Source organism: Accipiter gentilis, chromosome 14 (assembly GCF_929443795.1).
Source record: "Accipiter gentilis chromosome 14, bAccGen1.1, whole genome shotgun sequence".
In the NCBI taxonomy this organism is placed as follows: Eukaryota; Metazoa; Chordata; class Aves; order Accipitriformes; family Accipitridae; genus Astur; species Astur gentilis.
The window spans coordinates 5,191,441-5,262,656 of NC_064893.1; the positions used below are offsets into that span (position 1 = coordinate 5,191,441).

The window sequence follows — 71,216 nt, forward strand, 5'->3', positions numbered from 1 at the left end:
CTAACTAAAGGGGCAGAAGGCATATGAAACTCATACCCAAAATCTGAGAATCCTGTCAAGTGAACAAGCAACTATAAGGCAGATTATCCTTGATATTTCGGGGGGGGGGGGGGGGGGGGGGTGTAAAAATATAAGTGACAGAGGACTCTTAGTTGTTTACCAGAGGGATGGACCCAAAACCTATTCTAACTTGTCCAGTACACACAGGGTGATAGGACAAGCAGTAAACTCTAGAGATCTGCGAATTAATAACAGCCAAGCGCCAAAGTCTCAGCAGCTGGAAATTGATGCAACTAGGGCAATCAGCAGTTGTGGACATTTGGGGCTGTTACGGATAGGTTAAAAAGTGAGCACAGCAGACATTACGAATAGCACTCACAGTACCCGAAAAGATCATTTAGCTTCAATATACTGCAGGTTGGTCTTGCTCAGAGCTAATTACTCATCGTGTGGGTCTGAGGCAGATTCCTGTATAAACATAGTCTGTTACACTAAAGGGCCTGCTCCTTGTCCCATCAAAGACAACAGCAAACTTCACTGACTTCAGCCAAGCAAGAACAAGGCTGATAGCAACAGGCTTCCTTAAAGCATAGGAAGGTTTTGCTGTGAGTGAAAATCAGGACTTGCTGCATGATATACTGAACATGGGACAAAAAGATGTTTTGCTTTGCAGGATAATGGAAGCCCTTCTTTTACAGGGACTGAGTTCCATACCTGATATGTCCAGCCAGAGTTTTAAAAAAATCTCACACATGCATGTCAGCTATTGAATGATATTGTTTAAAGCTAGAAACTGTGAGCTGTTAGTCTTTAAAGAATAGGCAGACAGGCAAGAAATTCCACTGAGTGATTTATAAGCAGGTGGAAGAGAAAGTGGAAACTTCTGTGAATCTTGGTCACGATCCAGTTGAGAGTCTTATTTTGATGGAGGGCTCCCTCTTCTGGATTTTGATTGAAGCATATTTCCCAAAGTCCAAACCAGTTTATTTTTTTCCAATGCAATTGAAAGGTGTTTTCAAATAGAAAACCGATCAGGGAGTGAGCTTCTGTGTGCTCTCATAATCCAACAGTCCCTCTGCTGCATGCACTGCAGGCATCTGGGCTTTAGGCAGCACCTCTGACTGCACCTGCCCCACAGACCTGCTAGAGATAATGGGAGCTGCCACTGAGGTTTTAGGTTTTAATTTGCATATTTAAGTTAACAGATGTCCCAGGCACAAGGGTGAGGGTTTACTCTATCTTATGATCATTTTTCTTGCTTTCTAAATGCAAATTTTGGAGAATTACATCATTAAGAAATAGCCTTAGTTGTGACAATTCCTGGGAACTCTAGTTCTGGACAAGAATGCCTTCCAGTTAAGCAGCTCAAAAAGCAAAATACCTATTTGGCTGGAAGCTCTCCAGTGACATGAAAAATAGTCTTTTAGACCCTTATACAAATCAAAATAGTCTTACATGAAAAATCCTCCCTAATCTGTGGGGAATTTCCTCCCCCACAGGAATTCCTTCTGCAAACAGACACTTCCTGAATGGCAGGTGGGACTGCTAGAAACTGAAACTGCAGCTTTGGGTAATTTACATTTCTTAAAGAGAACAACCTTTTCAGGCAAAAAACCTGCTTCAGTGAAGGTTTTCCTTTAATACAGCCAGAGTTTAATACCCCAGTGCAAATACATCTATAAGACTATGCTACAGACTGTTACCGTGGCCAGAGGGGAACTCATTATTTCAGAATAGGACAGGAATGCAAGCAAAACTTTAAGTTTTGCTGAAAATGGAATAATACTAATAACAATGCATAGTGCTTTGTGGCCTCAAAGAGTCACATCTCTCTGATTTTAGAGAATGAATGCAACTGTGCATTTTGTTTAAATCAAATAATAATCCAATTTGAAGTAAAGAGTTTAAATTTAGCAATGAGGATGTGACAAAAGCTATACATCCCTTTATCAGAGAATCATACGCTGTTCTTCCAGATATAGCATGGGCCTTTGCCTTCTAATGTTGCTACTGCCCACAAGACAGCATTCACCTAGACCAACTGTTTGCTGGCTTTTTTTCCCTGCAGATTAGCAAATAGCAATCAGCCATGTCAACATTTGGAGCCTACGAGATCCACAGGCCTTTTACAGTGAGCTCCCAGACCCACCTGCAGGCCCTCAGACCTTAGTCTGGGAACCACCAACTCAAAAAGCCCCAGCTGATGCTAGATGCCTCCCTGTCCTAGGTGCTCTGCAGCCACGTCAAAAGAAGGAGTGCTAGCTTTATCATTCAAAGAGGTGAGATGTGTAAAGAGTATGAGGAAAAACAGAAGGAAAGTGATCTGCTTAATACCAAGCAGCGGACAGAATGGAAAGCCAGGAACAGAGCACAGGCTTCTTGGGAACAAGCTCAATGCTCTCCACAGAGCCACAGCCCTTACATTGAGGCTACAGTCACAGAAGGGGTCATAAAAAGGCATTCACTGGAACGCAGCTACTTCAAGCTTCCACAGAAATTGATGTTTGGGGTAAGAGGTCCCCACAATTTCCAGCACTACAAAAAAATACACCCAAGAACTATAAGCCAAGTTCCTAACTTCTAACTAATGTCATCACTATTAATAAAAATGTTGTTGGCTCATTTTTTCCCCCTTCTGCTGAACTGGACACCTATAAGTCTGTAAGGATTTGCCCTGTAGGTTTGGGAGGGGTAGGGAGGGAGGTATTTTATGTTTTTTTATTGCTATTGTCATAATGATGTGGAAGGAGAAAAATTGAGCTGTGTACTAAATTCCTATTACTTAGCTTTGCTAGGACAAAGATCACAGCAAATTTGGCCAGTGTTGTAAGAACATGGCTCTTGATTCTGAGAGAATAATTAAACAATGAAGTAAAAAGCCCTACTGTTTTCTTACTACAATGCTGCAAATAAACAAGTTAATTTTCAGACTCATATAACTTGGTGGTGTTACAACTGACCATTTTTGAGAAACCAGACAAAAGTTTTTAGTCTCTTCTCATGCACCCTAATTTATCTTCAGTAAGGCTTTGTGTTCATCTTTGCTTGGAGCAGAGTTGCACAATGCTACCAACCTTCACTAGGGCTTTGGGCTGCAGTCCTCCTGTGTTTAAGAGTATCTGCCTGGGATATGCAGACCCTGCAGTTGGCTCCCTCCAGAGCAATGACAGCTTTAACCACTTCACAAGCTCTCTGACACACAGTGTTTAAAAAAAAATCCTATTAAAAACAATAGAACAAACTAAACGGGCATCAGTCCCGTGCTTAACTCTCCCACAGAGACAATCTGAGAAGACAATCTGCATTCTCTTTCTCTCAGGACATCTGCCTCTATCTGCATCTCAGGTCAGCCTGTTCGCAGGCAATGCCTGGTAATACACACCCTGCAATAGGAATCAAGGCAATTCTTAATATTGAGTAGTCCTCTCTGCTGGTAACTTGGGCTTCTGACCAAACTGAGTTTGTAACAAGAAATAAGGTTTTCAAAAATAATACCCATCCCACAGCACCTCTCTGGGAAGCTATTGTGCTGCTTTCCTCCTGCCCTTCCCCACAAATGGCCCAAGGCACTGACATGGGAAAATCACATACCATATTCATTAGACTGTTATCACTCGGGGTTTTTATCTTCGTTATTCCTGAGAGAAACACAGGAGCTCCATTCTGTCTTATCCATAAAAACCTCATTCAAGAAGACAGTACGGAGGTTTTGCTGGCAAAAATCTTCAGGCTGGCAAAAAGGCCCTGTTAGCTGCAAGAAGAGTTGCTGAGCTGCCCCTTATTCCTTGCAAGGTTCCCATTAGCTGTGAAAACATGTGCCAGGGATTGGTTCTTATTCCTTCCTAACCTCTTCAGATATCCTCCTACCTCCCTGTGGCTATTAGTAGTGATGTCCATTCCCATACCTGCCCCTGGGTGGGCTTTCATTTATTCCTATACTGTCCTTGTAACACTTACTTTCTTAATTTCTTCTGTTGTACCCTCCTACAACAACACTTACCAATAGTTCCTAATTTCCATGCTTCTCACCTCCATTCCTACCATTATCACCACCACCACTTCCTAGCCCCCACTGGTCTGTGGCATTGTCATCTCTGTTGCTTACAGATCCCTTTCTGCTCTTTCCTCATTTATTTCAGCAGGGTAGAGCAGGGCACTGGGACAACAGAACGCCAGAGATCTGGGAAGACTTTGCCATCTTTTATGCCCTATATACTCAGCATCATCAGAAGACACAGGCCAAGCCATCAAGTAGCATCTACCACCATCTGCATCCACAGCACAAGGGCTGCCATGGTCCCAGAGCATCATAGCAATGTCATTTCTTCAACTTTGTAACAAAGGTAGTGACTTGGAATTTTTTTCTAATATATTTTATAAAATATGACAAATAATAGCTAATTTGTAGCTTTTTTTCCTTATTCAAAATGGTTGTCAATATGTCAATACCACAAGAGCTGAAGAGTTGCTTCAAATTATTCACAAGAGGAAATAAAATTGGCTCTCACTCTACTGCAATCCTATGGCCAGCAACATGGCTGCTATTTTAGAGTCCAGGAGCAAACGTAGGATATAGGTGGGACACAGAAATTGATGGGAACAACCCTGACCCTGCAAAATCGTAGAGTGCAGGGATATCAGGACACTGGGGAACAGGAGGACTATTTAATGGGGATGTGGGAATCAAATGGGGTGGGAGGTGGAAACAATAAGCAGCCAGCACAACAGCTGCAAGTTAGAAAGTGTATGAGGCTTGAGTGTATCCTGAGAGCGTCCACCCCTAAAAAAAAACCAACCCAAATTAAAAAACAAGGCAAAACATGCATTTTACTACATCTTGGGATTTTTGAAGGTCTGAGTTACAATCTCTGGGCACAGAAAATTAGTAGTCCTACAGTCATGTACTATGCATACCATCCTCACTAGGTCAGGTATCCACATGTTAAAAGGTATCATGAAAATAGGATTGGTTTTAGTTAACAGATTCCTTTGTGATCAAGGGAGTAGTAGGTCAGCATCAACCTGACTTTCCCCACTGTCGTTTGTTGGACCTCAGCCAACACAGAACTCCCTTAGCAATTCACCTCGAACACAGCAAAGAAAACTGAAAGACAAAAAGCCATAGACTATTGTATGATCTCGGGGTGGGGAGGGGAATAAAGGCACACAAACTGCAATGAAATTTGTTAAGATTCCCAAGAGAGATTCTTCAGCTCATGGTTTTAGAAAATTGAAACAGAGAATGCACATTCAGTCCATGGACAAAACCCAGGCACAAGAGAAATATCCAGAGTCACAAAACATACCATTTTGGAGACACGTGCATTTTCCATTTCAGACATCAGCATTAGAAAGTACTGAGCAGAAACCTCAACAGCAGGGTAGAACATGGAAATGTGCTTTCATTTCCCCTGGAAACGTACCTCTAATTCTGGAGATAAGGACTAGCTCTTTCATCCCTGCTGTGATCTTGGCTTTGCAAAACTCTTCTGCTGCTTGCAGTAATTGAACTATTTTCCAAAAAAAATGCATGGTCTCTCTCTTTCTTACAGTTGATGTATTGGTATGGTTGACTAATTGATGAATCCAGCATTCAACACCAGACCTGGTCCCAGAAGAGGTGCCTAGCCTCGCTCATGGGGCATGAGAAGTTTCCCTTACTGAACTGCCCTTTGCTCATATTTGTGTACGTTAAGAACAAGTCCAGCTGGGGACCTCAGCATGCTTATTAGTAGCCAATAAGATTGGATTTACTATTTTCAACCCTTGCATGGTGGCAAGGCTGGTGGTGCTACACTTTAATTCCCATTATAATGGAGAGAAAGCAAAATTTCCTAGGCAGGGTATGAAATGGAGGAGGTTCACCAGAACATTAATCATCTGTAGTCACCCTTAATTCCCTTAAGGTAGCCTGCATCAATTCTACTAACCATGCAAGACCTTGAGACTCGGTCCCTGAAACTGTTCTTAGCCACTTTGCTGCTTTCTGTCACTCTGCTGAAAGCCCTTTGGGACACCCAGGCCTGGCCATCTCCTCTGAGCCATGTTTCAATATCCCTGGTCACCTCACAGACTCAGGCTTTGAGGTGGGAGTATGACTTAGGATTTAGAACAGAGATATTCACTCTTTACCATCTCTTTTATTTCCCCTGTAGGCAGTTACCTATTCATTTCAATGAAAAACTTTTTTCCTAATGAGTGAAATGAGGAAGTCACTTCAACAGTATACCTGGTATAGTAAATAATGAAGCAGAAAACCTCTCCAACTTCCATTTTTCTTCATCATGTCTGTGTTTTGTGCCTTTCATCTTTAAAACCAGCTTGTGGGAATGCTTCTGGACATCTGTCATACAACTGGACATCTATCATTATGTGTATCATACACATAAAATGACATTCCAATATTACGGTGGACATTGCATAGTCAACTACTCCATCTTTAGGAAGTGGCAGATCACAGACTTTCCTGTGTAATATTTATACAGGTCCTCTGAGCCATACGGCTATATAAGATAAGTCTGCTTCATCCAGAGCCCGTGATGGATTGCTGAACTAGAGAATGGCTATTTGGTTTTACCATTATTATTCAGTTTGTGGTATTAAAAGCACACCTTTGCCCCTGCTGATCTAAGCACAGAATTATGAATCCTAACAGGCTTTTCTACAGTACTCATCACTCCTTTGTGGGAGTCCTCCAGCACATCATGAACTTACTTACCTAAAATACTTGCAACGTGCATGTTCATCTCTCAGTTCCACAGCTGAGAAATAGGGAGGTGTTGAAATTCTATAAGTTATCACAGAGATCTTATAGATTTGTGAGTACTGGATACAAAGCACAAACCCCTTTCAATTCAATTGCTTCTTTAAGTGTGCTTTCTGTGCATTTGAGGGCTTTCTGCAGATCAGCCCTCAAAGGTACCTTTGTCAGAGGCAAGGACAGAATCTTAGTTTTTGAGGCAGATTCAGCTGTGTAATCATGACACCAAATCTTTTTCTTCCTCATGTTCCTGTCAGTTGCTGCAACAAACCCTTTCCCATCATGTAATAAATGAGTTTGATAGCCCACAGTAAAATAATTTGTATCATGTATTTAAATGATAGCATTACAATCAGGAGTCAAAGTTGCACAAATAAATTCTGACATCTCATAACTTTTGACTTTGCAAACATATTAATGTTTTATGAGCACAGTTTTTGGTTTATAAGTTTCCTAGAAAAAGAGCAAACCAAAAATGCCAAAGCTTCCTTATGTAGCATCATACCAGCACTTATAAGAGCACTTAATTCAGATGCCCCACAAGTTACTCTCATTTGAGCTACCCAAGAGAGAGAGCAGCAGTAAGGAATCACCTCCTGCTAGTGCTACAGGAGGGTGAGAATGTGAATTTCTCAGCCATTTCCAAAAGTCAAAGGTAGGAGTTCTGGGTTCTGCCCTGGGTGCTAATCCAACAGTTCACAGACCTCCTACCTGGGGTCTCTGACCATCCAGTTCAGCTGTTCCACTGGGTTACCTCCAACCTGTCCCTGTCTCAGTCCTTTCTGAGATGGGGACACAGATTATTTTTCTGGGGGTAGAGGTCTTTTCTTTGCTAATCCATACCCTTTTCTTTGACATTTTTCCCAGTTCTGATTCAAACTTCTCCTCCAAACCCTCAGCCTATTGCTCTCAGTTCACTTCCCTGGACCTTCAGCAGGTGAAATAAAAAAAGAGATGGATACAAAGGACATATCAGTGACCTCTCCAACTTGAGAAAAGAGTAAAGTTGCTTAGTTCTGCCCACATAACCATGAGATAGTCTTTCAAAAGGAGAGTGACAGCAAAGGTAAAGGCTGGGATTTGGGCACCTTCTGGAGAACCAAACAGGGAATGAACTGGAGACCAAAAAAACTACAGTAAAACCAGTTTCTAATAAACCCGAAAGGGGAAGGACAGAAAGTCTCCACTGCTTTGGATAAATCAGATGCTTAAAAATCAGATAGAAACCACAAGCGCTCCAGGATATCACCGGAACATTTATCTTTTTTTTAGATACCAGTGGCAGAATTTGTCTCCAGAAAGCCCCTAAAACTGTGTTTGCTAGCTATAAGGCCTCTGATCCACATGGGTCTAGAGCAGCAGTTTGTAAAGGGCAACTCTATACAAGCAGCACATGTACGGTGTTGAATGCAAATCAACAAGAGCAAGAAAACAGTCTTATCCTGAAACCTACCCCTCGCTCATATTCACTTGGTAGAGCGTACAATTTGACAGTGCAGCTACAGCAACTTCATGGCCGGTTGCTGCCCCTTTTGGCAGATACAGTCTCTGTCCTACCTGTGCGTTCCCACCATCTCATTGGCGCTGGCAGTCTTCTGTCCGTTTAGTCCCCTGAACAGTTTCAATAGAGGATCAGACAGCCTTGCACTAAGGCAAGAGTAGAAACATGCCTGTGATGACAGGAAACGGGGGAAGCAGGATTCCCCTCTTGGGAATCGCCTTCTTGTTGCATCTGCTTACAAATATGCTATCAAGACCAAACCCTGAGTTCCATTACAGTGCCTGAGTGCTTGGGATACATTTTGTGAAACCAATAATATAGGACTATTTCAAACTATATTTTATAGACACTTAAAATGGGGCTTTTAGAACTCTACTACAATGCAAAATGTTTAACTGATTAAACTCCCCCCAATAAGTCCTATGTCCAAACCTTCAGTTCCACTTCCTAAATGGTTACCAAGGTTAGCCTCTCTAGAGGTCAGCACAGTATCAGAAATATTTAAAAAAAAAAAAAAAAAAATAAAAATCTTTGACTGTTCTGGGTATACAGTGGACTTCACTGAGAAATGCTGGAACAACCTTATTGTTGATAAATTTTCACAGGAAGAAAAAAAGCTTTTTTTAATGTAATGTGAAAAAGATTGAAGGGATGGTGTCATCATTCTCACTATTTGATATTGTAGAGGAAATGACATTTGTAAAGCATTTGTTTGTAGACACAAACTAATAGTGCTTATACTGTCCTGTCTGCCCAACTTAAGTGTCCTTTTCTGTTAAAATACTGGTGCCATTAACACAGGACCTTAAATAAAGCAGAAGGACCTCTCAAGGAGTCAGGTCCTGAAGCCCTTATTCCCCTTTGTTTTGTTCACATTCAGGGATATTTCCCAATGAATTTTTCAAGTTCCAAGCATTTTGTTTGAGCATAATTGCAGTAAATTATGTAACAAATTCCCCTCTAGCCATGTTAGGAAAAGATTCAGTAAAACTAGAATAGTATCAATGTTTTGGCCCAAAAAGAACAGGTCCGAGTATAGACAAGAAGTCTTCCTGTAGAGCTACAAGGAAAAAAATAATAATAATAAATTTTTTAAAAATTAAGAGTTTAGCTGATTAAACATTTGCATGACAAACCTGACTTCATGGGGGACTCCAGATCTCCCACCAATGTCAGTGAATTCAGCAGGCAGAGCTGCTAGGCTGGGACCCTCCACAAGCCAACGCTGTGCCCAATTTTTGCTTCAGTATTCATTTGTTCTACAAATGTGATGAAAATGTCTGGAGTTTTACATTTCCCCTGGTACTTCTGAGGAAGATAAAAGGGATTCATAATTTTCTAGCACAGACAGGATTCACAGGATTTTAAGGATGTAAGGCAATTGATGCTGTCCAAAAAATGTTAGAAGTCAGGCAAACACACAAACTACACTCCACCTCTGAGTGCAAGCCACAGGTAGCTACAGTACTTAGTACCTAATCAAGAAGTTGCTAACAAATCATAGCAGAGGTAGCCAGGACTGCCAAGTTTGAACCTAAATGTCAGGGCTGAGACATGACACATTGACTCATCGTGTTACCTAAAGTATCATCCTTACAAACAGCTCTAGACTGTCTTTTATGTACGCGTGGCCAAGTATAACGGAGCATCAGTAGAGCAAATGCAAACAGCACAGTCTTCCATTAAAGCAATCACATACCCAGACGCAAAATCCAGGACTCTGAGACATCATGCGAATCTGAGAGTCCCTGGGGAATTTGGGTTTGATGAGAAATACATATAAGTATTATAATCTGTGACAGATATAATCTAGCTCCAATATTTTCCACTTTATTTAAAAGGAAAGCTACCTACTTTGTTCAGCCCCACAGTCTGGAAGTTACAAAGATAAAAGGACCTCTCAGCATGAGCAAACTGCAAAACATATTTGAAAATAAATTCGTAACGACAATTGGCATTAAAGAATTTATTTTCAAATACATTTTGCAGCCTGTTCATGCTGAGGGGTGCTTTTATCTTTTGAACTGGATGCTGCTAGGCTAAGCAGAGATGAAGAGTTTCCTCTTAACTCTTTCAGTACCACACAAACAGCACCATCCATCAGGATTTTCTTATAAAGTACTTGTACCTGCAAGAGACAAACACTGCATTACAGGGACTCAGTTTCCAGTCCCAAGAAAAGCAGATTACCACAGTTCTCCTAGCCAGTCATCTGACACCTACTTTCAAGTCAAAGAATTATTTCTTCTTTAATATAGTCCCTTAATGCTTTTTCTCAACAGAAATCCCAACTGCTGTACTAACAGTGCCTTTCTGGTTAGCCACAAATCACAACAGCTTTACCTACTAAGTAGCAGGCACACTGCACAGGACCAGAATTTCCTGTCTCCCTGGTGGGAGTCAGCACCTTGTGTTTGTTACAAATAGCTCCTTTGTTGACAAGGGAAGGGCAAGCCCTGCCTCCATTTCTGGCATCCATTCTGCTTTGTGTGCCTCGATTTTCATTGCAACTCAGTTGCTTTTAAGGTCACAGATAAACCCAGGTCGCTGCTGAATGGTGTAGTCCATCCTCCACATCTCTGCCTTCTTACGGTCATTACTACCCTTTCCCTTTGGGCATTCACACAGCTGCACAATGAGCCAGGATGGGAAACAAATCCAGCAGAAATCAACTTTTTTGTTTTGAGACCTTTTTCAGCAAAATAGTCCCCCTGTCTAGCCAGACAAATGTCACAGAGGCAAAAGTTAGAAGGTAGGAACAAATCGTCAGGCATACTGATGTGCTGGAGAGCTATTCGCAGCATTATGTTGGATTTAAAAAGTAATTGCATAACCACAGACTAAAATACAGGTATAATAGAAGCTTTGATATAAAATTCTAAGAACCTAAAGAAAGTTGGGGTGTGGAGGACTATACATTACCTAGGAGTATAAACGACCTAGAGGCTGCACCGCAGTGCAAATGTGCCCAGTATTTCCATTCCTGGCTTCACGCTGTTAAGTAGGGAAACTGGATGTAACCAAACAGTGGAGAACAAGAAGGGCCTAGAGAGAGACAGACCCTTCTCAATATCACTGGAGCTTAGATCAGGCTATAAAATGTAATCCTGCCTCTGTGAAAACTCCATTTCTCTTCCTCTGTGGGCAGAACGAGGAGAAAGGGAAATCATCGGAAGACAGGATGTATGTAGTAAAAATTACAAGAGGAAGAAAGTCTGAAATATTAATTTTTGCCCAGCTTGCTCTGTCTTGGGGGGGTGGGGATTGGAAGAGGTATTTTGGGTCACTGCACCCAGCCCCCAGTTATCCCCATCAGATCACATAATCCCTTTCACACACCTATCATGTCTCACCTTAAAAACATTTGTTCTTTTGGTTCACTATTCGCCTCCGAATGCTCTTGCAAAATTGTCCTCCTTTTCCCTTTTCCGGTCTAAATGTACATAAAGCTTTTTGTCCCTGTGCCAACATCTAAAACAGCTCTTCAACTGCAGCACTTACCCTCCTGACTTTTTTGAGAGTGGCAAAACAGGTCAGCTCCTGCCTTGCATTTGTTAGGCTGAACAAGCCAAACTCTTCTAGTCCCTTCTCACAAGACGGACTCTTCAGCCCCATGCTTACTAGGACAATCAGGAACTGAGGGAGCTGGTCAAGGGAGGCTGTACGTCAGCAGCGGGTTATCCAAGTGCTTAGGGAGAAAGGCTCTTCCAGGGAGCCAACGGGATGCAGGCTGGCAGGAAACCATGCAGGCTGCCCAGCCTCTCTTCCCGTTTTCCATCAAACATTTTGACACAGTAACACAGACACACTGAATGTTTCAGTGCTGGCAAATTAGTATTTTCCAGTAGGAAAGTATTCTACCCAAAAAACTCAGCTGGCTCCACAAAAAATTTTAAAATTTCTTAATTCCAAAGGGAAGTCAGATAAGGGGGAGTGAAATTTCTGAGTTCTACAACCCACCTCTCTACTGATGGTAGGCAAATAGTAATAGAAGCACTTAAAGAATCAAGACTGACAGAACCCATACCTACACTTAAGGCAGGAACAAGCAACAGCAATCCCATTGAAAACCTTATGACTATCCAGACCAAAGCCAGAGTGAAAGAGATAGATCTCAACACTCTACAGGATCTATTATTGCCTTAGCATGTCCTTTTTGGTAAATATCCCAAAAGAGATGATCATTGACTTCTTTACTGAAACATCCCTCCTCTCCCCAAATTAAAAATAAAAATAAAAATCTTTCTTGAACTATAGTACAGACCAGGGCACTGATTTGAAGATGGATGACCTGCATGTTACAAGAACACCCTGATGAGAAGGTCTCTCACTCATGTGCTGATATTGGCAAAGGTTTAAAGTATCCCTATTCTTCCAATGGGCCCAATATAGATCAATAAGCTTTCACAAAACACGTTGAATATGTGCAAGCTATCCCTTTGGCTGGTTAATCATCCTTCATACCCATCCAGTCCTGCATTCAAAAAGATAAAGAGTGCTTACCATAACTGCAAGCTGAGCAGGATCCATGGATATCCAAGCCCACATCTAAGAGACTAATCAAGATGCTAAAAGCAAACTCTTGCTTGATCCAACAGCTGCTGTGCTCAGGGGCTGTTGATATGGAAAATTTGTCAAGAGTGATACCAACAATGAAGTTATGAAGTTGGAGCAAAGGCACATACCAAGAAGGTATTAATGGAGAACCAAAATGCTGGATGAACCCAAATCACCGGTGTGATATTTACCTCAAGAGGAACATTCTAGAAGGGGGGCAAGATGACTTCTTTGCTCACATAAGATTAGAAAAGGCAGAAAATAGGAGCTCTGGCACTCCTCACAGCTTCCACTAGCTTTAGTAATACCGATTCCTAAAAAAGGGAAAACAATTCATAATAGAGCATGCTTCCCTGGTACAAGAAACATCCTCTTGTACATGAAATCTATGACTTTATTATGCTACTCACAAATCATTTTTAAAGCATACAGTGTATTTGTGATCAACGTTTCTGTTTGTTCCTCTCATGAGCAGAAGTGATATTCTTGCAGGCAACGTTGTGGTGTTGTATTAATATTGCCAGCACTTGGTGTGTCATACAAAACTTTAAAAATTAAGAGAGCTACAGAACTTGAAACATTTTGAAAAAGTGACAGAAGAAAATAAAATAATTTTGCATTGCATCTTCCACATTTGACTGAGATGTGTTCTCCATGGCTCCTGCAGAAGAGCTGAGGTGCCTTTGCTAAGCACTCTCCCATTTTCTCAGAACCTGCTGGAATTAGGATACTACAGTGAACACCCTTTACAGAGTAGGCAAGCTCTGGCATCTCTGCCACTATGGCACTTGGTTTTCCATAGATCCTTCCCTACACAAAGCACTCAATTTCAGAAAAGCTCCCAAAGGCAGCGGGAAGCCGTGACATTACGGGGTCAAATATGCTGCTTGCTAAGCCAAAGATCTCAACGGTTGAGTAGGGTCACATTATATCTGAGCAAGCATTTTTGCAGGGTCACACTATATCCGAGCAACCATTTTTGCCCTCTGGCAGAAAGCTGAGAGCCTGAAGTTCTACAGATAAGAAAATACTTCTTGTCCACTCCATCCTGGCAAAGTTCAGGTGAGCTTCTTCCCTCCTGACCTCTTTCAGATGTCTCTTTGTGGAAGGGAGACTAAAGCTGTCTTATGAAACAGTGATAAATATGCATTTAGAAAACAGTGACAAGAGAAACGGACACAGAAAGGAAAGGCCAAAAGGACACGATGCTGTTGGGACATGAAAGGATGTGGAACAAGAATATAAAGTAGAGCATGGAAATTATCGTGTTGATAAAAGCAGGAAGAATACCGAAGCCTGCATCTCCTACTAAACACACTACCAAATCAATGCATCAGCTAATCCCATTTGTCTGTCTTTCCCCAGCAGAATACCACTGCAAACTGCACATCTGCTTTGCTGGCTCATACTTTCCTGACTGCTATCAAATGCCAGTCCCTGGCACTGTCAGTAACTATGGACAAGGCTGGGGTGGCATGAGAGTTTCCACTACAACAATGAGGCTTAGGGGGAAGCCCCAACTGTGCTTTTGAACTGTAACCCTGCAATCCACAGCTCTGTCTGGTGCTGCCAAGACCACTAGTGCCACAACGTGCATGGGGGCTCTTCTGAGACAGCATTATTGTGTCTGGCTGAAAACTGCCATCATCAGCTCCATTTGGACTAATTAGTGCCAATTTGTCCTTATACAGACAGGGAAAAGAGTAACTACAACCCACCACTTCAACTTATGTCTTTCCAGTGAGTTATGAAGCAACCAGGTGAGATCAACTAAGGTGACCAAGCAGCTCACTGCCAGTGACACGACTCTGTTCTCAGCCATGTGCTCCCACTGTTTTCCTACATTAGTTCCAGTGCTCATCTGACCTCTGCTGAGGTGTTCTAACTATTCAGTCTAGCAGGAAAAGAAAGTTTTCTGCCATATCAGCAAGTTGAATCTGCTCCCCAGGAGGCAGTTAAGCATCACTGGTAACAGAAAAGAAAGCACAGGGGCACAGAGTAGAAGGGGAGAGGGAATCAAGACTGTCTTTTTGGGCAGCATCTCCGTTTTGTTAGTTAAGCTGGTTGAATGATCTCTTATTATTTTACCCAGGTTAAATCCATGGAAGTCGCAACCCAATCCGATTTAAATTGTATCAAATTATACCTCTCAAAATTAAATAGGAGCTTCTGTAAAGGCTTTTATATCAGTTCAGATGTAAGCATTCAAATTTACATCCAAATTTACACAGCCAAAATTAGAGTACCCCTCAATAAAGGGCAGAAAAAGTAAAGAATCACATGCTCAGTCTTTTACTTTTCTTCTCTCCTTCAGTTTGTAAAATTAACAGGAAGTCAAGGTGAAGTGCTTAATCAACGTGGAAGCTTTCTACAGAAGAATCAAGGGCTACACAGCTTCATACTGCTCCCAGCTCTCCATGTTCTTATAATCTGAAAGACTGAACAGAAAAAAACAAAGTATAAACCATCTTCTCTGTCCTTAGAGCATTAGAGGAGCTGCCTCTTATCTACAGTATTTTCATTACATTCATCTATCTAATAACATTACAGGTTACATTACCTAATGACGAAAGGTTACAGTACCTGGTTGTTAAATGGCACACAATTCTCTCTGGATGTTGCATGAACCACTGCTAGGAGATGACCATTTAAGTAAAACAGAACCAGATCATTCTCTTCTACACACTGAAGTGGCTTAAAGGTGCCTTACTTGAGCAGTTGGATATTCTTACACAGTGGACCTCTGGGTTGATTTAGTGAGCCAAACATCAAAGCCAGCTCTGAAATGTCTTTAGAAATTAAGACACATAAAACAGGTGATTTCTGACAGCTTTTCTGCAAAGATCAACTCTCCACCTTGCTACTGACCATGCATCATGGGTTAATTTCTCAAACTTTTCCTTCATTTTTCCATCATTAGCTCATGGAAATCACTGTCATCAGATTTTAATAAGGCCAAGGATGTAACAGGATTCCAAAAGCACTTAATGCTATTGGAGAGAATGAGACAACCCAAATAACGCCTACAACGATCAGAAAGAAAGGTCTTCCCAAACACCTCATTAATAACAGCTAGAAAGAAGAGCCCTCTGTAGGCAAATTGTCCAATAGCAGCTTACTACATGGCTTCTTTACCCTCCCTGTGATAAAAGTAGACCTCAACTTTGCACAGGACTCAAGTGAGGACAGCAGGACCTGTTTCAACTTTACCATTCCTGAGTTATTCTACACTGAACTGTAGACATGGGCTACAAAGAGCACACTCTCAAAACACCAATTCCTTCTGACCTACCCCAGGTATCTTAACTTTCCATAACATCTTTCTCTCATGACCTCCTTCACCTCCTGTTCATGGCTTCCCCCCCCATCTCTGGAAAAACTTGAGATAAATACTGTATTTTGAGACATCCCTAAGAGGCAGCAGGTTATCATTCATTCAGTCTTGTAGTCTTGTCTGTGCCTCAGTATCCCCAGCTGTGAAGTGATAAAAACTTACTCACCTTTATAAATTACATTGGATTTCTGGGAAAAAAGTGGCTGAGTCCCAAGTAGTGCTGAAAGTGTGGCCTGAATCACAAAACATTATTTCAAACATTTATATTTAGAGCTTCTGATATGTAACTCAGCCTATCCTTATCCATACACAAAAGATCCTGACTTCAATTTTTTTCCCAGATTCTCCAGAAAAGGCCAAGATTTGCCTTATTGACAAACCAAAACAAAAAATTAGCTCCATGAAGCTTGCTGGAACGTTAAGCACTAAGTACAGTCCACAAAACTCTTCTTCTTCTTGTGGAATTTGAGTCTGAAGAAACAGAATCTTTGACTTTCCTTTTCTCCCAAGCTAATCTCCATGAAAAAGATGACAACTCTTTGCAAAATACAAATAAAGTACCTGAAGAGACACTACCACAGACCCTTTTCCCAAAACATAAATAGTTATATCTGACACAAGATGCCCTAGAGCACTTACAACCCTCAGCTCACAAGAAAAGAATGAAATAGTCTTAGCATCCTTCATCTTTGCAGAAAATCTGGTCCTTGCTGCTAACAAAAAAACAGCTGGTTTTTAAAACAGTAGTTTCTGTCTCATGTTGTGCAATCTAAACTCACGAGTCTTTAGCACTGAGTCTACTTCTGTAAATTAAACAATTTCCCAAATTACCTCCTTTGGTAAGATGGCAAAACTAAAAACTATTCTGCCACACCTTAAAGAAAAAAATCACAACAAAACACAACAGTATAAAAATTTGCTTATTGTTCAAACAGCAATGAAAATAACCAGCTACATTTTGTTTTAAGCATTCTGAAGCTGTTTCAGATACCCAGATTAGGATCAACATCTTTCCCTCCTACAGTGGTCCAACAAAGGATGCTAGTCAATAAGTTTAACATAACCCAGTCCAAGGATCCACCCAGCCTAGTGCCCTGTTTGCAAGGGTGGCCATAAGCTGATGCTGAGAGAAAAGTAAGAATCTCGAAGTCGTCTTTATATTATATACACATAAGCACATGTAACATCAGCCTCCAACTAATACTCTCTCACTTTCCAGCTATTTATGAATGTCACCAAAAGCCAGGCTTGACAGTGATACCCAATGGGAGGACGAGAGACAACACGCATAACTTGAAACAAGGGAAGTTCAGACTGAATATAAGGAAACACTTTTTCACCATGAGGACTGTCAAGCATTGGAGCAGGTTGCCCAGAGAGGTTGTGCAGGCTCTGTCCCTGGAAACTTTCAAAACCAGACTGACTAAAGCTCTGAGTAAACTGGTATGAGCTACATGTCCCTGCTTTCAGCAGGATATTGGACTAGAGACCTCCCGAGATTCCTTCCAAGCTGAATTATCCTATGATCCTATTTTTCATCTGAGGACCTCCTGGGCTGGATGTTTCTTCCATGTATTTAGGTACCCTCAGTTTTACTTTTATATGCAGTCTTCTCTTCAGCCTGTGTAAACTTCTGACTAGTTCCTCCACCATATGACAAACAATGTCCCTTGCTTTGATCCTAGCTCCACTGAGCTTCATTTCATGACCCTGGCTTGCTTTTAGGTAAAAGAAATATAAAAAACATCAGCTGGGGAAGAAAAGAAATACATATTAAAAAATTATTTTTAATTTATTAAGTTAAATAGTATCATTTATTCACAATATTCTCAGGACATGAAAAGCCTTTTAATAAATACCATGCACTACATTTCCCAATTTGGAGGTGAGGGGGAAGGGAGGGTACATATCACAACCTGCTTCAGTTACCATTACTTGCTGTCAAAATCTCTTAGCACTGTGCTTGCCTGCACAGCACATCTTTGGAATACTTGCACTGGATTGATAAAATGCAAAATAAGTTTTCACCTCCAGCCACTGCACAGGCACAGAAGTGTAAGAAAGAAGAATTGCTTGTCTCACACCTACTGGGGTTCCAGGTGCCAGTCTCAGCCTCAGTCAAGGCACCCCGACTGAATGGGTGCAGAGAACGTGCGAAGTTGTCCCTCCACAGAGATGGTGTAACACAGTATCATCACATCCTATCCTAGTACAGGGATTAGCAAACAGTTTCGGTCACTATCAGGTTTCTATCAGATATGCTTCAAAACTCTAATTCAGCTAAGGCAGAGTTCACTTTTGTTCTCCTGACTACAGATGCTCTGTGGATACTTGCACAGCTTTCCATCTTCTGCACGTGAGTGAGCCGAACATAGTTGTATGAGTTGTACAACTGTGCCTGGTATTCTGTAACCTTCTGCATTTTAACAGTGAGACCAAACATTTTCCACCGCCCCACAGAGGAAGGTGGTGACCCATCTCCATAGTATTAAAGTCATATTTGCTTCTCCCTAGGAGTCCAATATCAATACGTAATCTGGACAATGGAGACTCAAGAGATCACAAGGCTAAGAGGAACCACTGGATAATCATACCTAGGGTGGGTTTTTTTAATCCGTCAGGTTTTTATATACCACTCGGTCTCCTCATAGTAAGTCCAGTGATAAGTTCCTAAACTGTTAATTTTTTTTTGACATCAAGCCACAGTCTCTGGTTAAGCCTCTGTTCATGCCATTAATGACTGCTTTAGGAGCTAGCATTACACACACACACACCCCTCCCCCCAAACTACAAACCGTAAGTCACTCCTGTATCCTTCTTTTTCATAAAATTAACAGATTGAGCACCTGAAAGGATTCCTCCCTTCATAGGGAGGGATTTTTTCCAGCAACAAACATTTATGGTTTATTTCTTCACCCTCTCTAACTTGGTTATGTTCTATAATGGATGTTAATATTTGGACTGAGGGCCACGTTCAGGAATTTGGGGAAAGAAACAGTTGGAGAAAGACCGTTTTCCAGGATACAGCCTCCATTGCTTAAGTATGGCTTTTATTCCTTTATCCTGTACACATAAATTGCCTTGTTGTCCATGGCCTATTGAAAAAAGTGTAGCTAAGTGCAGTAAACCTGTAACACACCTCTGTCCTCACCATTATTTATTTTTCAGGAATCTCATCTCATTTGTTGATTCTTTCAGCAATGTTAACTGTATTTACTTTCAGGTCACTGAAGATGTTGAATAGTGACAGGCTCTGTACCAATTAAAAACAAAACAAAACAAAACCCAAACAAAACCCCAAACAGCAAGAACTCCTACTCAAAGTTTATCCCTTGCTTACTACTTTTTGAGATTTCTCCTTAACAACTCCTAAGAGTATGACTGGCAGCAGTAAAATACCAGTGAATCTAACACTGTCTCCAGACAAACAACTAACCTGCAATCTTGCCTTAAAATGCTTAAATTCACTGCTTCCAATTTGTTAGAAACAGTAACAATGAAACATGCAGAAGAGATCTGGGAAAAGCAAGATGGGCAACTCTGCTCAATGAGCCTCATGAAGAAGGAAGATAAATACTTTTGAAACAAATTTGAGATCCACTGGGAGAGTAACATGAAAATTCCTCTTTCCTTGCACAGTAGTAACTCAGTAGGAGTAACAGAATCTGCAGCATGTTTGTTTGCTCTTCCTTCACAAACAGCAGGTTCACCACCTCATGAAAACAACTGTGTGTTAGAAAAACATTTTCAAGAATGAAAAACAAGAGTTCTTAGTCTATACTGAGGAATCTTGCTCATTGCAGATAGTTATCTGCAGATTTCTGACCTGTGCATCATGTTGTTACCTCTTATAGGTGAGTCAGCGAGAAATTCTTTCATTCACATTTAAAAAAAGATGTTACACATCAAACTTCAGTTGAAACTAGTAACACGGGAGAAATCTGCTGCAGTAGCCATGTATCTGTAGGTGTTCATGGGCATCAGCTTTTCTTTTTCACTTCAAGAAAAAAATTTAAATCCTTCTGTTGCACCATAAAAAGCTTGATTAGAAGAATAATGCCTCAGGCAAACCCTAGAGGTAGAAGCAACTTGAAAGAAACACTGTGCTGAAAAACTAAGTTGATGCAATATTAAACAAGTGAAATCAGGGAAACGGGAGGGGGGAGAGGGGGGGAACTTTAGAGACCCAGGTTCTGAATTCCTTTACATTGATTTGACATTAACCTAATTCTGCTAATTATTGCAGATTTGCTAGTTATAGCAATTACACCACTTGCTCATATGAATGGATTATACAGCACCAGGCCCACAGCTCTCTATCTGCATCACAGAGAGTTGGACACACAGACCTGAGGTCCGCTGCTCCCCCCGCAGACCCCAAAACATAACTAACCTAGTTACATTTGCCACAACTTCCACATGTCTTGCCATGACCCACTTCCCTGGTTACTGGTGAGTGGTGATGGGAAAGGTTATGGGGAACTACATCCACACAAACAGAGCATCTTTTCTGCACCTGAAATGGCCCTTGGAACAACAACTGATGATTGTTGCTGATTAAACCACACAAAGGAGCTTGCCCCTCTCTGGAGATTTGTCCATTTCTATCCAAACCTTTCAAATGCATCACTTCGGGGCTGAGATGCTGCCTGAGATACCACAGGCTAGGTATACGCATGCACAAACACACAAGTTTTCAACAATGAAAAAGGAAGGCTTCCCAAGGAAATGCTCATCCAGCCTTGACCAAAACAGTTCTTTCAGATTGTTGTTATTTCCTTACAACACAGAAGCCAGCTGCATATTTTTTAGTCACACCTCACCTTTCACCTGTTACTGTGAGGCACATTCAATTTGTCAAGTGTCATATCAAAGGATTTTTGAAGATCCTTATTCAAAATCAGCAGGATCAATTGCCTTGAGAAACCAGCATTGCCAGAGGCATGCAATGACACCACTTTCGATGCTACTGCAGGCTGGGGGTCACCGCTGCCCCACCTCTCTGCCCCCAATGTCCTTTACTGCTTGCAGCAAAGGCTATCTCACCCTGTAGCAAGGGGCAGGAACTGACTGATTACAGTCCCTGACAGGTCCTAAATTCACTTTGAGAATGTAATTTGGATATTGTTTTTGCAACCTGTTATTTTCAGGCAGATGCCAAAGCACCCAGAGGTATGAGCTTGCCTTTAAATACCCAGGGCTTTCTGTCTGCTACGTACTTCAAGTTTCAGTCCAAACACTCATGCTTAACGTGGTATTTGGGTCACCATGCTGAAAAAGATGACAATTCTTTCAGCACTGCTGGCTCTGATTCTGGTCAATCTGCTAAAGGCACAAGGTAAGTCAAAAACATTGACATATCAATCTTTGTCAATTTGAAGTAAGATTCATGTTCCCAAGTGTATTTATTCCTACATTTTTTCCCCTCCTCAAACTCCTACTTGAGCTCTCTGACCCATATAAAGCAACTATGTACATGTTTAGATACCTCTAGAAGTAACTTGGCTTTTCAAACCATCCTCCTCATCCATGTAAAATCCTTTCATTCTGTTCGTAGGTACCCCTGTGCTTGAGGCAATGAGTGTTGAGCAAAGCAAAGATCCCAGCATGCAGCCAAGCACAGAGCTCCACCTGGACTACAGCAGAGACCCATACAGGGAGGAAGGCACAGAGCAAGTTGGGAACACTGGAGTGCAAGTAGGCGAACAGGCCACTTGGGAGCTGAGCGGAGAGTCAAGTGCTGAATCCACCCCTAAGCCGAGTGTGGAGCCAAGCAAAGAAACAACGCAGGAGTCAACCACTGAAATATCTGGTAAGACCCATTTTGTCTTTGATTGTCCATGTTACTGTTATCTCAGTTTTGTTACTCCAGTGGTCCTACCTTTCCTGCACTAATGGGGCAAGACATAAAAAATACGGCTCTTCCTCGTAGTCTATTTCTGGCAGGGTATCTGGCATGCCAGAGATCTAGCCACCTTCTGCTCCTCTCGTCCTTCCAAAAACATAAATAACAAATAAATATACTCCTTAAGATGAATTGTGTTATTATGGATGAGTGCATTTTACAGATGTATGTGAAGTAAGGAGGTTGCAACTCCCCTCTCCTTCAAAGAGGTTTCTCTCGTGGATTTAGTTAATGCTGGCTTATAATGTGCATTCTTAACGTGGAAAAAAACCACAAAAACCCAAACCAGATTTATATGGTGGAGTTTCATTGTTGGTCTGCCTGAGTGATATTTCACTCTGGTGAACCTCATCTCTGTAAAGATAGGCCAAATTATCCCCTACAGAAGAAAAACCTGAAGAGGAGTCAGAAATTCAGGGCCTGCAAACCAGCATAGAGTCTGTTGTATCATGCATTCATATGGAGCTCTCACCTGCAAGGTTGCGATGCACCACCCAGAGATCTCATCTTAAACAGTATTACACTTGAAGACTTTGTCCCTTAGAGCTATCAGCAGCTTCTCCAGAGCTCACAGCAGGGCCCAGTGCATGGAAAGAGATACACCAAAGAACTACTTTTCCCCCATCCTCACCGATTCCTGCCATGCTTCTAGTCTGGCTAGCAAGACAATCTGACACTGACTTAACCTTCCATATTCCTTTACACTTGTTCACATCAGCTGCCTCATTTTCTGAGAGTGTTTTCCCTTGAAAACATTTCCTTTGAAACATTTGTGCTTTGTTTCTCCCACTTATTTCAATAACATGTAGGACTATGTCTGTGCTAGGAAAACTGGAAATTATACTATCATGTCCAGTGTGGTTTCAGAAAATAGAGCAACCCCTGATATTAGTCAGCACTATCACCACCAACGTAACTAGGAAGTGCTACGGTAGAATTGCCTGAGCTTGCTGTAAACTATCAACTTCACTACTGTTACCACCAGGGCAGTGTTGAGACCTCAAATGCTTCAGTAAATGGATGTGATGAACCTCAGCAAAAAAATACTATCAAGCACTCATGCTACTCACTCCTCTAGCCCTTGGATTTTGGTACCTACACTGCAGTGTAAACTTCTGCACTCTGTATCTCCATGTTTCTCATTACCACAGCGAGCTGCCCTATCATGCACTCAGCCCCATTAACGAATAAAGGGACACAATATCATTATAAGATGTTGTTAATTCTTCTAGTTTTCTTTTGTTTGGGTTTTTTTTGTTGGTTTTGTTGTTTTGGTTGAGGAGGTGGTTTTGGTGTGGGGGTTTTTTGTGGGTTGGTTTTTGTTTGTTTTGTTTGTTTTTTGGTTGTGGTTTTTTTCGTTTGGGTTGTTTTTTTCTGTTTGTGTGGGGTTTTTTGGGTTGGTTTTTTTGTTTGTTTGTTGTTTTTTTTAAGAGAGCAATGTCTTACATAAGACATTATAAGCGAGGATCTTTTCAATGGCCAGAAGGATCTTCTGAACAATGAAGGCTTGGGGAGGGTTCTCTTTTTGGTTTGCTTGTTCTTTACAATAGTTTATGTAGGAACAACCTTAATCTCCATAGTGTTCACAGGAAAAGATTTGCAAAGCCCCAAAGTTGCAATTACAAGCAGTTCTGTCACTCAGTGTAGTAGTTCTATACTCATCTCTTTGTTTTTACTCTAGAATAAACTGCAACATTAAATCTTGATGAAAAAGCAACAGCCACACATACCTACAGAATTGATTTCACCACAGAAGAACACACACACAATGCCTGCAGCAAGCTGGATGGCGGAGCAGTTCCTAAAGCTACAGCTTGCAGGAAAACTGTAACCATAGCCTTCAGTTCAAGAGTCCCATCTAATTCTCTCTTGCTTTACCAGGTTAATTAGATAATAGGTGACGTCTGCTGTTTTGCTTGCCTAATAACCTGAATAAAGAATGTCATTGCAACTACATGCTTTGTCATTACCGTAAATACTTCCCTTGCTCCACTTTAACAAAAAAGATTTTAGGGTATTTTTTTCTAGGTCTCTTCGCAAACTTACTTCAAACAACTGATGCTTGTGTTCTCTTGTTTTATTACTGTTGCAACCAAGCCTATGTTCAGTTTTCAGAAACTAGGAACAGGGTTGTGAATCTATTTTCAGACAGGCTCCAGAAGACTTCAGCAGACTGCTTTAAGTCTGCTGAAGGCATTATCAGAGGAGTGGGGACAGTTTGAAACACAAACTACTATTTAGCCCATTTAACCTACCAAAGAATAACACTTTTACACAGCTGTGGCTGTAACATGCAAAACTACCTGAGTGTTTTCATGGCTTGCAGGTACAATGACAAACAAGTCATTCACCTGAAAATTTTTGCCAGCCAGAACAACTGCAAGTAAAGAACATACACAGCTGTGTCCAAAAATAAGTTTGCTTTTGACAAAACTGTAGAAGACAAATCAGAAACATGAATGTATTAACAATATAACTTACCTACTTATTTCTCATATAATATCCAAGTGCTTTGTACTGCCTAGCATCAATCACAGCATTCCTTGTTTGGTATTCGTTTGTGCCCTGTTGGAGCACAGAGAACAGACTGATTGCTTCACAGAACAGAGATGCTGGCTCTCCTCAGAGACTATGGAGCCATACAGAAATAACATAAAATAAATTAAAAGTGCCAGAAGAACAAGGTTCTCCAAAACAGTTTAGGAATCCATCTTTGCCAAGGAACTTAATGCTGAAACACTTAGTGAAAAAAACAAGCAAACACAATCCATTGCAGCAAGTGAGATCTCTCCATATCCTCAAGTGCCTGGTGCAGTGTAGACAAAGCAGTGTGATATTGGAAGAAAGGATAAGAAGTCTTGGATTTCCATTTTTTTCAACTTAATTTCAAACATAATTTGGTATCTTCTAACTACTCATTTGTAAAGTCATAAATAAGGGAAGTCCAACATCTAATCCCCCATTTGTAAAATTAAGTAGAAGCTATCTAAACACACTAAACCAGAACACTGCTTTATATATGTAGATCACCAATATCTTGGAAGGCAATACAAAAGCCACAAAATATTACAATCAAAACACATTTTGGTTCCAAGCCAGCATTCAGTTTCAGGTTTCATCTTATAAAGCAATTCTTACAGTCTGCCAGCATTGCACTTCTGTTTGACCAATAAGCCAAAAAAAACCACTGAAGGCAAGAATAGCTTTAAAAACCTTCAAAACACCAAAAAAAACCCCAGAACACCCACATTCTGAGCTTTTTACTGCACCATGCAACAAGGAGACACAAAAAAACCAATAAACCCACCTCAAGTCACACTGTGGCATGCAGACAATTTCTGGAGTTTTGTATTCCTAAAATATTGCTCATATGTTTGTTAAAAATTGGTAAGAGAAAGAAAATGGATTCAATAACTACTGTGTTGGGCAAATATGACTGGTAATGAAGAATATCACCACACGATGGCTCCAGATACAGAGGCTTTTAAACGGAGTTGCATTTAGTGTTCTGTAGTGAGAGTTTTCTATGAACAAGTCACCTAGCGCTGCGGCAGCAGGAGTGAAGAAATACAGCAAACAGAGCTCATCCACTTCTAATCTAGGCAATACAGAGGTTACTTGCTTTTCACTACCTTCTCTGAGTCACCTACCGTGTAAGAATGCAGGTCACTGCCATCCCTACTGTGGTTTGGAAAAACCTCTTTAGAGGATATTTAGAGGATATTCAAGAGTACTAAATGGGATAGAGCAAGGAAAATGATGGAAACCCACTTCTTAGACTCACAACAAGTGGAATGAAGCAGGTCTCCCATTTACTCATTCAAAACCTTCATCAGGGTAGAAAGGCTGCAAGCAAATTAAAAGTAACTTAAATACAAAGGATTAGTTCTCAAAAGGCCCTAAAAATTACCATGCGTAAGTGCAGTTACCATGCACTTAGTTTTAAATAAATCCTGTAACTTTGTAAAACAGATTAATCAGTAATAAATAGTAAGCTGTCTGTTGGAATCTCAGCTTTTAAAGCTGAGTTGCAAACAAAAAGAACGCCTCTCTCCCAGGTTATTTGTTCGTAAATTATTCACTAGGAGTTTTCTTGTACCTTCTTTCAGGACTTCTGATACCAAACAGAAATAGAGTTTTGAGACACACAGTTCATTCTTATTCTCCACAGATGGCCTCTCTCACCTCTGCTCCCACGCCTACGGCAGAGGAAAGACATCACACAGGTGTCCAGAGTAAGAGCTCTTGGGGCAGAAATGAAAGGCATGTTTCCTCCCAGCTGTTTATAGCACTGTAACATTTCACAAACACCCATGATTGTGCTCTGGTCAATCCACCATACCACAATAAACCACTATCTCCCTAAGCTCCTGTATGGTGAAGCTGGGACTGTTAACTACTAAGGCAGACTGGCATTTCTGCAGCACAGCCAACATATTATTTATACAATTTCATTGCATTGGTCCTCCTTTCCCTTCAGAAGAACTTTCAGGGAAAATAATGGCTACAGTGGGGGATGTATCCTGCCACGAGGTTTCCTTACACCTTGTTAGGCTGTAGGAACAAGCTAGATGTTTTGTTAGAACAACTCACAAAGGGAGACCTGTGAAACTGGCAGGTAGAAGACTGGATGCTGAAGCAGCGAAACCCAAAATCCAGTTCCACCTATCTTAACTAAACCCCATGAACTACCTCAGTGACCAGCAGAAACGAGGGGCAGGTGGAGAGTAGACTGCCCTCTGCATTCTTAAAAGTTACAGGTAAAGATACACAACTCCTAAAAGGTTACTCTACAGGCATACCAAGAACAGAGCAGAGCAAGAGTCATACTGACAATAAGTACACTTTTGCTCCTCAGAGTTAAGCTTACTCAGCTGGAGGAGACATGCAGAGTAGTTTTGCTGGCATGCCAGTATCTTTACACCAGCGCTGGAGTATACCAGAGTACCACAGACAGAAAGAAACAGGTAGAGACTATGGCTAAGGGCAGCATTGCAGCTGCTTTGTACCGTAGGAAGAAATTTAGAGTGGAGTAGGCAAGAAGCAAGGGAATGTTCTTTGTCTGAACTACATATAAACTGCATAATAATGCTATCTTGTTGAACAACAACTGATAAAATACTCTGTGGGTATCTCTTTCACCGACTTGATAAAATGTATAGCTCAGGGCCAAGAGGTTCACTCTGACATCTCAAAATTTTCCACTGGGAACCTGGTGCAAATTAATACCAAACAGCAAGCGCTGTCATTACAGCATACAGAAAAACATTAGAAAAACTTCTAAACCAGCAACTCTCTCCTGGGGGAAAAAAGAAAAATTTTAAAAAAAATTGTTTTTTATTCTACCCTTTGAGTAAGACCAGCAATTACAACACCAGTGAAAAAGCTTCTCTCTACTATAGGGCAAAATAGCATTTAACAACAAACCCCACAAACCTACTTCTCCACCACACCAACACTAAAGGAACTCGGTGAGGCTTTGTTTCAGGTAATGCACAAGAAACAGAGCCAAATTCAAGTTCACCACAAGTACTCAGCAGACAGCTTGCTAGTATCAAAACCTACCTGGGTGCAGGTTCAGTTTAGGATTCTGTAATCTGAAGCCTCAAGCTGGGTTTTGCACACAGCAAGACTTTGCACTTGGGCAAAGGCTGAGAGAAAAGGGAAGCAGATTTGCCTCCTTGGTCTGCTACCACTGGCTGTTCAGTTTGGCCCAAGAGTCACAACATACTAGTTCCAATAAACTCCAATTTCAACTGATTTTTTTTTTCTGGGAATTTTAAAGCTGTTGCCCAATTCAGTCTAACATGGTATACATAGAGGGGTTCCTTCCAGTAAAAGGAGGAAGGCTTAAGTTAGGAGGAAGGCTTAAGTTGGTTTCTATTCATGGCTACTAGTCACATCTGCAGGAAACAGCATTCACACAAAAAGGCATAGGTCTCTACACAAGGTACCACTGAATCCACAAAGAATTCAGTTGAACAGGATAGGTGAAAGAAAGATTTAAGTTCCCCAGAAGTCAAGCCTGAAGTCCATCTAACATGCTGAATTTAATCTCTCTGAAAAGGACAAAAATGACATGGGCACAAAGGTAACTGTGCTTTAACTGAACTTTTTAATAGGGATGGATACAATTAATATACTGTACACCAGTTAACAATTATTACTGAAATCTTATTACCTTAGTGAATAAATTAATGGTCAGCTGACCAAAGAAAGCAAGAACTGAGTAAAGATATTGCAAATGCCTTAAGGAACCCTTCCGCTGCTACAGTTACTGTTTTCACTGATACACATCCAAAAATGTATTATGACACCTCTTATTTCTCCAAACGCCTCCACTGCAGCACCTGCAATATTTCAAAGACTAACTCATTTAATGACTTACAGTCCATTACCAGTTGGGCAGCTCTTTGGTAAAGGTGTGGCAACAGATTCTTTGCTTTCTGTCAATGCTCGCGGCTGATGGACAAAAACACTGAACTTGACACCTTGGTTAGCCGCTGCCCTCACAAAACCACTATTTGCGGTCATGGTAATGGCTTTTAAAGTGTCTCCTGTCCCAAAAATGGTTAGAGAACGGCTGTTGATTTTTGAACTAGCCACTAGTCCTAAGGCACGGTCAGACGGCTGATCTGGCACCACACTAATTCTTTTAACAAGCAACGCAGCTCGCTCTTTCTCCCCAGGTCCTCCCAGCGTTTCCAAGATGGACTGAAAATCTCTGATAGCAGATTCACAGGCAAAGAGCTCTTTCCCCTCCATGAACTTCTCCAGCTGAGGCAAGACTCTCTCCCTCCTTTCTTGAGCTGCTTGCTCCGTTAGCACTTTTTCTTTGAAGATGAAGTAGCAGCCACCATAGCTCAGAGCAGAGACATAGGTTATTAAGGTAGTGATGTCCAAGTTAACCCTATTGCACACATTTACTTTGATCTGGGTAGGAAAAGCAATCCTTGCCACTAAATTCTCCCGGTCTACTCTGGTCACCTGCAGGAGTTCAGGGCCTTCGTCATCTGATTCACTGGCACTAAGGTGCTGGTTTTCTGTAGATGGCTCCACTAGCGAGTTCACAGCCACAATGTCTCCTCGCACGGATATTCCCATCTCCTTGAGTCTCTCTGCCATAGGACTGGACACGCTGTTGTAGAATGCAAAAATTATGTGGGGATTGCTGTATTCCACTGGCTGCTGACGGCTTGCTTGCAGGAAGTCCTCTGCCTGCTCAATGATGCTTTTGTCACCATACTGGCCTCTCCCCAGCCAGATGTTATGCAGGGCCTCAGCCTTCCGACCGATGGCCTTCACCCACGTGTGACCTCCGTTTGCAACTACATCTACCACCAGCGTCTGTTTGTCTCCAAACCTGTCCTCATAAGCAAAGACTCGGAGGACACTGACAACATCCTCCAGGTTCTCTGCTGACTGAATAATGGCTTGGAGATGGGTAAGGTTTGTACTCTGCAGATGGGATTCTTTTATGGCCACCTTCCCTGCCTCCACCTTGTGTAAGAAGTTCAGCTCAGCCTTCAGTTTGCCACATAGTTTTGCCCCACCTTCTATTCTCCTTTTCTGGGACTTGGAAAGGGCTTCTGCTCTCTTGATCAATTCTTTGGCAACAGCAATTCTTTCACAAAGCAGTGACTGCACAGACATGTTGGAAACATTATTCCTACCAAGTGAAAGCAAAAGAGAATATTGTTATTGCATGGTCAAGAATAAAGACAGTCAAAAGAGGTCTTTGCCGCAGTATACACTGGAGCTTTCCAATAGACTTAGTGCAACAGCAACTGGAATTGTAAAGCGCAAGCATCAAGAACCTCAGCGCAAGTCCCACCAAATTGTTCAATCCCTTTCCTTCATTTCTGGCGATCCAACCTACAGCCTCAGAAGATCTCTGTTCTCAGCAAGGGAGAACGGCAGCATTCAAGTCTCCACACATACCTTGCAAGTTTGTGGTTCCCCCCCCCCCAATATGTGAGCCCTTCACTGAACTAGCCACTTAGAGAGATGTCAGCTCTCACAGCTCATTTGCAAAAGTTGCCATCCAGAGCAAAATTAAAGATCTTTTTAATGCCATAACCAGATCTTGCCTCTCTCTCTCACCACAGTTACCATTAAAATATAAAAGCTACCCACCACAGACATACATAAAAACTACAAAATCTGGCTCCCAGCAAGTATTTTAACACAGCATAGAGAAAGCTCATTGTATTTTACAATTAAGAGTAGCACAGCTCTGTTCTCTCCAGCTTCCGACTTACACTGCACAACTCCATGAATGAGGCCCTAACAACCCTCAGCAAAGTTTCAACACTACACAGCATCATGACAGACTACGATTCGTAATTCTAGAGCCAAGATGTGGAAATCTCTATGTCTTCTAGTTCTACTAGAGATTTACAGTGTTGCATCTGGTAAGTCTATTCTTTTGCATCCATATTACGTTAGTATGTCTTCCTGAGCAAAGTATGACAGGAATTAGTTAACTGAACGTGGGCTGGCTTTGAGAAATGTAGGATTCAATACCACAGCAAACAATACCATTTTTTATGGCACGCAGTAAACAGCCACTATGAATAGTGAAATTAATCCATTTTGACTCCCAACTACACGTATAAACACATGCTCCTGTAATTCTTACCTAAGCTGCATATTGAAGAAAACTGGTATTAAAGGGCAAGACAAATGCAGCTTCAGCTGAAAAATGAACAACAGCATACTGCCTGGGTCCTAGAACAACTGGCTCGGCCAGTGCAGCTGTGCAGCCTGGCTTCAAACAGTTAAGTCACCCTTGCATTACGCACAAGTTCAAATACAGTCAGCGTTAACCACTACTGGTCCAGTCAATACCCAACACCACCAAAATCCGCCCCCTTCTTCTCAACCAAAAAGCCTGATGTCTTCCGGCACGACCTACTGACTCTCTTCAGGGTCAGAGGCCAGTGAAATCAGTCCTTCCCCCACCAAAGTCCTCTCCATCGCCACAAGTTTATTCTTATATGTAAAGCAAGGGTAGCACCCCCCAGTTACTCTTTGGCACCTCTCACCACAGCAGCTTCAGCTTCTACAAACATAAAAAGGCTTCAAGACAAAGCTTACTTCAAGTTTTTCAGTGAAAGCAAGCCTGCAAACCCAACTGCTTTTTCAGCACAACAACAGCGAGGCGGCCTCGCTATCAACCACGAGGCCTCAGAAGAAGAAGTTCTCCTTAAAATGAGGTAGGGAGGAAAAGTAAAACCCTTCACACGTGTAACGTTTGCTCTCAAAAGGAGCGCCGGCCGGCCGGCAGGCCGCCCGCTGAGGCGGAGGCCTCAGCACTCCGCGCGCGCGCGCAGAGAGGTCCCGCGGGGACAGCCATCCCCACGCCCGCGAGACACGCCCGCCATTTGAGGGCGCCCCCTGGGCCGGGCCCGCCCCGCAGCCCGCCCCCTCGGCCTCCCACCCTCAGCAGCCGCGCACGGGGGGTCGCTTTACCCCATTCCCTTCCCTTCCCTTCCCCTCCCTCAGGGCCCGCGTCCGCCCTCGGCGGGGAGCGGCGGAAACGGCCGCTTCTGCCGCCCCCGGCCCGGCCCGGCCCGGCCCGACTCTCACGTGAGAGCGGCGCCGGGAAGGTCGCGGCGCCATCTTGGGTGAGGGCAGGGCGCCCCCGGCGGTTGTCCGCAGCCCCTCTCGGCGGCGGACCCAGGGGCCGGCCTCGGCCGCATCCTCCTTGGGTCGCCGTCTCCCGGCACACCTTCCCCGGCAGGGCGGGCGGCCGCGGAACGCGGGCTCCTGCCCACCTTTGCCCCCCCCCCCCCCGGTCAGTATCGGGACGCGACGAGCCCGAGCCCGGGTTCGCCTCTGCCTCTCCGGGCGCTCCCGGGCGCCGCTCCCGAGCCCGCCACCGCCTTCCCCGGCAGCCCATACTCACAACCCGGCGGCAACAGCCTTCGCCCCGGGCAGCGGGAGGAGGCGGCCCGGGCCGGCGTGGAGCGGGTCGGCCCGGCCCGGCCCAGCCCAGCACCTCCCCCGGGGCCCCCGGGCGGGGACAGCCGCCACACCCGCCTCGCTGCGCTGCGCCGCCGGGCTGTGCTCCGTGGCCTGCCTGCAGTCGCAGTCACGGCGGTCCTCAAATAAATACGCATTTTATCCCGAAAAGCCTTTATTAAAGAGCAAAGACAGCACATTAGGTCAGAAAGGCTGGAGGCCAGTCAGCCTTGGGCTTGAACGTCAGCGGGGAAGAAGCACCCACGGCTCAGTGCAAGCTGGGTTGATGAAGTTCAGAAAGCAAAAACAGGCCTTGCTAAACCCTTTGGTGCCAAGTGTGAGCAAGCGACCTCCTGGCTCGCCTCGAATTGCTGCTTCCAACGAGTAGACATCTCCGTGGCCTCTAGCCTCTTTCCAGGCTGCAGCGATAACTCCCTAACTTGCCTTCTCTCCACCTACTCCTGGTGGCTGGCCCCTCCAGTAATTATCTTTACTTGCCTAAATGATTTCACAAGATTCTGAAAAACAACAGTAAGCCAAAGCAAGTTGTAAGGGGCTTACTGCACCTGTACCTTCCATCACACTGGAACCTACTTAAAGTAATAACCTCGTGAAATTGTGATGCTGTTCTCAGATCCTGATTCTACTAGGTAAAGGAACAAAAGCCCAAAGAAATTCTCTGTTATCATAGGTGTCACGCTATCCTGAGTTCCTCAGAGCACATCAGCTTCTAGGACATGCAAATCAAGACATTACCTACTTCAAGTGACCAGTGTCTCTTTTTCTTCTTTCAGATGACTGCATGAGACACAAGAAAAATGAAGCAAAGTCATACTTCATGGTCCGCTTAAGTAATCAAACTTGTAATCTGTCATTTCTTACAAATGAACAGTGTTTGTCTACTTTATTCCCCCTTTAAGTAGCGAGTTGTTTTACAAAAAATAAAAATTGCACTTTCTGAAAATGACCACAACCACCATATAATTTGCTACTCCACTGCACTAGTATCCCTCACACCTAAAGTGATTTTGAGAAATACATCTCAAAATTACTATTTCCTTAGATTCTGAGGATTTTGAATGGAAAAAGATATATATATTAGTTCCCTGCAGTTTAAAGGTTCCCTTTAAATACTAGATAAAATTTAGTTACTGTTCTAGACATGCAGTCACCTGAGCATGGCAATGATTTTCTTCAGTGTAGGATTAATCAGTTTAAAAAAAACCAACAAACCCACACCACATCACCTTCCCCATTAGAACAGCCTAATATCAAGGTCTATCTGCCTACCACTACAAAAATTATCTAATACACTAAATAAAGCCTGAGTTCAAAATATTATGCATATTCTTTCCAAATTACACCAAGTCTCATGAACTATGATTCTCTGTAGGGCTCAAGTATATCAGGCAGCATTAGGACTCAGTTCTTAACAGTGTAAAAGCCATCTTTCTCAACTACCAGCTTGGTGGCTCATCAAAATGAATAAGTGGCAATGAACCATTAGACTATGGTATAGACCTACCCTCCTCGTTTCACACTAAGCATGGAGCAACTAAATATTACCACAGGAATTACAATGAGGTCTATGAGATCATCCCTCAAAGACAGCCTGAAGAAAGCACTCTCAAAGGAAACTTAAAACTGATCGTTTTTAAGCTTTTTGTCGTAAAAGGAGACTATGTACTAATGTATGGTGCTGTGATAGCCTACTGACAGCATTCTCATCTTTCTCAAGGCACACTTCTATTTGTTCTCCAAAGGAAAAGGTGCCACCTTTAATAATAATCAAATCACACATTATTTTACCAATTCAAACAGTTTACATTCCTAAAAGCACTGACTGGGGCAAGCTGGTACAAGAGGTGTGAGAGACTGAAAGAGTTAATGTCTCAAACATTGTGGTGGGGCAAGTTCTGCTTAAAGACAAACAGTGCACAGCAAGGAACCAAGGTGAAAAGCCCATCAGCTCAGACATCAGCAACAGGAGGGGGAGGGTGTGCTGGAGGGTGCGCAGCTCCCTGTTCTGATAAGCTGTTCTGATACAAAGATCAAACAATGGCCATGTCTGCAGGGAAGGAGAAGTTACTCCACAAACGAGCCCCAAGCCCAGAAGCTCACAAACTGCTCATTAACCTGCCTGAAGGAGGAGCAAGGATCATAAAAGGATACCAACTGAAGCCCCGGGTGCGCAAGCCCACCAGGACTGGACCCCTCAGATGACTGGACACCTCGGTTGACTGAACCAACGCTGGACCCAGGACCGGTGAAATTTTTCTTTCTTCCTTTTTCTCTATCTTCTCTCTTTCCTTTTCCACAATCCTTACACCTCATCCGTTTCAAGATATAAACAGTTGACCAAGTCTGAGACTAAGAGTAGATCCAGCCACCCCTAGACCCTTCTCTGAGGAGGAGTCTGGAAAGCAACGGGGTCTGCTTTGAACCTCATGACTCAACGGGAGGGATCTCCTTATTCCCTGAACTGATGTATATGGTTACACAGTTTACAGAAGTAGTCTTATGCCAATTCCTGTTGTGAGAAACCCTGCCACCTACTACCACACCTCCCCAGTTCAGTTTGCTTCTGCCATCAATAAAATCTTTAACTGATCCTTTGGTGTCCTTTCACCTTAATTTAGCCCGAGGGAATTTCAAATTAAACACGACTCCCTGGTCTGTCCAGTCTGGGTCATGACAAGAGGACATTCAGAACATCCGACAAATATACTAACTTCATGTTGCCATCCCTTTACAATGTTGGTCCATAACAATACGAAGTAAAACCAACACCACTTCAGTAAATGCTTCAGTAAAAATACCCCGCATGGTAATGGTTGTCCATCTTCCTAACAGGGTGTGGTGAAGTGGACACCCCCCAACCCCCACCCCCAACATTTATCCCAATTATCAGGTATCTGGAAGGCAGCACTCTCCTTAGAGCACAATATTTTCCATAGAATATACAGAACAATTACTACATTTAAAACATTAAACCCCAGGAAAAGATGGAAGATACTGTTTTTTCACTTCCCTTCACCACCTGTAAAAGTGAGTAAAATTCTACAGAGATGGAAGTTGTTCAATTATTTAAAAAACCACAAAACAAAACCAACACCAAACCAAAAAACAAACCACACACCCCAAACCTTAAAACATTTTTTCGTTTGCTTCATTGTTACTATCTGGGGAGTGAGAGAGCATGATTTATTTGAAATTGCTTTGGTTTCAACTACCTTCCATAAGGTGTTCTTTGCTAATGAACTGTTTCCAGTAGAGGAGGCAACTAAGCTACTACAGTTCATGCTAACCATTTTCTGATGCACCTAGCTGCATTTTTTCATATACAAAATTCCTTTAAATACTTTAAATAGCATTAAAAACTGACTGAATGTGTATGAATATTCAAGTAGCGTTCTGCTTTTCTGAATGATTCTGAAAGCTTAAGTTAAAGATCTAGCAACATCAAGTCTCCAGTTTCAGTTCCTAGTTGTTCATTTTCTCTAGAACAAGAATCAGAGCATGGATTTGTTTTCAGAGTAAAATACTCAAAAAAGTGATCTGGACTAAGTCTTAATGAACTGTTTGGACACAGCTTTTATTTCTGACATTTGGAAATAAAACTTCATTTATGGCATGCTTCAGAAATTCTTATTTACCTAATGATAACATAAAACATCAGAAGACAGACATTGGAAAGAACAGATCGATCAGCTTACACACTGCTTTCTGCAGACTAACTCATACTTTACATTTTCTTCATTAGTTATGGCTGCTAACATGTAACCTGTCAGGCTGCTCCCATTCGTGCTTAGCCTTACGTAAAAGCAGAGTGATCCAGCTATCGCTCCCAGTTCATTATCAACACTTTAACGATCAGACTGTAATAAAATTACAATCAACTGTAATAAAATCTGCAAACAGTAACTTAAACAGCTGCAGACCAGATTATTTCTGATGAGAAAAGTATATTTATCTTGTTTCTTTTGTGGTAAATTTTGTGTTTCTGTATAACCTGGACGACTCTACACATGTAACAAATGTATCAATACATACACCCCCACACAATAATATTCAAGCATCTAGTTCTACACCTGTAAAAGTTGTAATGCATAAATTAAGTGCTCTTTTCATTACTGCACCTTTAGAGTTATCTTGCAAGTTGGAAAACACTTCAGCACAATTCAAGGGATAAAGTAATTACATTACATACTCTCATTTTGCTCTGTAACTCCTGTTGATTTTTATTGATGATGATAAATGCATTTAGTTTGCACTAAGAGCTACTACTTCCATTATTTCTACCAATATTTCAGGGCTGAAAAAGTGCAATTTCTAGGGCCACGAAAATAACCCAAGTAATAGAAAACAAATTATTGAGACACAAAGACCAAGAGGGTCAAGGGCAGAGATGCTCAAGTAGATCTACAGGTCACACCTGAAATGGAAGACTGTTCTGCCTCTTTGTGAAAGTACATGATCTTTTACACGAGATAAAACCATTTTTGGAAGTTACTTAACATTTAAACAATATTCCAAAGTGAAAAAATTATCCTGTCCACTCAAAATTTAAATTCATTAAAAGAAGGTCTAACATGAGTTCATCACGGCTGCATGGAAAATTCTGTTTCCTCTACAATAAAGATACCAAAACCTCAGCTTTATGCAGATAAACCAGCTATGATTAAAAAGACACACAGACACCTTCCCCCAAAACAGTGGCCTTCAAATTTTATTCTTCAGCCTTTTTCAAGCTGTCATTATAATTTTACATTTTGTACAGTATTTTGTGTACAAAAATTCCATGTATCAAGGGAAAGAATTACCTGTAATAAGATACCATTTATTACAATATTAGGACTGTTGCATTTGCACCCATGATATTTAAAAAATCTCTCAGACAAACCATGTAGAAATAAGTATGCAAAAACTGCAAACAAAAACATTTAAGTAGCCAAAATTAAAAAGACCTTTGTGTGGATCACACAGTCTTGCTCGGTTTCTACTAGGCTATCGCAGCCAAGTAGTCCTTAACCTCGGTTGGAGTAAGCCTCCTAAAACCAGCTTCATTACAGATTCCAACTTCAATGTTGTCTTCTGTCATCTGCCCTTCAAAGCTCTCCTATTAAAGAAAACATAGTTCAGTGCATCATATCAATGTCGTAACAGTAAGAAACTTATTTCTTAAATATTTTGCTAACCTTTAGTGTTAAGATAGCCGTATGAATGGCATCTTCAAGCTCCAAATCTTCATTGTACCTGTAAATAGAAGTTCATGTATTTCAGCGTGGGACAAAGATCTTTCCAAATCCTAATAATCCTAGAGCCTCTAAAAACCCAAACACTACTAAAATCTTCCTGTTTCTCATACAAATGTTATTTGTAAGTACTGTGATATTTATAGTCAAAGTTAGTATTTGTAAAAAAAGTATTTTACCACTTTTCCTACTGACGCTGTGTAGAACTATTTCTGCAAATACGTTGAATATAATGTTTACTGCACTGAAATAATTCTCCATAAACACAAAAGTTGGAGTTTAAATAAAGCAAATTTCCTGTGCATGTGTAAATAAGTAAACTGGAAGCATCCAATCTTAAGTATTTTAAAACTTTGTTCTGATAATCTGAAAGTGTGCATTTTTTATCTGGCTGTTTTACATGGAACCTGAACAAAACAGATAGTATCCTTTCAGACAAGTATCAAATACATTACCTTTTCTCAAGGAATGTTTTTCCATTGACATAATTTTTTCCCATTGCTGTTGCTTTCCACGCAAAGTAAGCTCCCTGTAAAAGCAACAATCTATTGAATTGTTTTGTGTAACTTAGTCAAACATTATGTATTCAATTACTTGGTAAAAAGTACAGAAGCAATTATGAAAATACTGAATGTTCTGAGAATATATGAGCCTATTTTGGATCACATGCAGACTAATTTGATATGAAAACATATGCTGTGAAAGTGTACAAAACATTTGTATAGGGCCCTGCCTATTTTCATCCTCCCACTACTTTGAAAGATGAATTTAGTAAGTCAGCCTAGTTTTGATTTGGGATTCCTTAAAGAGGAACAGTATGTTTGCCCTTGGCAATTAATACAGTCAGATTTTTCCTGAGGTTCACTCCATATATTCTTCTTTTTTAAGATTAAGTAACAATGCAAATCAACCATCTGATTTATCTTAGCTGCTAATAGGATATTTAGCCATCGCTTCTATTCTCTCCTCTGGCATGAAGACCGTCAGCAGTTCTATGGCTGAATCAAGCTGCCTTACACAAGACACCTGCATTTTGCTTTTTACATTTGAGCATCAGGTGGTAATTCAAATTTCTGAAGCTTATCAATGATCACTATAGTGACCTTTTTTTGTTTGACGTAAAGCGTTACAACCCACACATGCATCAAAGGGTAGTTTTTCAGAAGTGCAGTGTAAACACAGCAAATAAACTCACTTAAATTAACCACTGTCATTAAATTCTAAAGCATATGCACTATATTTCACAATTCAACAGATTTTGGCCGAACTTCCATCCAGTTTAGGGAACAACTATTTGAGCAGCATAAGCGGTCAAAATTTTTTTCTGGTACCTGCTGCAGAATGCCACTCTTGTCACTACCAGCTAGGTGGGAAGGCATGAAAGGGGATGGTGATATCCCTCAAAAACAGCTGCCATCCCTCAAGCAATACAGGAACATGCAGGCACAGAGTGATCCAGGCCTCCTCCAAGCACCTATTGAAATTGGCTCATTCTGACTTCAGAAGTTATGTTACGGGATCTTTTGTTCTAGCTCTGCATTCTTCTTCTCATCACAGAAAGTATTTAATGAGCACATATACGGCTTTAGATGTTTTATAAAAGCAGTAGAATTTACAAACGTAGGATACTTACAGAGGGATCTGACTGAAATAAATATGGCCGCCCTTCATTCCAGCCACAAATTAGCAGTGATACACCAAATGGACGAACACCACTACAGGAAAAAAAAAAAAAAAACAACCAAAAACAAACCAAAAAAATCACAGCTGATATGTGAAATTTATTCAGCAAAACCCAAAGATGACTAAATTATTTTGGATGGGTTAACATTCCCCCAAATGCTTCCCGCCAGCCCAGAGCTGTGATCAGGGATGACTAGCCAACCAACGGTACAAAACCAAAAGCATGCTGCCTTGCCCAACATGTTTATTTTCAAGATACGAAGGCCCTATCTCACCCCCTGCCAGTTAGTGTTCCTCCCACTGGCCCACTTTCTGTGGACATTCTCCGTTGAAAAACTCCCTTTCTGACACAAAAAAAATTTAATCACCAGGTAGTTGTTATTCCTTATATTTAAACAACATAAACTTTCTAAGCAACTTCAAAATTCAGAAAACCACATACCCAGATTGTGTGTACTCTTGCATCACAGAGGCAATTCTCTGTACTAGCTGAGCTGTTGGAATGGGCTCATGATAAACCAAGTAATATTGCTGAGCCAGCTTCCGAGCTCTGTGCACAAGTACTCTAAAAACAAAAACAAAAGTAGTACATAAAAGATATTCCAATCATTTGTTACAGCTACAACTGAAAACTCATAATAAATAACTATGCTAAAGAATTATACATCTGGCATAACACCAATGTAAAAAAAAAAAAAAAAATATACTGTGCTGGGTTATCTTTATCAGCTGAGTAATCTCTGAAATACTTAAACTGAAACGAAGGTTGAATTACATTGCTGTTCATTCCCTACTCGTTCTTTAGATAGAAGGTTATTTGACAAGGTATTGAATATATTAAGAAAACCTTAACATGAATTTTATATACTGTGTAATACAATATAATATTATGCCATACACTTAGAAGGAAACAGCTAATTGCTATCTGTTTCTTACATTTGTTCTATGAAAATGTATCTAAATGGTGACCAAATAAAATTTTTTAATACCTGTAATCTGGACCCATACCGCTGTACACTAAACCTATATGTTTCGTAATTGGTTCTACTTTGTGGACACTCCTTTCATCATAAAGAATAGATTTCTGCTTCTTCTCAGTTGCCAACACCACTCCATTTGCAGCTGGAAAGGAACAAGATTTTTTTTTTTTTTTAGTATCAAACTAGAATTATGGAAAGCAGTCAAAACACAGAACAAGTTTATCGGACTGTAAAGAATTTTGCTCCTCCCTTTTTTAAAAACTCTTCAAGTTTACAATCACATTAAACAGAGATACTTTGATGAATCCACCCAACACATTGTTTCTCCTTTTAAATAATCATACAGCTCCCATAATCCCATTCTGAAGATTCTGAAGCCCATATTAATAATTAAGCAGTTGAGATAATTTTCTGTGTAATTTCTATATATATGGACACACAGCTGGAGTTATTTACTTAAGAGACAGGAGCACTCAAAAAAAAAAAAAAAAAAAAAAAAAAAAAAGTCGTCTACTTCTACCAGCTCAGCGTCTCCAAAATCACCCAAGTAATTTTCTTCCCCTAGCATGGGGCTCTATGCTCCCTTCCTTCTTTATAGAAAAATTATAGAGGTGCAGGAAAAAAAAAAGGAAATATTAAACCCACTAAAAGATGTGAAAATCCACTGAAAGAAAGACAGAATATGTAATAGAAGGCAAGATGAAAAAAGAACTAGTACATAGTCTAAACAATTTTAGTTCTCTCAAATGATACTCAGAATCCTGAGTCCTTCAACATACCTTTAATCCCAACCGATGGAGCTCCTGCAGCCACTGCAGCCAAAGCATATTCAATCTGAACAAGCTTTCCAGAAGGACTAAAAAGGAAAATGCAAAAGTAAGCCTAACATAATTCTGATATGCTCAAATCTTTCCTACAACAATCGGATGCTAACTTGCTTTTTTAAGCCCCTTTACACCTCGCATCAGCATATTCTAATCAGAATTTAACCCCCCTCCCCTCCCAAAGACCACAAGTCTGAAGATGCATAACAGCTTCTAAAAGAACTGGACCTGTTCAGCACAGAACTCACTGCTGCACAGTGCTACTGGGATACTCAAACAGTACCTGCCTACAACTCTCATGAAAGCTAATGTGTCTTGGATAAGGAGCAGTGACTGTGATGCAGATTGAAGAAGGACAAGTCCGTCCTCCAACTTCATACCATTTTAAACAAGTTTTCCACTCAGTGGAAAGAACCTTCAGAGTGCATCATGACTTTCTACTGAAATGGCACTATACATGTGGTTTGCAAAAGTTTTCAAGACCCTGATGTCCATTGCTGAAAGGTATGAGCAAAACACTGCTAATCTTTTTGACTGAGAAACACATATCAGGTCAATGGCACAAGACAAAAACAGCTCCCATTCCACCCCCAGGTATTCCCGCATTTTGTTTTAATGATCCATGTTATTCTGGTAATGGATGCAGAATCATAAGAACAGAGCCGCAGGTGTCAGGCTGACAAAGTAACTCATCCAGAATGAGGGGGATCAAGAGGTCCACTCTCGATCCCCAGGGAAAAGGACAGCACAGAGCCAGTCACTCACTGGACAAGTGATTTTGCAAGGCGGATCTGTTCTCTGGGCTGTATTTCAGACACTGTTGTTTTAATAGATGTGGAAGTAAAATAGAAAATTATGTAACTCAGTGCTTAGAGCAGTTAGAAAAAAAAAGCAAGCAGTAATCAATTAGTGTAGTTATTTATACACTGAGTAAACAATGTATAAAAGTGACACAGTAATAATTCTAGCTTCTCCACTACAAAATACTAACAAACCAGAACAAGTTTCCTATGCCTGCAATTGAAATATACAGAACATTAGCAAAATATTTTAAAAGTAAGCACAATCTAAAATAAATAATTCTCAGCACAAGGAACAGGTGAATGAGGGAAAACGAAAGTAGGTGTATTCTCTTCCATGTGAGTATAAAATCAAATGGCTTCAAGCTTCAGAGCATATAGTACTTCCGTACAGTACAAAAAGTTTGTAACTCCCTTAGGAAACCACTTCCGAGAGCTAATAAAGAATTTAACCCACTTGAGTAAAGCAGGCACATTTGGCGGCATCCATCAAGAAGATTCTTTTCCTAGTTTTAGATTTTGAACTGCTTCGTTTGCTTAACTGCAACAAGCCTGTAGTAACCCAGTTTCCAATTACACGGCATTACTCGCCTCTGAGATTAAGGGGACACTTTACCAAAAGCAGCACAAAGATTCTTGCATTCAGTTTTCCTTTCTATATATAAAATATAATTCTGGATAGCTTAACAGTTTAATCAAAAAAGAATGGAAAGTAATTTCCTTTTCTCTGAATTAATCTTAAGTGTATGCATTAGATCAACACTTTAATAGGAACCACTCCAATGGCATATTCATTCCGTGCATGCAATCATCCCGCACCTAGCTGTGCGCAACACAAAGTGGAAGGAGAGCACCACCTGCAAGTGCAGCAGGAAGGCAAATAAACTATTTAAAACTCATCCGAAAACTTCTTTCATTCCCACATCTGCAAAGTTTGCTCTGAAGCAAGCTCTCAAGATACCATAGCTCAGCTACCATCAGGCATTTCCAGTTAGCTCAGAGATACGGAATTACTACCCACCCTAAAGCGAGTGCGTGGGGACCCTAAGTTTGCTAAACCGTTTCACCAAGCACTCACTATAAGGCACTACCAGTGACGAGACAGACCTTCGGTCGGCCCCACAGTGACTCTGACTCACAGCAACGACAGAAGATAGAAGCAGCGACTGCTCTCGGGCCCGAGGTCAGCGACACAGATCAGGTGGGAGCCGGGACTCTCACCTCAGTCCTCGCTTCTCTCCCCGGCTGCCCCTGCAGCCGTTCCGCTCACGAAGACTCCCAGCAGCCAGCTGAGTGTCCCCCTCAGGCGAAGGCGCCTGATCCCAGTCGCCTTCCCTACGGCCGCCCCTTCTGCCCAGGTCCAGCCGCCGCCACCCCCAAGCGCTGGCAGGCCGGGCCCCGCCGACCCGCCGAGGACGCGATGACTCTGCAAAGTCCCCACTCCCTCCCTCCCGCCCCGGCGCCGGAAGAGCGCTCCGCGTAGGCTGTGCGCCGTTCTCCCCCTCGCCCGCCGGCCCGCCTGCCGAGAGCCCAGGCCTACAGCCCTCTCCCCCCCAAGCACCTGAACGTAGTGAGGGAGAAGCTGTAGCCGCGCTCCGCCATTTTGGAACAAACCCGTGCACTCCCCTCACCAGCTTCCTCTGCGCAGGCGTAGTCTCTCCTCCCGCTTCCTCCCCGCGGACACAGCTAGCGCGCTGATTGGCCAGGAGGTGGAGCAGAGCGGAGCATGCCGGGAAGCAGCGCCGGGCCCGCGAGGGACGCGATTGGTGAAGAGGCGCGCCGTGGGGCATACTGGGAGTTGAAGTCCTCGATTGCCCGGCTTGCCGCTCCGCCCTCCTGGTAGCGAGTGGAATGCTGGGACGTGAAGTCCTGGTCTCCGTCCCGGGGCCGTGTTGCCAAGTGCTCAGGGCACTCGACTTCCCAGAAGGCTCAGAGACAGGTGCGCATGCCCAGTGCGCCCTCGGGCGAGCTACCGCCTTCCCCTCCTCTGAGGCCTTGGCGGGGTTGTGTGGTGATATGGCGGCCCTGGTGGTGGTCTTCTCTCCGCTGCCGCGGCTTCGTGGACTCCTTCAGCGCTGCTGGGGGCGGCTGGAGCGCGGTCTCTTGCTGGGTTTCTCCGGGGGCCAAAGCCCCCCCTGGGGTAGGTACCGGCCTGCTCCTGTCCCGGCTGAATGCGGGCGGGACCTGTTTCTAACGTTGAACGGCGGAGGGAGGGGGCTGGAGCAGGAGAGGTCGCAGCCCTGGGGACAATGAGGGAACGGGGTGAGAGGCGCTGCTGGCCGCTCCTGCCTCCTCGTTTTGGGGGTGTCGGTAGCATCCGTCTCGTATTTCCTCAGGTGCACGTGAAAATGGGGCTTGGCTGTAATGAATTACTTTTCTTTTTTCCTTCAGGACCAGCATTAGCTGTCCAAGCTCCAGCTTGTCTTCCAGAGCCAGTAGGCGACACTAGAGAAAGTAATGAGGCGCCCAGCTTCCTAGATAGCATCTTGTGGATGGCAGCACCAAAGAAAAGGCGCACCATTGAAGTGAACCGCTGCAGGCGAAGAAATCCCAATAAGCTTATAAAAGTAAAGGTAATCACCAAATTTCCACGGGCTTGCCGCCGTATTCACTGCAAATAATTTTTTAATGGGAAACAAGCATGCTGGAGTAAGATTTACACCAATCATTTTTCATCTCACTTATTGTAGAGAATCATTATAGTGGTCAGTACTGACTGAACAACCTTTCTGGAATTTGTTTATAAATAAGCTTAGAATACATTGTAATCTTCAAAATACTTTGCAACGGGTGCATTCATCATGTGTGACTGTAGTCTGTGGTTAAATAAAAAGTGAAAGCCAACAGAATGTGAATTTTAGCTAAAAAGCTGGTATAAATGGAAAAGGTCTATCCTTTCTGTGCATCTAATTGAGTTGATAGGTATTGGGTCTCCCAGTCATCAGTAGGCATAATGATTTAGGTATTGACTTCATAAGCTATTTTTAGTAGTAAGCATTTGATGTAGTAGTGCATTGTAGAATACATAGAATTTTGAGAAGGCAGTTGAATTTCTCTGGTATTTCATTTAACCTTTTTAGTAGTTTGTGATTGTTCTCTGTTTCTTTTGTTGTTCTTGTTCAAACTACAAAATTTACTGTTTTCTACTGTTTTTCAGAGGAACATAGATGTTTGTCCTGAGTGTGGAAACTTGAAACAGAAGCATGTCCTTTGTGGCTATTGTTATGCAAAGGTCAAAGCAGAAACTCGACTGATACGGATGGAAATACGTAAAAAGGAGGGAGGACCATTTAATACTCCTACTGTGGAGACTGTTGTCCTTTATGATGGAGAAAAGCCCACAGAAAAAGATGAAGGCAAGCGGATCATTGAAAGAGCCAGGAAGCGTCCATCTTGGTTTGTTCAAAACTGATGCTTTAGAACTAATGCTAACAAAAACAGTTGCTACAGCAAGAAAGATCATGTTTTTCAAGAATGTTTTCCTTGTTTCGTTCATGCAATGTTGATATGGATAACCTATGCACTTTTGGGAATCCGCTTGAATCATGTGTCGCGCCATATGGTGTTGCAGTCAGGTGTTGTTTCTATAGCATGCAGTGGGAAATGTGTCTCAGTGATACATCGTAACAGTCAACAATTAAAGAGAAATCAGGATCTACCTTGGGTTTGGACATCTGTGTACAGTACACTGAATAATTTGTATGTTAATGTTCTATGCTGGTTTTGTAAACAATGGGGTTTTTTCAACAAAGGGAAAACATTCACAGATGTAAAATAAAGTATGTTAAGTATCCTAGGGAAATATGCTTTCTGGTTTTGGCAGCTGCTCTTTTGGAAGAAACAAAACAAACAAAACCCCCACAATTTCAAAACCAATGGTGGTTAGAAACAAAGGATATTTACAAGGAAAGATACAGTTATCTGGTTATTTCCATGGCTCTTAGCAGAATCTGCCTGGAGCTCTCCACAGTGCTGCTGTTTGAGATATTCCTGAGTCAATACCTAAATCATTATTCCTGAGCTAACTAGTGATTGCCATGAAGTATTTGCTCTTTTTCTGTACCAGGCTGAAGGTGAAGTGTTTCTTGCAGTTGTTGGTATACAAAATAATTTTCTGTCTTAAAGGGAAATGGGGGAGATGAAAGGTCTTCCCCCCCCCCCCCCCCCCCCCCCCAAAGTGCACAGTGATTTCTTGAGTGAAATAACGAATTTGAATGTAATGACTGGAAGTCGGTAAATTTGATAAGGACCAAAACCTGATTCTTTGCAGCCATTGCTAGTAACTAGTCTGGGTGGTCAGTGTCTGCTTGGAGAAAACCACACAGAACAGCATACAACAGCATCCTGGGTCTTCTGCAGAGGGGGCAACTCTGCCCTCTGCTGTGCATTGGTACTCTTCAGTGGTGCAGTTACAGCATCTAGCTGTGAGTTTTCACTAAGATTTTAGACACACCGTAGCACCGTTACATTTAAGATTAAGGCTGTTTTCAGTTTTTGGTTGGGATTTTAATATACCAACGGTACTGTTGGGTATTACGGTTCAGCCAGTCTAATAGCTGTTTGCTGCCAAAAAATGCAAGCCTGACCCTAACCCTGGCTAGGTTGCCCCTGTGTTTCCTTGGTACTTGAGCATGTCTGCTCCTGTGCTGTCCTGGTTTGGGAAGCTATGCTGACAGAGAATTGTTCCCTGGCTTTCTACAGCTTGGTTTTCAGTGGGTACCCCCCTATAGCTTGGCTCGTGTCAGGGTCAGAAAAGTGGCAACGTGGACAGTAGGAGTATGAAAGTGGAGGACACAGGACCACGCTTTCTAGAATAGCCTTTGTATGTATGTGGCTGAGCCAATTATGCCTGCTTAAGAAGTGGGCTTGTGTGTGCTTTTCACTTCTGCTTTCCTTGCTCTGGATTCCATGTTCTGAAACATAACATCTGTTCCTACCAGTTAGCGGAGATGTTATATTTCTTCCATAGTTTAAGGGAATAATGAAAGCTGATAAGTGTAAATCGATGCCATTTAGTTGACAGTATCCAAGCAATCAACATAAGTTCTTTTTGATTTGTCCAAACAGGATTTATTGCAGTCGTATCTGTTTTTCAGTTATTCAGAACTGAAGCCAATAAAAGGTGGCAAGCAGGATGCAGAGTGGAAGTCTTTCTTTTGATAGAGCTGCATGGGATGAGACTGACGTATTGGAGGTGAGATTAGCCAAGCAGTAAAACAGATATATTGTCCCGAGGAGAAGGTGTATATGTATTTTAGGGAGAGGTAGGGGTTTTTTGTTTCTTTGTCTGCATATTATAGGACCAACTACACTGTACTGTCTTAGCTGCTTTTTATATATTTTTGACAAAGGTTCTGTAGAGAAATAAGCTAAATTAACATGGGATGTTGAGAGTCATGGGTTAATTTCTCAGAAACACAGAGGTATTATAAAAAAAAAAAGACTTTCTCTAAACATGAGGGAGGACGTGTGGTTTCTGCTAATGGAGTAATAATTATAATTGGCAGTATATTGCATTAGTTTAGTTTATTGAATTATGGTATCAGTGAAGCAACGAAGGTGCTTTACAAATAGAGTTCTTATGAAACATGAATGAAGTTAGGCTGTGTCAACACTAGGTGTTTTAAGATACTTGCCAGGCCACGGTTAGGTGATGATTCATAGCCATACTGCTTATGTTAGTACTGCATTTGTGCAATCCAGACAAGAGGACATGCTTGATAATGTTTCATAGTGGTTTTTGAGTAATGTGGGGGGAAAAAGTCATTAAAATATCTGGTATTCATGATCTCTAAAAGAAAAATTAGAAACAACTGACAAATATTGAAGATTTGTATATGCAACTGATAAAGTACCAGTTAATTTTCCAAAAAAGAAATCATCTTCGGTGAGAGACAGAACAGTTTAGTTTGAATGACTTTTACTTCAAAAGAAGAGTAAAGGAAAGCTTACTTTCATAGCTTTGTTTTATTAACACTGACAATATGAAGCTCTATTACTTTAAAAAATAAATAAATTCCAGAATTCCTCTAAAAAGTGGCATAGTCTGTTACTTGAAATAAACCCTGTTTATATGCAATTTTGAAGGAAATATAAATTGCAATACTGCTAATATATAAATATACATTTTTTGAAACAATGTAAATTAAAACTAACAAATAGCATACCGGCTGTTACAAATGCTGTACTCCAGAATCCATTTAAAAAGGAAAAATACATACCTCAGGGGAATTTCACTTTGATACACTGGGAACCTGCTAATAGTTGAAAAAGACATTCTTTTTTGTCTAAAAATTTCATATGATTAAATACATGTTATATTTGATTATGTTTTTCTTCTGTAAGGATTTTATGTAAAAATTCATTTTACATTTTAGAAAGAACCAGGAAGATGATGTAATGTCCTAAAATACAAGGATGCAAGTTGCTGAAAGATTGTGTATCATACTAAGATAGGGGTGATCTCTGGCAGTGATCAATTATGATATCCATAGAGGTTGATAAATTAACCGCCCATTTAGCAAGGAAATTTTAATGAAAGGGTTTTGCACAGTCCTCATCTATTCTGTTGAACACACTGTGCTAGCAGGAGCTGGCAGTTGATATAAAATATACTTCTGTAAAGCACTAGGTGGCAGAGGAGTGTAGCTTTCTGGTAGGTGCAAAACAAAAGCCAAAGATCACTAGTGAGATAGGAAACAGTGTCAGATTCAAGAAATTTGCACCTGTGTAAGCAAAAGATCTGCAAAAAGACTAAATTTGCTAAGTACAAAGAAAGATACAATAGTTGTTACGATACATAAAGTAATCTATTGTAATTCATTGTTCAGACTAAATTTAATTAGATCTATACTGAGAACTACTGCGCTGGCTTTTGTATATATTTATGCACTTCTGCTCTTTGCTGGGTGAATTATTTGAAATTGCAGTTGTACCTATCATTTTTCCCTAACAAGATAGTGGAGCTCTTTTTACGCCTCTTAATTAAAGTTGGCTTTCTATGTTGCTTTGTATGCCTAGTATATTCAGGTAGTTGACATTCTATTTATGCAGCTATAAAGTCCTGCAAATAATAGGTCTGGCGGCATTCCAATGAATTTCAAGGTATAACTGCCTTGACTTTTTATAATCATAAGGATCAATTTGCAAACAGCAGACATGAAGTGGAAAGAAAAGAAAACCAATTTGGTGTTTAAATGGATATTAGTTGCTCAGAAGGGAATAGAAGATTGTGTGCTCCATCAAAGTTTTAAAATGTTTTGGAAACACACAAGTGATAAAAGTGCCTGTATCTTTAGAACTTACTTGTTAATTAGTATTTAAATAAGATATTTGCAAAAATCCTTCTTTTAACTCACATGACTGCATTGTGTAATTTATACATTGCATGAGGATCAGTAAATACAATTTGTTTCCAAATAATTTGCCTAACTCTTAACCTGCCAGAGACTTTAAGAATGGGGCCAAATGGGAGGCAAATCAATGAAAGGAATAAGAAGGAAGTAGGCTATGCAGCAGTGATGGATCTAGTTTTGCCTACTCTATGTATATTCCTAGGAAATTCTGTTGAATTCAGTGGAGCATAATTCAAGGCAGAATTTTTTCCAATGTACTGAAACCCTGGACATATGGATGTATGCGTGTATATATATTTTTAATGCAGAACATATAACTGTGAAACTACTGCTGGATAGCAACCAGATTGGGTTTACAGCTGAAAACTAAGACTGCATTTGATGAATACAGTAAATCGAGTCTAATCAGTTGATACTTTAATTTCTTTCAAACATCCTATATTTCAAGTTTCCCCTGGTTGAGGGGGGGAAAAAAAGGGTGTAAGATTCATTTCATGTTGAATGTGCTGGATAAACATATCAAAAGCAAAACTGCAACTGTGCTGGAGCAGAAGACCCAAAACAAAAACTTCTGTGGAGTTGTCAATGTGCATATTTGGCAGCGATTTCTCTAAAGCCTCACTCCTGGATCATGTGAATTTTTTTTTAAATAAAGCAGATTTCCTGGTTCTAAGATGGTAGGTCAAAGATGAAGCAGCAAAGATTTGGAAAATCACTAGGCAGAAAACCAATCCTATATTATTATTTTCTTAAGTGTCATACCTTTTAAACCAATCCTATGATTTTGAAAATTTGGGATATATGCTTAGTGTGTTCTGACCATCCAAATACAAAAGCATCTGACTGTTTCCCTTGGTTTCTTGAAAGGGCACAGACTCTTCTCTATACAAGGTGGTTCTGATAGAGTTGTTCTCACTACTCAAGCATACAGAAACATTTTGTCTGCCATGTCAGGGGTATAAGCTTGATTAATCCTTTATGTGTCCTAAATCTGGGACCAGCTCAAGAGGAATAGGCACATTAAATGCAGTGTGTGTCATGGTGTGGGAAGGACAATCAGTCCCTACTTACACAGCTGGCATAGGTTTTACATCCATTCCCAAGGTATATTAATGCTGTTTCTATTCCCAGCCCCATCACGCAGGCTCATGGGCTTGTCTAGCAATATGGCTTACAGCTCTATTTTCCGTTATGGTGTAGCTCTAGAGCACATGATGTGAAATACTTCCAGTGGAACTAAGGATTTTGAACAGGCTATTGGAAAGATGTATGTTTCATTTTATAATCTGGGATTAATATTAAATACGAAGAATAGTGGTTTTAAAGGGGCTATACTGAATAGCTTAAGGCTCCAAATTGACAGACCAGTCCTGTAGGAAAGGTTTGTTCTAAATATATTGGGTTCGGAAGTTCCTACTCATTCATCTTTTGACTGTTCCTACTCAGTTATAATCAGATCAAGCAAAGCGTCTAAGGTGTTTTGAAGAATAACATCAAGATTTGTCCAATTAAAGTTATATAATTCTGTCACTCTTAAACAGGATAAATAATACGTTGATCTTCAAGAAGCCATTGATTCCAGTAGGATTTCTTTTAAAGGACATTGTAATTCCAAGTGAGTGAGAGGCAGGCTGTAAAGCATCAAGCTGTTGTATTACAGTCACTTAATGAGATCATGAAAGTGGTTTTTTATTGAAATCAAGGAAATAAAAATTAAACCTGTCAGTTGCCAACACCCATCATGATACATCACTTGAGCCCATGAGTCCAGCTCTGCCATAGTCCTTTGGATAAGGTCATTCATGAACAAAGAGTGCAATCTTTTAGGAGCTCAGGAGAATGCCGAGACATTTGAATTTCTCTTGCCCCAGATGAATCCTTCTCAGGTACATTTGTCCAGCACAGAGTGGATTATCACAAAGTTACTATGAAAAAGGAATGGAGGAAGGGTTGATGACCAAGAAGGTACAGTCGTTGGCAAGTATGTAGAAGTAAGAGACATCCTGTTGCTGTGTAGGTAATACAAGGAGTACAATAAGAATTACTGCAAGAAACATACCTACATTGTGCAACTGAGTGAATAACTGCAGTGTGTGTGGCACTGCAGAAACTGGTGGCATAGCAAATACCACTCTGTCATGCCTCACTTTCATGTTAGCAATTTATTTTGGAAGCTAAATGGCATGATTCCTACTTGACAGGTGGCAAACTGAGGTGCAGAAAGAGCGAGTGAATTCCTTAAAATTGCTCCCTCAGTCAGTGGCAGAGGAAGGAACTGAAGCTATTTGCAGATTATCAGCCTTTTGTATTCTCTGCTGTGTCACAGGTTAGGAAATAATAACAATTAACACTTCTGGGGGCCGTTGATCTAGCTAGGTTTGTCTTTTGATCAAGTAAACTGCTGTAAAGATACTATATATCTAAATGTTTGTTAGGACATAGGCCCATGAGGGCCTTTATTGAGAGCTCTTCAGATAAGCTGGAAATCTGGTTTATTACTAAATGCCTTCTTAATTTCTCCTTTCACTTGAGAACAGGAGGAAAAACAGTGTTATTTTTCCAAGAAGCTTCCAAGGACCAGACTCAATCACTTCTCATCTGCAGAAGAGTGCCTTACCCTAAAAGAAAAGCCGTTCTGTCCTGTGGGGTTATTTATAAGAGTATGACTCAGCTGGACAGCCATGGCAGAACCTGTCCCCAGGAATTTTTAATGTATGAATCTAAAAATAAGTGTTGTCCTAGAAGTAAAAGATTTCTCCTCCACAGATTGGATTCCTTTGGTCGAGGAATAAGGTGCCTTCTTTATCTGCTATATACAAGACATTCTGTCTAATAGGAAAAAAAAATAAACAACCTAAACAATACAAGCAATTAAATTGTTTGAAAAAACTCAAGAACATAAGATCCGGAGATCATTCACCAGCAAAACCAGCAGTACCAATGTGCAAAGAATTGGTTTACATCACTTCTCAAAGAAACATTTTTTCTCTGAGACGCTTAATGCTGAAAAATAGGAAGGAAGAGAATTTGCCATCATTTTTCCCCTTTTCTTTCCGATCAAAGAGATGTACTTTGCTTCCAAGCCACCAGATGATTTGGCAGATGCTGGGATCCCTGAATCTGTTGCTTAGGTTATGTAACTATCAGATTCAACAGGTAACTGACTGGGAATAGGTAGTCTTGAACAAAAGTAATTTAATTCTTTCCAGTTTATTGGTGTTATAATGACCCTGATTGCAATGACTGTATCTTCCCAAGAGCATAGAGTTTGGCTTTGTTAATATGATTTTCAAGAACACTATCTATACCAGGAACATAGCACTTGGAGGAGCAAAAATAAGGACTCCATGTCCTTCTTTGACAGATCTTATGGCTAGATTTGGGTTTGAGAAATATGAAGGATAATCTGAGACTTCAAGCAAGATTCCTTTCTTTATAAAGATAAAGCTGAAACGAAAAAGTGATGAACAGTGATAAATATGTTTCACCAAGTTTTCACAGCCTGTGGAGTTAAAAAGTAAAAAGATGAAAGTTCCTTGCTGAATTCAAAGCCATAGAAAGCATTGTCAGACAGGCTATGTTTTGTGCATACTATATACCTGTCCCAACAGAATTCCTCTTACACGTCTGCAGTCAGTGTTAGTCATGTCCATCTCATTAATAGAGCAAGCAGCAGAAAAAGCTCTAAGAAAAATGTGAGTTACAAGGCCCCTACTTCAACGTAAAATCCATAGTTACTTTGGTCAAGTAATAGACATTAACATTTCACCACCAAGCATCTTCCGCTAAGTGGTTACCGTAAGCAATGGTTCTTAGTGGGTATGTTGCCAGTAATTAGAGAAAATTGTCCCTGTCTCTCTGTGCCTCTCTTCTGTCTACAAAATGGGGATAATACCAATTTCGTGACATTCCCATGGACCTCTGTCAGGAATCTTTTTTCTTAAGCCATCTATGTTCTGAAGATCACCAGAATGCAGACATGGGTGTATTCAGCAAAAAAGCCAGTTGCACACAGAAGTCTACCTTTCCGGTGGACTGGGTATTGCTTATGAAGCCTGTTTTCAAAATGTTGGCCACTGGGCACTGATGCCCACTTCAGCTTCAGAGGAAGGCTGGAGGGGTACCCTATATAGAAATAACCATGCTTATAGCGCATTTTACAGGCTCTTCACACTCATGCCACTAGATGCGGTGTGCCCATTACAGAAAAGCAGCTCTTCTCACTCTCTAGACTACACAGCACAGCATCACTGGCCTGCACACAAGCACTAACAGCAGCTCTGCATTGACAGTCTCATAGGAGTAGTCGTGGAAGATAATCCACTGATGGCTGGGGAATAAAAAGCAAGTACAGAGACGGCACAAACCACATCTTGGTTTGGTTGTATGCAGCTACCTGCAGCAGGCTTGTGTCTGTGTGTGGTCTGTGTGTTTTCCTGACCGTGCCACTCACTGTGGTCCCGGTATAGTAAGGGACAGATTCTGCCATACCAGGTGGTCAAAGGAATCATGGATGGTCTGACCTTTTCAGGTCCTGAGGAGGCGGGAGGGAACGGAGGCAGTCCCTAGCTGAGGGCAGCTGAACCCTGCAGTGCCTCTTTTCCACCCATCAACCACCACCATCCACAGTGGGCTTGTATTACGCACGGCATAAAGATTCTTGGATCTGTGCAGAGATCAGGATGGAGTGCAGCAGGAAGCAATTCTTCTTTACCCGCTCTTGCTGCCCTTACTGGAGAGAATATGGAGTTGAGATTTTTGAATTTAAGCTATTTGAATTGTACCATAGTTCTTCCATCAGTGAAATAGACAGAAGTATGGGGAATGTTTGACAGGCCAGGCACCAACTTTTAGTCTTGTTCCTGCTGCGGGAGCTGCCAGCTATCATTTTCTATGGACTGCTCGGTGCTCTGATTTCCTGGACTCCATCCACGAGGCAATTCTTGCTGCAGTGCCTGAGTATTTAGACATTTGCATTATAATTTGGCCATGGTGGACGTCCCTGTGCTGCTTACCCCACTGCCAAAATATGCATAGCTTTGGCATGTCTTGTGAATTCCTAACCTAATCACTTATTTTCCCCATTTGAAATTTAAGAAAACACTAACTGTTGGACACCTTTCTTAAAAGAACATCTTACATTTTATACAGCCCAGTTTTCTTAGTACCCTCCTCCTGTTTTCTGCGTAGGGCTTTGGGGCTAATTTCGCCTTTGGTAAACTATTGATCTAAGCAGTGTACATGGGTATAAGCATTGTTGCATATTTCCAGCCAACCTACTGCTGAGCTCTGCGTTAGTCCCTCCAGATTTTGCAATAAATGAATTCATGCAGGGCAGAAGTTAACCAGTATTCTCAGGCTTCCTGCATTTTAAGTTTGAAATCCTGGACTGGCTGCTCTCTTCCTCGGTCATTTTCCAGTAAAACAAAATACTGAGTCAAAGCTCAAGAACTGGTGAACAACTTGGTGCAAATTACTTTCAGCAATCAGTCCCCAAGACAGTCAATAAATATGGAGGACTCTCTGTATGTTGTTGACTCCTTCTCTCCAGTTTGTATTTTCCTTTAAAGAAAAGGACATTGTGCTTTTGTGAAATTCAGCTCCTACAAAAGAATGCTTTGTGTCTGCAAAGCTCCAGCGGCAGCAATATGTAACACTAATAACAATGAAGATCTCATGCTGAGGATGATCCTCCATTTGCTCACCCAGAGATATGTGTATCCATTTTTTTTCTATTTCTGATCAGCTGGAAAGACAGTGGCAGCATAAAGAAGTAGAAGTCTGGTGCATCACTCATTATGCTGAGACTAATATGGCTTTATATCTTATTTTAGCTACAGAGGAAGTCCTGAGGCCATGGGGGATTATCAGAAAAGCAGCAGTATGGAAATGTATATGGAGGGGGAAGGGGAATGAACAGCTGGAGAGTACTCGGTGCTGGTTCGCTATAGGGAAAGCAGAGACCTCCTAAGTGCCAAGATCTCATCATAAGTGCGTTGATCTCATAGGGTTGTGCAAGAGAACACGGATAGTTAGTTGTGGACCACCACCAGTTGCGGATTTTATATCCCATAATGACCAGCATGCTTTTGATTCTCTTGCCATGTAGTGTATCGGGCTGCAATACCTTTCAATTAATTTATGCACTGGTTTTCTCAAAGCCAGCAGAAAGCCACATTTTGTAATTAATTAGTTTTTTAATATTGTACAAGCATCTAAGAAGTGCTTTAATTAGCCTACCACTTTCCTTGAGGGGTAAGGTTTTTTCTACTACTTATTCACACATGTTCCATATATTCTTCTAAGTAGGGGAAAATCGTCTTAAAATATTAAGGACTGTTATTGGCTAAACAAGTTCTCTAACAGATAAATGAATTACTTCATTGCCTTGTTCAGAAATTCTTTCCAAATAGATGACCTTGTCTCAAGTTAATAACCAGAAATGTGGATCAATATGGGAAGCATATATGCAAATTTAGCAGCTGAAAGAAAACTCAATAAGGGTTGTTAAATATATTGTTAAAAAGTGCCATTTTACTTTCTGCCATTTCATGTATAATCCCAAATCCTTTCTCCCTCTAGCTTTCCACGTTCCTTTGTCTCAGTGAAGCTATCAGCTTTCACTATTCCCATGTCTCTGACCCATCTGTTTAGATGTTCCTTCTTCCCATATTTTCTTCTAAGGATTTCTCTTTTTCATCTTTAGCTATTGTATGAAACTCTTATCTTTACCCCCACTGAAGTTTGAGATACCTTATGGTCTTCCCTAGCTCCTGAAAACAAACCTTTCTTTGTTCTTCTGAGGTCTTGTCTTGAAGTGTGTTTGGGACCTGACATTTCCAATTCAGCATATAAAAAGACAGATTACTGAGGAAGCCACAAGGACACCCAAAAGCGTTGTTCAGGAAAGGTGATGGGAAGTGTTAATAAGAAGGAAAAACACAAAGGTAGAGAGGGAGGGAAGCAGGGAGGGAAGAAGGGAAATCCTGTGTGTTCAGAGATGTGAGATTAGGCTCAGATGGAGAATAGCTCCAGGACTCACTCTCCCAGATGTTGTGTGTGCCCAACCCTAGCTCCATTCCTAGAGCACTCCATCTCACATGCTTAGTCGCAGGTTTTTCCACTCTTCTACTTAATAATTTAACTAGGAGGATTAAGCAACTACTGACTGAATTATTGAAGGTGTAGTTAAACTGGCAAGAGTTGAGGGGAGTATGTGAGCATTTTCTTAGCAAAAAACAAATCTGTTGCACTGTGAAATGAAATGTCACAGCTAAATTCAGTTACTACCTAGAACCTGCTCCCACTCCCTCCATTACATAGCTGATGTACCAGCGCAGTAGTTGTGAATATGGATAGTGAGTCTTCAGCAAAACCACCCAGCTGTTTGGAAGGTGACTGACTTCTGATGCCACAGGAAAAAAAAAAAAGCTCTCATCTTCTTTATCTTCTTTAGTAGCAGTGGTGAGCTCCTGTTTAAAGGCAGCTCCTACATACAGCTCCAGGTAGATATTGAGCTATTGTATGCAAAAATTTAGCAGCCTCTGTACTGCAAAGATCAACATAGACAGTGAAACTGCTTCCTGGATGCCTGGAGTTCCTCTAACGTATAGATAAGGAGCTAACAACTTTGTCCTATGTGTAGCAGAGTTCTTCAGGGTTGTGATTTTAGTTGTGACAAAGATATAATTCAGCGTGGTAACATTAGGCCTGATAATGAAGCAAAGGTTATTTTAGGTGGGCTTCCTTTTTGAAAGACTTTGGCTAATCTTGACTGTCTTGCTGTAGCCTAAGAAGGCATTATCCAGCTGTGGAAATCAGGTTTGACAGGATTTTATTTAGTCTAGTAAATGCTTGCTTTAATTCTAGGATTTAATCATTCCACAGCTGAGCGCTATGTTGTGACGAAGTTGTGATGGGTGTCTCTACCTTTCAAGTTATTCCAGCTCCTATGGGACAAAACCTTAAACTAAAAAATACATCTTTTCCTGCTTTGCGTCCTTAAATTTGAGTTTGACTATAGTTAACAGGAGATGGCATTTCCTAGGGAATTAATTCTCCCCCCTCCCCCCCCCCCCCCTCATATTTTGCTGCTTATCTGGTTTTCATTGGGTCTTTTGCCATCTTGGATGGTTTTGCCATCTTTCTTCCTCTGGAGAGGAAGAAAGATTATATTAATAAGGTACTGTTGGTACAACCTTCCCTTCACAAAACATAGGGTCAGAGAAGCAGAATGAGGACTACCTGTTGTGTCTCCACTTGCTGCAGTACAGAAGTAGCCTTCTCTCTGCCAGTGTTATTGAAGCAGAGTCCAAGTAGCATTTGATCTGGTATCATAGTGTGGCTTGTCCAAGTCACAGTCTAGCTCCTAGTTTTATTTACTAGCCGAAGAAACCCCCATTCTGGGCAGAACCCATGGGGAAACCTGTAGTCATGGGAGGAAGGCAGAAGTGAAAAGATGTGGAGAAGTTGAGAGAACTTAATGAAACAAAATACTTTGGAAATTAAAAAAAACCCCAACAGTCTAAGTACATTAAAATAAACAGGAATGTATCTTCATAGGCATAGGCTGCTTTGAAAATTTCACTTATATTCTCCAGTTGCCTATTTCATCTGACTTAACTTTTTTGAACAGTTTATGACAACTGAGCATCCAATGGAGTGTTTATGTCCAGTCCAGATCCTCTTGGGAAAGTGTTGAATTATCCCATGGCCTAAGATATGCTAGCAGTAGTTTGATAACAAAAAAACAAGTGTTGCCAGAGACAGTTAAAAAGCAGGTGAAATATGGTTTATTTTGTGATTGTGTGAGTTGGTACGGAACGGGACAGGTGACGTAAGGAGAAGCTAAGCTTCCCTGCCCCCAAGGTATGTAAAGACAAACATCATATTGTCTATCCTAGCAAGGGTTCTGGGAACTTCTTTAAACAGAGAATAAAGTGGAAAAGTTAAACTCATATGAGATTCCTTAGGTCATTTCTGACCAACTGGCAGAGCTAAAATTGCCTCTGCAGAGGAAATCTGACCCACAAAAGTCTTGAAGGCAAATATTCTCAGTGCTTCAGGCAATTATACAGGTTTCCCAAATAAACTGTATGATTTCCTCAACTCTCTCTCTTCCAAAAGTCTCCTTCCCTGTTTCTTTTGTGATAAACTTATGGTATTTACCTCTCCAGCTTGAGATAAAACAGAGGCAAGCTGCATTTACACAGGGCACTGTACTTTGTTACATTTCAGCTAGTTACTGTACTACTGACCTACCCCTCAAAACTAGACTAGACTAAACTTCTTCAGTAAAATCATGCGTAAGTCTGTACTGATCCAGCTGCCAAATATATTGCAGGGCACAAAGGCTGCCAGACTTGGGAGGAAAGTAAGCACTGGAAAGAAGAAAACTCATGTTGAATAATGTAGAAAGGGTAAGCCTTGTGTGGGAGAATGAACACAGAAGAGCTGAAGACAGATACCAATAGAGACCCTAGTCACTTCCCACTGAGCTGAACTCTCATCCAGCAGCCTTACTGGTATGTGATGGTGAAGGCTGGGAAGGTTCCTTTCTACTGTCATTGAGGCTGGGATGCTGGCACCTCAAAGCATGGTTGCCAAACTGTGCACTGGAAGATTTTGCAGGAGACCTGCAGCATTTTGAGGGAGACATTTACAAGAAGCTGCAGCTCCCACTGAGAGACAAACTTGGCAGAACGGAGGGGTGCTGTTCTCCACAGAGGCACATCATACCAGCAGCACATCTCCCACCGAGCTTTTGTCAGCATGCTCATTTGGGAAAGATATGGTCTGGCACACCAGCCTTGCAGGTTGCTGAACCCTTGATGAAACTGTTGCCGGCCGTAATGAGAAAAGCTTCAGAACTTTTTCCTTTCATCCAGGTTGCAACAATCCCGCAGTCACAGCTTCAGATCACATAGTGCCTCTTCTGATCTCTTGCGCTGTGCCTCTAAGATGGAGAACTCGTCTCTGTTGCAAAGTCTGCCAGCAGGTCTCCAGCCGCTTTCTCTTCTTGCAGACGTTTATGCAGACACTTGCTAGGTTTTCAGCTTTGGTTGTCCTTAGTCTCTTAGCCCAATTGTTCTTTAGGTAGCAAAAGCTAATAATAACTGTATGGGATTTTGTACATTATACTGCTTGCTGCCAGCTTTTGTCTCCATCTCTCCTAGTGTGTCCTCAGTGCTGTTTTTGCATTCTGCAGACCATGGAGTGAGTAAGATGTGGTGTGGATGACCACCTCAGATGCAAGAGAAGTCCCTTAACTGGCCCCCACAGGCTCGAGAAAGGTCCTTTCTAGTGACCTGTTAGAAAATAAACAAGAAAGCATGTTTAGATAAGCGAGTACTTTTAACCTGAAGCTACAAACTAATGTCTGAGAGTTTGGGGATACTCTCTCCCTACTCCAGGGGAAAAAAAGAAACAGAAACAGATCCCACAGCCAATGTGACTTTCACATCTACTAGAAACCAGTTGCTCAGGACAAAGATAAGCTCCTTGAATGAGAAAAGAAAAGAGACTCTCTTCATTTAATTTCAAATATCCAGGGTGGTCTTTCTGCTGCATCCATTTTGTGGGTGCTTTCAAAATATTCATTTAAACCCAAACTTTATTTTCCTAGAGGAAATAATCCAAAAGAAAACATTTGCCTCTTCTCCATCTCCCTCTCCTCTTACCCTGCTCAATGAAGATGTATGATGAGAGAGAATACAGAACATATCCCTTCATCTCTGCTCCCCCCATCCTTGCAGTAGTATTTTCAAGTCTTAGGTCTCCGCTGAGGTTTTGTTCTATTTTTAAAAAATGGAAAAAAGGAAAAACAAAATGTAGCTTCCAGCCAGCCCTCTTTCAATGCACCAAGGTAGATCTCTTGTCTCTTATCCAGGTTCAGTGAACTTTTCCCACAGGTGCCAGCATCATGAAAACTCAGAAATGCAAAATCAAAACAACTGAGCCAGTTACTTGTACAGCTTGCATGAAAAATTGACCTTCTTTGGAATAAGGATGAAGGGGTTGGGAGGGAAAAGCTGGGGGACAAAAAAAGAAAAAGACATTTTTGCTCTTAGAAAATTTTGTTGTCAGATTTTCAGATGTGCAAAGACATGGAAATAACGTGTTTGTCTGAATCGCTGGTTTAATAATTCATTGTACTGTGTTCTGTGTTGGGAAAGCAAAAATTTTTTTAGGAGGAAAACCAGAATAATGTGTGCTAATCTGTTAATTATGGGATTTATATGAGGTCTTCTATATTGCCATTTCCCATGTATCCCAGGAAAGTATACAGTGGTGGTACAGGCTTGTTCCTCACAGTCTCAGTAACAGTTCTTATCTTGGGTTTGAGGCAGTGCTTTGAGGAGTGAGAAGCAAGTTCATCTTCAAGGCCACGCAGGCAGTAGCTGCTGCACTGAGGCAGCCAACAGAAGCACTAGTTAGTGTAATTTGGGTTGTAACAGCAAATCTGCTTGGAAATAAACAGATACCACTGCTGCTTTGCAGCTTAGAATCATAGAATCATTTAGGTTGGAAAAGACCTTCAAGATCATTGAGTCCAACTGTCAACCACGCCCACTAAACCATGTTCTGAAGTGTCTTGTCTACGTGCTTTTTGAATACCCCCAGGGATGGTGACTCAACCACTTCCCTGGGCAGCCTGTTCCAATACCTGACAACCCTTTCAGTAAAGAAATTTTTCCTAATATCCAACCTAAACCTCCCCTGCCGCAACTTGAGGCCATTTCCTCTCGTCCTACCTCCAGCCACCTGACAGAAGAGACCAGCACCCACCTCGCTACAGCCCTCTTTCAGGTAGTTATAGAGAGCGATAAGGTCTCCCCTTGGCCTCCTTTTCTCCAAACTAAACAGCCCCAGCTCCCTCAGCCGCTCCTCATAAGACTTGTGCTCCAGGCCCCTCACCAGCTCAGTTGCCCTTCTCTGGACACGCTCCAGCACCTCAATGTCTTTCCTGTAGTGAGGGGCCCAAAACTGAACACAGGACTCGAGGTGCAGCCTCACCAGTGATGAGTACAGGGGAACAACCACCTCCCTGCTCCTGCTGGCCACGCTATTTCTGATACAGGCCAGGATGCCATTGGCCTTCTTGGCCACCTGGACACACCGCTGGCTCATATTCAGCCGGCTGTCAACCAGCACCCCCAGGTCTTTCTCTGCCGGGCAGCTTTCCAGACACTCTTCCCCCAGCCTGTAGCGCTGCATGGGGTTGTTGTGACCGAAGTGCAGGACACGGCACTTGGCCTTGTGGAACCTCATACAGTTGGCCTCGGCCCATGGATCCCCTCTTCGAGTGATTGACTTGTTCCCAAAGTGGCTGGATGCATTTATGGTAACTTCCGAGGGAGGTGAACAGATCAATGGCAGCATGCATGCTACCACAATGGAGGGAAATCCCCTTCTGAACTCAGGAAGCTGTGGGTGTCCATCAAGAGGACTGCCTTGTGTGCGTTTGTTTATAGAACTGCCAAAGCATTAAGATTTATCCACGAACTGACCTGCTTATCAAGCATGCTGCACGGGAGGGAGGCCAGGTTAAGCCAAAATGGTGAAATCCCAGACCTAAGTTCCTACAGAATTTCAACAACTGCTCAAAAATTGGGTGTGGCAGTCTAGATGGGAAATCCACAGAGCTTAGGTTTTTTACAAAGGGATTTTTATAGCAAGACTTCAAACTCAAAACACTCCAAATTAATTAACTGTATGTATATATATTAAAGTTTTGAAGGTGATGTGTTTACTTGTGTTGAGGCTAAATAGAATGGGCTCCCAGGACATCTATAATTTCAGATTCCTGTAATAGCATTATTTGAATAAAAGCGCAGATGATTCCTGAGACCCAGAAGCATTCACTGTTGCCCTAAAACAGTGTTGTAAAAAGGTGTAAGCAGCAGGGCATTATTAAGTGTGGCTCTCCTAAAAAGGTCTGAATTGACACGTTACCTGCTTCTGGATTTGCATATTTTGGCAGGGTGCTCCTGATTTTTGTCTTGCTCTTGCATTTTTTTAAAGGATTGGCCTAGAACAGCAGAGAAGTCAACCCAAGCGGTTAGTGTGTAGTTGGCTGGGAGAGACGGGGGGAGCTGCTGACATAGGGCTTTGCATGTGGGGTTGTTCAGCTTGGAGAAGAGAAGGCTCCTGGGAGACCTTATTGGGGCCTTTCAATATATAAAGGAAGCTTATAAGAAAGATAGAGAGAGACTTTTTACCAAGGCTTGTAGTGACAGGACAAGGGGCAGTTGCTTTAAACTGAAGGAGGGTACATTTAGATTGGACATAAGAAAGAAATTTTTTACAGGAGGGTGGTGAGACACTGGAACAGGTTGCCCAGAGAAGATGTTCAAGGTCAGGTTGGATGGTGCTTTCAGCAACCTGATCTAGTGAAAGATGTCCCTGCCTGTGGCAGGGGAGGGGGGTGGACTAGATAATCTTTAAAGGTCCCTTCCAACCCAAACCATTCCATGGTTCTGAGATTTTGCTCTTGCTCCAGTGGGGACTCAGGGGCATTTTCCTGTGCAGATGAGTAACAGAACTTGTGAAAATGTACGTGCTTACTGGAAGTCATCTTTGGAAGGCCCTGTTCTCTGATCCCCAGGCGCTATTGTGCACAGGTTCCCTGATGCTAAAAGAAATGTAAATTTGGTGGGTTGCAGCTGCCTGAGGACTCCTCCAGCTGAGGGGCATCCTCACATAGTATATGTTACAGCAGCTGTAGCAACTCCTGTGCCGGCGCTGTGCCGGATGGCTGGATGGCATATGTTCTGAATAGCCTGAAAAAACTGAAAAAAACCGAGCAGTGAGACTGGGAGAGACACTGTTACATTCTCTAGGCTTGGTGACGGGATCTAGGGCTGTGCCGTGCACCTGAACAGTCCTGGCTTTGGTGTTATGATCCCTGGGAGTCCCCAGCCTTCAGCTCTCCAGCAGTGCAGGTGAGGCAACCACCAGCATGTCAGCTGGCTTTTCTGGAGGAGGTTGTAGCTCCCACAGCACCCGACAGAGGACAAATGCCCCGAGCTCCTAGCTGGAGCTTGGGGCCACTGTGCTGAGCAGTGGCCAGGCCCATTTGGGCTGCATCAATATCAGGCACTGGTTTCCAGAGTGCATGAAGCAAATAGGAATTATGCTTTTTGGAAAACTGTCCTGCAGAAAAAAACTTACCCGATCGTTCTTAACATCACAATCTCAGAAGCCAGTCTTTGCTGGAATGAAGAAAGGCATTCATTTAATAAATTATGAGGAGCAGCCTGACTCAATGCACAGCTTCTTAATAGTACTTGGCAGTGCTACTGCTTGTGATGATCGCCTTAATGCATTTGCTACTGAATAAGTAATAGATTTTCCCGATGCGATTGCACATTCTGCTCAACTCATTTTTCTTGAATATTCAGGCATTCACTTTCAGATAGTAGGGTTATTTTGTTGAAATGACCAATCTTGTAGCCTATATTTCTTTCTGATTTCTGTTAATTACCATGGTGTTGTTTGTTCGCAAGAGGAAAAATTAGTCCCTGATCCCAAGAAGTATTTGCGTAATGTTAAGCACAAGCAAAGTCACATTGATCCTTACAGAAATTTGTATATATTCAAGGGCTATGCTGGATCCTTGCATATTAGGCTTGCTAATTTAAGAGGGACCTTTTTTATTCTTGGAATTGGTTTTTTATGTGGAGCAAGTTCTGCTTGACTGTGTATTAGAGAGGAAATTTCGGTCCTTGTACAAATCTGGATTGCAGCATCTGTTTTCTTCTGTTTGCTGTAAACAGCTAGCTCTACTTGAGCATGTCAGGAGTCTGCTCTCTGGGTAAGCTTCACCCCAGTAGCTGGCCGGAGGAGGGAGGAATCAGCATTGCATCTTCTCCTTGTAGCCAACAGGTTGTTAGCTAGTGCATTCACCTATATAGGAGACCTCAGTTCAAAACCTTCCTCTGTTTACAAAACTTGACCTATATCTCCCAAAGCCCAAGACACTGCACTAATTCCTGGAGCCTTCCAGGTGAATGTCCTAAGTCACTGAGCAGAACGAAGTGGAGGTGTCCTTTGCATGCTTCCTTGGCAGCGCAGGGGGATCGGTGCATGGAGAGCACACCCCATGGTTTGAGTCTGGCAGGTGAAATCAGCAGATTCACGGTATTTTGTGGCTCATGATGGGGCCTAGATGTGTACTAGATAGATACCTAGGAACTCAGTGCTGTGGGCTTTTGGACAGTGGTGCAAACATTTGAGCAGTTACATGAAGACATCTGAGCCTTTGCTGAATACATTAACTCGGTCTTGGAAGCAGCCTAGACATGTTACTGTGGCATTTCACTCTGCTTCTTTTTAGCCTTCTGGAGAAGCATCATATATTGGCCTGGGAGTCCCCACGCTTTGCTGCGCATCTTCCATTTCCAAGCTTACTTTACTTACAGCCAGCTATTATAAATAGGATATGGCATTACTATAGCATACCATTACACATGTACAGGGTTAGTTGTTACTTGAGGGGTGGCTTTGTGAATGTTGGTGACATCTCAGCAGTGTATCTAAGCATCCAAAGCCCCTTGGAAAGCCAGTTTTCCTGCTTCTAAACACCTTTCATTCATTCTTTCAATACGCAGGAGAGCTCTTCAAGTAGAAATACAGTTATCTGCACTGTACAAGCAAGAAGTTTAGTGATTGCCAAAGTCAGCTTTAAGAATCAAGAAAGTTTTGATCCCTTGTGTAAAACTACAGACAAAATACTCCCTTTGATTCTGTGCTTTTGTATTGCTCTTTTATGTTGGAGCTGACTGATGCCTACAAGGAAATGCATTCAGCTAACTTGGGCTCTAAGAGCTAGCAAGGGAGATGCTCACATTCTGTATAAAAGTGCATCCCGTTTGCCTGCTGATGAATTATTTAAATCTCTGCTATTTATGGAAGCTATCAGCATGCTTTGCGCTGCTGCTTTGACAGGAGAAGTAAAGGAATCTGAGTGAAGTGACCAACTAAGAGTTAAAATTTATTATTAAATAGTTGCACTGCACTGAGTTGCGTTTTGCTGAGTATTTGGCAGTCCTCAGAGATATTACCTGTTACTATAAATAAAACACATGCTGCCAGGATAACTGCTCTTCTTCACTTGTCTGGAAAAATAAGCCATATTTTTATTTTACTTTTAAATTCTGTATTATTAAGGCTTGTGTGTGTATTTGGGCTCTCAGCACAGACAGCTTTTACACTAGTCTCATGTTGCTGTTCCTCCATGTGGCATTTGTACTCAGAGATGGATTTCACATAGTAATGCTGAAAGCTCCCACACACCATAGAGAAATGCAGACTGGGCTGCTACTGAGCTGGCAGGCAGACCTGGTGCTGCTCAGAAGCTGGTGAGAAAAGGAGGATTAGGAAATGTTTGATGTGTTACTTTGGTGACTCCAGATCCCCTATGCTCTGGTTCACAACCTCTCTCCTAGTCCTGAAGCCACCACCTGAGATGGTAGAGGTTGGCTTAGGGTTGATACGGAGCCTTAACTTTCAAGCACTCCTGCTGTCGTGCAGCCACACAACCATGCAGAGGAACAGATCTGGCTGAAAAACATCCAGGGGGGCGGGGGTGGACGTGAAATAAAAAGAGATTTCAAAGTCCACGGGCATTACTGCCAGCACAAGGGTGCATGCAGGAAAATACGGTAGGGGAGCGGATGAAACTACTTTTTTTGGTGGTGGCAGCCTGCATCAAGCCAGTTTAAAGTGGTTATGGAACTGACCCACTGAGAGACAATATAGTTGTCTTTTACGCTGTCCCCATGTAGCTTAAAAGTGGTCCTGTACATAAATGTATGCTTAAATGTTTTCCTTTTTATTAATAAAAGTGTATATGTCATTAAAAACCAACATCAATAATTTATCTGGAAATATTTCACAGAGAGAATAATGCCTATCTAGATATATAGATAGTGATATCTCTATATCCATATATATCACTTAATGCGTGCAATAATCATCAAGTAGTCTTGCCAAAGGATTAGAAAGTATTTTGCAGAGATTAATCAATTGGTTTCTGGGAGTATTCAGTATCTCAGTTCTACAGAGAGGTCAAGTGAACACGTGTAGAGGATGTTTAAGAGTATCACTCAAAGACAATTGAGTCAGAGAAACTTTTTCACTAACTTCCCTGGACTTGCCTGAGGCCAAATAATAAGTCAATAGCAGAGCAAAGGACTGACTGAATTGTCCAGATTTCCTATTTCAATTTTCTAGTCCCTAGGCACCTCCCTTCTGTGTGTGCCATTAGTAGAATGATGGTGTTACAGTGACTATTACTTCTGATGAAGGTCATTTTAGCTTCTTAAAAAAGCCTTCTTTTTTTTTTTTTTTTTTTTTTTTTTTTTTTTTTTTTTTTTCCCAAAAGGCACATAACAATAATAACTTTTCCCTGGGATGAAATTCAGTCTGAGGACGGTTACAACAACCTTAAATTAGCATACCCATTTCTTCCTAAGTTAAAGAATGCCAAAAAGCACTTTTGTGGTTTCACATCATGCGCTTAGCACTTCTCTCAAATAACATAAAGTGGCTTTGAAAATGTAATTGATAGCATGAACTCAGCTTTTCTAGTATTAAAATAATGTAGTCTGCAAGTGAATCAAGAAGGAATATTTCCTGCTGGGAAAACACCCCCCACATGAAGCAAAGGTGTCCATGGACCGTAGTGTAGGGCTCCCCTGGCAGCATTAAGCAACCACTGCAGCACGTTGCAACAGTCTCTGTTAAAACTTTCAATACTAGTTGTGGTATTTGCTGTGTTGGGAAGAGTATTTGTGAGCAGCTCTCAGCCCAACAGTTTACAGCAATTATTGGCTTCCACACTTGCATTTGAAGATGGTGAGCACAGGTGTTAGGATTGCGATATGTGACCAAGGGACAGAGCTATCACAGCAGTGTTCAGGGTCCCCACAATGCAAAGATCATTGCGTGTAACACTCACATACCTTAGTGTACCATATTGTGCAATTGCATATGAACTCACCTCAGCACCTATGCAAGTATCACTGTAGTTTGGGAAACATTTTTTACAGTCAGTTCGTACATAAACGGTATCTTACCTCTTTTATGGGATCCCCACTCTTGGCCTAGGAAAGAGAATTTGCTTACAAAATAAATAAATAACTTAAAACCAAAGAGCAGAACAATGTAAATAGGAGGTTTCACTTGCTATTGCTCTGTGACGGTGAGACATGGAACTGGAAGACCAGACTGTTCAGCTTTTCTCCTGACTCTTCCAGTGACAATTTCTGTGACCTTTAGGGACCCCCTGTTATTTCCAAACCTGCATGCCTGAAGTTTGGTCCAACAGGAGCTGAGTCAGGGCTCACTGATATGAAAGAAACAGTTCCCATGTGTTTCAGCAGGTAGTGGAGCAGCAGATCCTGGGTGAGCAGTCAGATTTTTTTATCATTATTTCTGAAGTGCAAGCTGAAGACAGAAAGCAGGACACTCATTTTTGTGCCTACCTGCAGATGCAGGCACTTAACTTCCATTAGCTCGACCCAAGAAGAAAATCTTTGAGATTTTATATACTTTTTAGTAAAATAGAGAGAAAAATTACCTGAGGTACTGGGGGAGATGTGCAATTTAATCATGTGAATCCAGAATGCCACTTGCTTGTATGTTTGATCTCATGGAAACTGGTATTGTCTCATACCTTCAGGGGACTTGCTTCTGATTTATTCTGGCAGAATATAAAGAGTGGAATTGTCAAAGTATAGGAAAGGTCCTAATTTGGGGGTTTGGCTTACTCACTGTGAATAAGGGGGCAGAACGTGACATCTGGTAATTGATAACTTCATTTGCACTACAACATTTCTCAGTGCTATGGCAGTTTTAAAATGCGTATACCTTATATTCATAGCTACCCTCAATTTCAAGTTTTAATGTAACTAGAATGACCCTCACAGCTGCTTCTGTAAAGCAGTTGAGGGTACCCGAGATGGAAATATTAGGAAAGTGGGTTTTTAAAAACAGTGACAGGAAATAATCGGTGCCAAAGAGAAGCTTCTGGGTTTCTTACAGTTGTTTTGCATATCCAGAGCAGAGTGGTCACCTCACATTTGGGCCGGATTTGCAAGCAAGCTGAATATATAAAGAAATGAAATAAAGACATAGGCTTTGTCCTCCTACCTGTCAGCAAAGCTTGGGGGTGCAGTTGCAGTAATGAATGAGAGTGATGAAACTTGTAATACTAAAGTGAGGCAGTGGGGGAAAAATAGAACAAAACCTGTGACAGACTCATAACAAAATCAGCTCCTAGTGTGGCACGGAGCGTGAGGAGGGACCCATACTCTGGCTGCCCAGTGTTTTATCCTCCCAGTTCTCCTTCCCTCCTTGTCACTGATCTGCCTGAATGGAGAGGAGTGAAAATGAAGCTTTCCAGCCCTTTTCACGCATGGGATCTGCTTTTTTTTGTGCAGCACTGGGGATAATAGGTGTTGAAGAGTCTGTTAACAACAGAGATTTGTGCACCTAATTACTTCTGCACAGCACTAAGTGTTTGCCCACAGTGTCAGTGCCCCCCCCCCCCCACCTGTTTTCTAATTAAAACTCACACTCTGTGTGTGTGCGTGCTTTTGTGAGCCTCTTCCCCTTCCAACCCTCTCCTCCCCAAATTCTCTTTCATTCGTATAAAACAAGAGCTCAGGAAGCGCAGTGACACCAAGCACATTAAGTACTGACATGCCGTAGCTCTCCGGGGAGCACAGATGGGGGCTTCAGCTGCAGCAGGTGCTGAGAAGACAGATCCCAACTCAGCCAAGAGAATGATTGTGCATCATCTGTATGGGCCTATTGTTTAGATGTATCCAGCTCGGTCACACGCTATGCAGGGCAGTGGTGATGCTGAGGGGGGGCTAATTCAATCGCTGCTTTTAATTTAGGAAATGAAAAGGATGTTCTCCCATCACTCCCTTCCCAGAATGCAGCACATGCGGATTTCACGACAGACTTCACAGTCAGGATGTGTTTGCAGGAGTGGGGGGGAGGGGGGACACACGAGCTGATTATTATGTTTACAAATATATTTTCAGCCTTCTTTCTAAGGGAGCTCTGTTCATTTTGTTGTGGCTAAAGAAAAGGGTCAGGCACTAAGGATAAAACTACTGCTCCACAAGCTGTAATCCAAACTGCATTTTTAGCTGTGTTAAAGAAACGCTGCCTTGCATGCAGTGCTGGCCAGCCATCATGCGCTAGGCACAGCAAGCAGTAGAGATGGGATTTTTCAGCTGTAACTGACAGAGGTCCTTGGACAAATTGCAAAAATAGTCTGCAGCGTGTGCATCCTGCAGTCTTCAGGGCTTCTAGGGATGTCACAGTTATGCTCCTGGCCCTAAGCAAATGGGCCTGGTTTAAACCAGAGGCTCTCCCATCAGCATTTTTACCGTCTGTGATGCAGTGTGGTCATGACAAATTTATATGTAAAATAAGAACACAAGTATCAACTCATCCATCTGCATCTCTGGAGATGCACATGAACTCTGTGCTTTTGAAGAGCCTCACAACAGCAGTGGTTTCAGTCCACTAAGTGGCCAAACGCTGGGGGGACAATAGAAAACATGCTTTCTAGACCAAGCTTCAGCTTCCAGACCCTTACTGGTACAGACCGGAAAAGAAAGCCCAATAGATTATATTGCCTCATTGTGACCCTTTTTGTGTGAGATAAGGGAAAGAAGGTTAAAAAAATTTCAGGCTTATACTTTATAATATACTTTATATTCGTTACAGTTTACTATATACTTTATGTTCTTTGCTTGTATTTTACACTATATACTTTATTAGATACTTTAAGTAGTTACATTTTTTAAAAGCTGCAGGAGAAAATAATATAATTCAAGAACTTTATATTTTTCTCTAAACTACGTTATTGTGAATCTGCTCTTTGTGAATGTCTGTCTTCACTTTTCATTCAGGAACCTCAATGATCAAAGTGATAATTAAAACAGATGTGACACAAATCTTGTTGCATAAGATGTGAACACGGGAAGAGTGGAGACACTAGTAAATTAGTGGTTCTGAAAAAACGTCTTTAACTCAGCTGGCCCATACTCCGATATGATATAGGGTTGTAGTTAGCTTATATGGCAGGGCTGTGCCAGAGGAGAGAGAAGTGTAAGTTCCCTGAGTATCAGGCTATTCTATATACTTTTTAGAATAGCGCTTTAGAGAGTTTACTTAATCTCGTGACTCTTTTTTAACCCTGGGCTGCTATTCTTTTACGGGTTCCTGGCATCAAAGCAATAGTGTTTGGCCTATGTTAAGATGATGTTAAGATGTTAAACCTTCCACTTCCCACCGGCACTGCCCTAATTATAGCTATTAAAGCATTTGGGGAAGAAGGGGGAGAGGAAGGAAAGGGGAAAGAATTAAGTGATTTAGCTGAATTTGCGCCATGAGCACTTGTGGCCCTGTAGTTCTCTCCCCAGCACTGGAGGAGGGAGGTGTGTTAGCCTGAGGTGGGGAGGATGTCCCCCGCCTCTTTGCCACCCAGCCCGTCCCTTCCTCTGCCAGGACACAGACCTCCTCGATTGCACGACCTGTTTGAACAGCAGGAGCCAAAAGAAGCTGTCCTTGTGCTCGCTTTCAGAATGATACCAATGCTAGCCAAGAGCCACCGTCCTGGCCTGTGCCCAGTACAGCCAAAGCAATCACGCAGTTCCCCTCCTTTCTGCAGCAGCAAAGCTAGCACAACCGTTCCCTTTCTGATGCAGAAGTAATGCTCTTCCTCACCAACCCCTTTGGAACAGAGATAGGATTTGGACATTTCCTTGGATGCCAGAGAAAGGCCATCTACCCAAGCCAGCTTAAAATGTGCACGCACGTGGCTGCCAGCAGGGACATTCTGCATCTCTTGGGCAAGGTGTGGCTGCAGGGCTGCTGACATTGAGTTTCTCCAGGCGGCGTTCACTTTATTTACAGGCATTAATGCAGAAGTGCCACGAAGGCCTGGCATCCGTGCCTGAGCTCACACACTTGAGTATATCCTACTGTACCGTAGGATTCGTGGCCTTTTCACAGAAAGCTGCTTGCCAGCTGCAAGAAGGACCTCTGCTCCTAGCAGGAGGAGACCTTGGTCCCACTGCTTTTTTAAGCAAAGTGATCTAGGGTGTTACTTCCAGTGCTGCTGTTTGTTAAAATGCATCATACTGTTATTGATACCTTTTAATTGCCTCCTGCGGCTGACTTGGTCACAACACAGTGTGTACTTACACATTTCCGGTTAAAATATAGTATTTAAATGTTCTCCCATTTAAATACAGTATCTCCATAAAT

General features: G+C 41.9%; 3 protein-coding genes across 8 annotated transcripts; 1 reads left to right on the forward strand and 2 right to left on the reverse strand.

The window, feature by feature from the left end:
- Positions 1 to 28,153: 28,153 nt before the first annotated feature.
- Positions 28,154 to 32,067, reverse strand: C14H7orf25 (chromosome 14 C7orf25 homolog). Of its 4 annotated transcripts, none has more exons than XM_049816125.1 (2): positions 31,968 to 32,067; positions 28,154 to 29,726 (listed from the first exon to the last, which is right to left on the reverse strand). In XM_049816125.1, exon 2 carries the CDS (start codon positions 29,708 to 29,710, stop codon positions 28,442 to 28,444), a length of 1,269 nt encoding a protein of 422 aa, XP_049672082.1. In that variant the 5' UTR covers positions 29,711 to 29,726; positions 31,968 to 32,067; the 3' UTR covers positions 28,154 to 28,441. The 4 variants fall into 4 exon arrangements, with proteins under 4 accessions (XP_049672082.1, XP_049672084.1, XP_049672083.1 ...); XM_049816127.1 differs by having other exon boundaries at positions 31,971 to 32,063; XM_049816126.1 differs by lacking the exon at positions 31,968 to 32,067 and adding an exon at positions 31,157 to 31,359.
- A 3,532-nt stretch (positions 32,068 to 35,599) lies between these two features.
- Positions 35,600 to 43,261, reverse strand: PSMA2 (proteasome 20S subunit alpha 2). Its single transcript, XM_049816130.1, has 8 exons — positions 43,127 to 43,261; positions 40,721 to 40,797; positions 39,951 to 40,083; positions 39,404 to 39,526; positions 38,912 to 38,993; positions 37,734 to 37,807; positions 37,222 to 37,279; positions 35,600 to 37,142 (listed from the first exon to the last, which is right to left on the reverse strand). The coding sequence occupies exons 1-8, from the start codon at positions 43,165 to 43,167 to the stop codon at positions 37,026 to 37,028; spliced, it is 705 nt and encodes a 234-aa protein (XP_049672087.1). The 5' UTR covers positions 43,168 to 43,261; the 3' UTR covers positions 35,600 to 37,025.
- A 271-nt stretch (positions 43,262 to 43,532) lies between these two features.
- Positions 43,533 to 49,378, forward strand: MRPL32 (mitochondrial ribosomal protein L32). 3 transcript variants are annotated; one of them, XM_049816133.1, is made up of 4 exons: positions 43,533 to 43,705; positions 43,957 to 44,138; positions 44,723 to 44,961; positions 46,633 to 49,378. In XM_049816133.1, the coding sequence occupies exons 1-4, from the start codon at positions 43,582 to 43,584 to the stop codon at positions 46,673 to 46,675; spliced, it is 588 nt and encodes a 195-aa protein (XP_049672090.1). In that variant the 5' UTR covers positions 43,533 to 43,581; the 3' UTR covers positions 46,676 to 49,378. The 3 variants fall into 3 exon arrangements, with proteins under 3 accessions (XP_049672090.1, XP_049672089.1, XP_049672091.1); XM_049816132.1 differs by having other exon boundaries at positions 46,662 to 49,378; XM_049816134.1 differs by lacking the exon at positions 46,633 to 49,378 and having other exon boundaries at positions 44,723 to 45,742.
- Positions 49,379 to 71,216: the final 21,838 nt, after the last annotated feature.

Bases quoted from the DNA above. Each gene is read 5' to 3' on its own strand.
- C14H7orf25 (XM_049816124.1), bottom strand. From the start codon at position 30,775: ATGCTGTTGTTCATTTTTCAGCTGAAGCTGCATTTGTCTTGCCCTTTA. The intron at 29,727-30,698 runs GTAAGAATTACA...TTCACTTGGTAG, and splicing joins TTCTTCAATATGCAGCTTAG to GAATAATGTTTCCAACATGT.
- PSMA2 (XM_049816130.1), bottom strand. From the start codon at position 43,167: ATGGCGGAGCGCGGCTACAGCTTCTCCCTCACTACGTTCAG. The intron at 40,084-40,720 runs GTATGTTGAAGG...GTTCCTTTCCAG, and splicing joins TCCATCGGTTGGGATTAAAG to CTGCAAATGGAGTGGTGTTG. The intron at 37,143-37,221 runs GTTAGCAAAATA...TTTCTTTAATAG, and splicing joins CGGCTATCTTAACACTAAAG to GAGAGCTTTGAAGGGCAGAT.
- MRPL32 (XM_049816132.1), top strand. From the start codon at position 43,582: ATGGCGGCCCTGGTGGTGGTCTTCTCTCCGCTGCCGCGGCTTCGTGGA. The intron at 43,706-43,956 runs GTAGGTACCGGC...TTTTTCCTTCAG, and splicing joins GGGCCAAAGCCCCCCCTGGG to GACCAGCATTAGCTGTCCAA. The intron at 44,139-44,722 runs GTAATCACCAAA...ACTGTTTTTCAG, and splicing joins ATAAGCTTATAAAAGTAAAG to AGGAACATAGATGTTTGTCC.